Here is a 72,089-nt window from a genome sequence, read left to right as displayed (position 1 = left end):
GGACGAGACGATTCTGTAAAACGACAATTCTCATAAAGGATTGTTCTTCGGTTAAGTTACCTAGAGCGGAGGCAGTCTCATCTACTACTGCTTCAAGGGTTCTTGTTAACCTACGGATTAGCTTACTGTTTACAACTGTGCCTAAATAAGGGAAAACACCTTTATCTATATCAATGAATTGCTCTGCGGCGGTTTCAGTATAATCGACAATCGGGAGATTTCTCTTGTGTCTAGTGTGTACTAAGAAAGAATTCCTATGATAGTCAGGTGGGGCTAGAAAAACAGGTGGCAGTAGGAAAGCAATGTAACAGGTTCCCTCCCAATCGAGGGGCAGACGGACATATGCAGTTTGACCACAAATAAAATAAGAATGACGTGAAGCTTTGAAAATAGATTTCCCACTGTCACTATACTGGATAACAGTAGTACATTCACTATGACCTATATGTACAGAACCATAACTACGGACACATAATTCGCCTTTGACTGGTAGTACTGAAATAGCGGGTGAGTCTGGAGTAGTATCAGACTGAACATTCAGAACCATGAAATTCGACGAATAATTTCCTAAATTATATACTTCATTTTCTAAATCTAAACCTGTTCTGTGGGGGAAACCTTGCTTGTCTGGGAAACATGTACTGTTAAGAAAAAACATATCTGTTGAGGATGACGTTAACGTGGACCATGCTCCACACGAACCATTGTGTGAGAATGGATAAGGAAAGAGTGGCAGAACTCCCTTCGGTGTCTGGAAAGGGGGGAGTCGACCACACACCCAACAATTTGTGGCATTGCTGGTCTGGTGTGAATAATGTAGCATACGGATAAATGTGTTATTACGCATGGCGAGGCGGTATGAATATTCGTGAGGAGGCAGATCACTAAACGTGTGCTCTACTGTAGCATGAGCAGACATATTTACATGAGGAACTGAAAAACACAGATAGAAAGCATAGCTGGTGCAGGAAGCCATTAGGCTGATGAATAATACGAAACTCAGAAAAACGATACATTGAAGTGAACTTCGACTGACTCTCTCACTATGGGGGTCTATTTTATACATGTCAGAAACAGTCTAACCGTTTCACCTAGGGGAGGACTTATACAATCAAACTGGCTGACTTATTAGACCTGAGCTTTAACTTATACTCCTGTTGCGGAGTTTTCTCTAACAAGGGAGGGGTTGTAATAATGTCTTGTGCGGGACAGTCCTTTAAAACAATGTTCTGGCAATCCTTCGATTCCTGGGAAATGTTCTTGGAAATGTTTTTGAAGACCGGTTTCGATCCTTTGAAAAGTTTTACATGAGAAAGGTGGACCCACCCCTTCCTGCCTTCCAACTTGACGGCAGTCCGGGTGGTCAAGAGGACCTGACGTGGCTCCTTCCAACGTGGTTCCAGCGGACTTGATCTGTCGAAATTTCTGATCATCACAAGGGAGCCTGGAACGATCTCGTGCGGTGCCACCTCGGTATTGTCTGGAAATGCGGCGGCAACCTGTGAACGACATGAGTTGAGGGCAGACATCAAGGAAGCTAGGTAATCTGTCAGCATATTACATGAAACATCGGTAATACTTCGGGGTCTAGGAGTACCCCACATGTTAGGGGGGCGGCCGAAAACGACCTCATACGGGGACAGACCTGATCTGGAATGTGCGACCATACGCATGTAAAACAGAGCGATTGGCAAAGCTACTAACCAATCCACACCCTTGTCTTTACAGACTTTTGCTATACGGATTTTCAGAGTCTGATTATGTCTTTCGACTAGTCCAGCTGCTTCTGGATGGCGTACACAATGGAACTTCCACTGGTACCCTAACAAAAGGGAAACATGTTTCATGAGTTCGGATGAGAATGGCTGGCCGTTATCAGAATATACGACTCTAGGGAGTCCATATCTAGGGAAGAATTCACGAACCAACTGCTTGGCAGTGGTCGCGGCTGTATAATCTGGGACTGGATATGCTTCTGTCCATCTGGACAAGGCGCATACTACTACAAGGACATACTTGAAACCTCGACATCGCTCCATTTGAATATAATCCATCTGGAGGACCTCAAAAGGGTGGTCAGGGGGCTGGAAACCACCTTGTTCCACCGGGACACTTTTACCTGGATTAAACTGACAACATATCATACAGGTACGGACTTTCTGCTTGGCTGCAGCTCGTAAATGCTTGTTGAACCAAATGTTCTGGATACTGTCTAACATAGCTTTTTCTCCTAAATGTGCTGGACTATGTGCGGTATTGATAATGACTTGAACCATAGAATCGGGGAGAAACCATGTGGCTCTACCCTTCGTTAACCATCCTTGATCTGTCTGGACCCCTCCTTGTACAGACCATTTCTTGATTTCATCGGGAGTGGCATGTGACTGGATATCTATGACATCTTGAGTAGGGTCCTTAACTGTCATGCATGTAGTCAGATCTGGAATATGTGTCTGATTAACTGGAATGTCTGGAGTCTGTGCTGTAAGCTTGGCTGTGCGGTCTGCTAAATCATTACCTTGGGAAATAATGTCAGTAACTTTCGTATGTGCTTTGCACTTCATGATAGCAATAGATGTCGGTAAATGTATGGCATCTAACAGGGCTTGAATAAGGAGACCATGCTGAATCTTGGTTCCATGAGAAGTCATAAAACCTCTCTCCTGCCAGAGCACTCCGAAGTCGTGTACAACTCCGAATGCGTAACGTGAATCTGTGTAAACATTAACCTTCAGGTTTTTGGCATGTATACAGGCTTGTGTCAGAGCGACTAGCTCTGCTGCTTGAGCGGACAGAGTATCAATACGGTGTGTTTCAATAACTTCAGTGTCAGTAGTCACTGCATACGCGGCGACTAGTTCTCCTGTACTAGTTCTCATACATGAACCATCCACATAAAGTGTCAGGTCGGGATCTGGTAACGGAATGTCTGTCAGGTCTTGTCTTGGCTTTGTCGTAATGTTAACTACTTCCACACAGTCATGTGGGTCTGGATTTGAACTAACTGATGGTAACAGTGTAGCAGGATTCAGAACGTTGCAGCGTCTAATTTCTATGTGTGGCTGGAACAGTGTCAATTCATAACCTGTTAAACGTGCAATTGTCAAGTGCTGAGTTTGTGTTCGGTTTAAAAGAACTTCTACTGAATGTGGGACTTGTACTGTCAGGGAATGTCCTAAAACTATAGAATCACTTTGTCTGATAGCTAGTGCTGTGGCTGCAACTGACTTGAGGCACGCAGGCAACGCCTGGGCGACTGGATCTAATGTGCTCGAAAAATAAGCACAGGGCTTGTATTGACCTGCTTGATCTTGTGTGAGAACAGATAATGCTGTACCTTCGCGTTCTGTAACGAAAAGTGTAAAAGGCTTACTGTAGTCCGGTGTAGCTAGAACTGGAGCTTGACATAGGGCTTTCTTTAACTCGTTGAAACTAAGTGTATGGTCAGATGTCCAAGGGAGGACAGTCGATACGGCTGCCTCCTGTGTCGTTAACTGTATCAGTGGCTTGGCTAGAAATGCATACTGGGGAATCCATTGTCTACAATAAGAAGTAAGGCCGATAAAAGCACGTACCTCCTTCTGGGTTCTGGGCTGGGGAAGACTCGCTATTAACTGGATACGGTCTGGTGTCAACTGCCTACCCCTCTTGGACAGCAAGTGTCCTAAGTATACCACTTGCTGGACACAGAATTGAAGCTTCGAAGGTGACACCTTGTGCCCCATCTCGGCTAGAAAATACAGAACTGTAAGTGATGCTCGCTCGCAGTCACGTTCAGAACGGGCCGTGATCAGTAGATCATCGACATACTGGAGCAGGGCAGTGTCAGTTGGCATGTGAATGTTGTCTAGTTGTCTCTTGAGTGCTTGACTGTAAATGCTAGGGCTCTCTGTGAAACCTTGAGGAGCGCGTGTAAACATATAGCTCCTTCCATGTAAACAAAATCCGAAAAGAAACTGGCTGTCTGGATGAATTGGAACACTAAAAAATGCATTCTTGAGGTCAATAACAGTGAAAAACATGGCTTCGGAATCAATGGCTGTTAACAGGGAAGAAATGTCTGGGACAACTGGGTACTGAGGAATAATACATTTATTAAGCTCTCGTAAATCAATCACTAATCGATATACTGGCGGTGCATTTGGATCAGTACGTTTCATGACTGGAATGATCGGAGAATTACATACATTGGAGTCAGTTTCTACAACTACTCCTTGAGCCATGAGCTCGTCAATAATTTTGGATAAGGCTGCTACAGCCTCAGGTGGCAATCTGTACTGCCTGATTCGTGGTAACACTACACCTGGTTTGAGAGTCACACGATAGGGTGTGATTTGCATGTAACCTACATCAGTTGGACCTTGCGCCCATAAATGCTGCGGAACATTAGACAATCTTGAATCAAAATCTCGTAATACATAGTGACCCTTAAAGTCACGTAGGAACAGACGTATTCCCTCTGGGGAACAGCAAATAACTGCACCTAATTCTTTCAATGTCTTAATGCCTAATAGATTTTCTGGACATGACTTAGTAAGTAACAGATCAGTAGTACGGGACAATGGACCTACTTCTAGAGTAACTGGCTTTGATATCTCATTAACTATGGGTTTTCCTGAAAATCCAAGGGAAACATTTCTTGAGCCTGAGAGCGGAGCCCCTGGAACTTCGGCGTGACTAATTGTGGTCCTACTTGCCCCTGTATCGATCAAAAACTTTCTGTCTTTCCCTAATACTTGACTATGAACATAGGGACCTTCTTGGTCTACAGGTATCTCGATGAGAGGCAAGCCTACCTCCCTCTCTAGGCTGTTTCATGAATATGACTGGTACTCTGGATACTCGGACTGTGCATACTGGTACATCTGCGATGTAACGTGCTGTGTTGCAGCAATAGGCTGCGGTACTGTAACTGTCTGTGGTGCATTCTGTGACTGAGGAGTCTGTGAAACTTGTTCTTGTCTCGGCGGACGTGGTCTTTCTTTAGTCTTACCAGTAGCTATGTTGTGCTTCAGAACTGCACACTCGTTTATAAAATGACCTGGCTGTTTACAATAGTTGCAGTTCCCTTTAACGGGAGCCGCAGGGTGACTGGCTTGATTCGGACCCCTCTTCTGACTGTCTTGAGGAATAGATTGTGCAACTAGCACTTTCATTTTCGTGTCTTTCATACGTTTTCTTTCGTGTTCTTGCTCTTCTCTAATTCTGTTCTGGTGGTACTGGAGCATCTGGAGCATCTGGGACGGAGTATTTGCTTGCCAGGTGCTTTCGACTTTCAAAACTCGGTTTTTAATCTGTGGACTTGAATTCTCGACTAATTTGGTAACGAAAAGATGAGGGTATGACTCACTACTTGTCTTGAGACCACTGTTAATACTAAAACATTTTTCGAATCTAGAATAAAAATCACTAATATCCTCATCTTGTTTCTGTTTACAGGCTGAGATTGCATCCCAGTCTTCTTTCCTTGTTGTCAATAATCTGGGTAAAACTTGAATCAATAATTCTGGTAATTCTTTACATTTATCTCCAAGACCGGTACCTGGTACTCGTGCCTTGTCTTCAGCTTCTAGAGCTGTCCAATCGATCTTTTTCTCTCCCACCTCCCATTCTTTTTCCTTTAACTTTTCATACACCCCTGCGGGTAGCAGGACCTTTAACATTTTAATGATATCTGGGTAAGTGTATTCTCCCATACGGAGCATGTCTTTTAATTCTCGATGGAACCCTGCTGGATCTTTGTCATGACAGGGGATTAATTTCTTCATCTCAAGAAGTTCCATCTTCGAAATCGGAGTGTATACAAACACTCGTTGCATTACGCCACCCGCCCCTTGGACTGGGTGGACTTCTCGTAGCGGATTCTGTCTGTCTATGTAGAATGGTTTACTTTCCGGGGGTGAGACATGAACAAAATGCGGGTTCAGGAACGTTCTATACTTGTGGCGCTGTTCTAGAATGACACTAATTAAATCGGTACCTAGACCTCTCCATCTGTACTGGAGTAACTCGTTCAGGATATCATGTAACGGGCCTGGATCAGAATGTTGACCCTCATACAGGGTAATGAGGTGCTGGATCATATACATACCCACCAGTCGTTGCTCGGCTGGGGGCAATTTCAGAAACATTTGTGCCACTATTTCGTCTGGAAAAGTGGTAGAATCAGTAATCCATCGGACTGCTGATCGGGCTAGTTCTTGTTCGTGCATGGTACTTAATTCGCTATAACCGACTCGTGATTTCAGAATGTGATCGGTAGCTTGAAATACTTGTTCTAGAGAGCCTCGTTCTGGTGCTGGATGATGAAACATAGACTTAGGTTCTGGACGTAAATGGCGATCTGGAAATCTGGATTTTCCTACATACGCTATTCTGGCGGGATTCTCGTCTTCCTCTTCAGGATCAGAGACACTTTCTTTCTCGCTTACTTGTGCTGCTTTACGCTGTTCGTGTAACCTTATTACTTCTTTACGAATTTTCTTGTACATACTTTCCATGGCACTAATGGTCTTGTGCTTACCCTCGGCTATATTATCACTCCACCTTGTCAGGATTCTCATTTCGGCGGGATCTTTAGACGGGTAATCTTGTTCTCTTATTAGACAATTGATCAGGAACTTTAATATCATGAGCTGAATCTCGGCTTTCCTTTGAGACATAATCTCGCCAATACTTTCTGGATCATCCCCTGTACGGATGAAACGATATATTCTGTCTAGATCTTCTTTCATATTTGGTAAGGTGACTAGATACTCGGTCACCCTTCTTACGCGTACGGAATATAAAACCATATTATACTCGCCTGGGACTGTGTCATAGACGCATTCGGCAAGGGCTTGTCTGATTTCTGTAACTGACTTATTACTTTTAGGAGTACGCTGTGATGCTTGAGCATGTAATTCGAGTGCTGACAAACGCTTGTGAGGCGGCGGGGTTTGAGGAGGACCTCCTCCTGCGGCCCCTAGACTAGAATCGTCGACTGACATTCTTCGTGCTTGCAGGGTCGGTAATTGTAACGTGGGCTGAACTTGTATGGCAGGCTGACCCGGGGGTACCGTAACAGGTACTCCGGTGTCTGGAGGAACGGGAAGTGCCTGATTTATAGGGACAGGTGGAGCGCGAACTGGATTTGCATATTCTGGAACTGTGTCATCCAAATAGGACGAAATAAAAATATCAGCTGCGGTCGGTTTGTGACGTAGCTTGGTCGGTACTAATGGTGGCGGGAAATTACTGGATGCCTCTGGGGTCGCTTTTGGCACTCCTTCGGCAAGAAGAGGATACATACCCTTAATAAGGGCATGCCTCTGTCTGTCTGACTGTTCGGCTTTAACTTGTTCACCTATCTCGATTAATTCTCTTTCTTGGGCTCGTTCTTGGGATTCTCTACTTAACTCTGACTTTCTGACTTCCTTTTCCGTTCTTCTATGCGCTTCCTTACGCCATAACTCGATGGCATCTTTCTGTGACTGTCTGGCTTTCTTTTTCCATAATGCTTCTTCTACTCGCATGATACATTCGGCATCCCATGTACCCGATACGGGCCATCTATACTTTTCTTCTAACTGTTTGGTATACTCTACCCATAAATCTAGATACAATATGGCGCTTATGCCATGTTTCTGATACATAAAGTGACCTGGACTGTCCCTAGGCGGAACAGGAACTGCTGCTTCCAGCAGACCCTTTCTAGTTTTTAACTGACGTAACTTGGAAAAGAGCGGCATTCTAAACTTGAATCGGAACACAATACAATACACGAAAAACAGTAACAATTGGGAAAACAATTCAGGCATACCACGACATTGGAAATACATTAAACAACATTATAAATAACAGTTCGAACAGAATACTACCTGAAAATACTGAAAACAGAAACAGAACAGAATTCTCGAGAACGGAACAGACTAGAGTTACTGGATGCACTGCTATAACAGTACGGAACATACCGGTCCCATAAAGGAACGCATCAAGACCCGTATCCACCTAGGTGAACACTTCGTTTGTGGGCTTGGGTACCACCAACCCACGGACCAGGAGTCAATTTAGACTGACCCTGTCTAGACACTACCCCAGCAATGGTACTCACCGGGCAGCACAGAACGGAAGGCCTCGGACTGGACTGGACGACGACGACGAACTTCGGACTTCGGACTTAAGTTACGGGTGGGCCTCCGGATACCTCGGACCTTGGACTCTCGGCTTGGGCTCTGGTCGGGACTCGCCGCGTTCCTCCACCGTCTCGTTCGGATGCTGGACCGCCTCCTCCGTCTCCTCCGTGGGCCTGAGGGATACTTGAAGCAGAAATATCTGCACTTGGCCAGTATGGTTCCGTCACGACTGCAGAGGGTCAGGGGGTCGGCGTGGCTTCACCGACGCGTGGGGAAAGGGCAAGTCCCTGTTCGGGCGCCATTATGTGGTAAATAAATAAATAATACCCTATTTTTGACTAGACTTATAGCATAACAGATAGCTCAATAAATAAGAGTCAAGATTCGAGGTAGTAGGAGTTTCTGCAGGTTTATTACAGCATAAGGACAGGATCAGGACAACCTGCATAGGGTGACCCAGCAGAACAAAAGGATCCCAGCAGCTGCTGGGGCTGGGTCTGGGATGAGCGCGCTAACATTTAATAACAAGACATTGACTTATATACATAGCGCAAACACATAGCATTACATTGCAATAGGCGTAACAGTGGGTGGAGTAGAAGGCGTGACGCGTAGCAGTCGCGAGAGATAACAGTAATAAGAGGTGTAACTGGGAGTTTACTTAGACATGTGATGCAAAACGTAACAGAATATGTCATGAATGGGCGGAAACATTGGAGGGGGCTACCTAAGGAGCCGGGACCTCTAACCTAATGGTGCGCGAAAACTAGCAATGACGTGTTACTAGGAGAAGCTGGGGGCTACGAACTCTGTGCTAGGAGCAGAGACTAAAGTCTGGAGGGTCGGAGCGACATGTACCTAAACCCTATCTGGTATCTAATGTTTAGGGAACATGTTGATATAAACTAGAAGTCATGAGGGGAAAAGCTAACTTGATTCTAAGACTGGACCATGCATTATTCTACATGTAGTGCGTGAAGAATATTAAATGACCATTAAATACAGTATTTCTCTAACGTGGAGACGAGAAGGCTAGACAATGACGGAAACTATTGATGCAGTTCAGTAGCTTAGGAATGCAGAGGAGGAGGACTGAACTGATAGCAGGAACTATAACATACTTTTGGCAGACTCAGAGGCAGAGCCGGGGTGCACCGGGCACTGCAAGGCAGGAAGTAAGTGAAGGGTCGAGGATACAGGTGGGGGCTGTATCGCTCCTCAGCGAGGCTTTCAGGAGACAGGAGCTGAATCTGTGGTCCGGGCCCTTTTGAGGCCTGGAAACGGAGACTTTATAATTGAATAACGTGCACACTGAGAAACGTGGCAACATTACTTACATAGGCCTGATATTCGTAGTATTCACGAGGACTGGAAACTAACATATTAGAGGTGGACACAACTGTAATTGCGTCTTTAATCAGAAATGGGGAATAACATATGCATATTGGTCATGCACACATAACATATGATGGATGAGGCGTAGGGACACAGAACATGGCAAAATTTACTTTTCCACAGTTTGTCAAAAAATTTGTCAGCAACTTACTTCCTGAGATCTCTGCCAGGCTTAAGAAAGTTGAAAGTACTTGGTCTGCCCAAACTATGACCGGTATCTTGGTTATGATTCAGAAAAGGGGGTGGTGATGAACAGAGTGCCTGAATTAAGCAGACCACTCTTACCCAGTCCAAAGATCAGGGCTTGATCCATCACCGTTTTTTAGCTCACTGCACCATCCCAGCTCAGAACTCGGCTATATGCAAATTAGTCTGTTCCTGGCCCAGTGCATCATGGGAACAGGGCAAACCAAACTACCAAGCCAATTCTTGTACTGGGAAGGAAACAAGCTTCCGGGGACCGGTTTCTGCAATTTCAGGCGTCGTCGGCCCGGCTTGCTTGAATCCTGATGGTGCAATGAGCAAGGGACTCACATCTGAGTATACCCTTCCACGCTTATGGTGGACAAAATGATTCAGAAAAGGGGGTGGTGATGAACAGAGTGCCTGAATTAAGCAGACCACTCTTACCCAGTCCAAAGATCAGGGCTTGATCCATCACCGTTTTTTAGCTCACTGCACCATCCCAGCTCAGAACTCGGCTATATGCAAATTAGTCTGTTCCTGTCCCAGTGCATGATGGGAACAGGGCAAACCAAACTACCAAGCCAATTCTTGTACTGGGAAGGAAACAAGCTTCCGGGGACCGGTTTCTGCCATTTCAGGCGTCGTCGGCCCGGCTTGCTTGAATCCTGATGGTGCAATGAGCAAGGGACTCACATCTGAGTATACCCTTCCACGCTTATGGTGGACAAAATGATTCAGAAAAGGGGGTGGTGATGAACAGAGTGCCTGAATTAAGCAGACCACTCTTACCCAGTCCAAAGATCAGGGCTTGATCCATCACCGTTTTTTAGCTCACTGCACCATCCCAGCTCAGAACTCGGCTATATGCAAATTAGTCTGTTCCTGGCCCAGTGCATCATGGGAACAGGGCAAACCAAACTACCAAGCCAATTCTTGTACTGGGAAGGAAAAAAGCTTCCGGGGACCGGTTTCTGCCATTTCAGGCGTCGTCGGCCCGGCTTGCTTGAATCCTGATGGTGCAATGAGCAAGGGACTCACATCTGAGTATACCCTTCCACGCTTATGGTGGACAAAATGATTCAGCTTGTCTCCTTTCTGGTGAAGAATTGGCTTGGTAGTTTGGTCTGCCCTGTTCCCATGATGCACTGGGCCAGGGACAGACTAATTTGCATATAGCCAGGTTCTGAGCTGGGATGGGGCAGTGAGCTAAATAACGGTGATGGATCAAGCCCTGATCTTTGGACTGGGTAAGAGTGGTCTGCTTAATTCAGACACTCTGTTCATCACCACCCCCTTTTCTGAATCGTTTTTGGCCACTATAGGTGTGGCAGGGTATACTCAGACATGAGTCCCTTGCTCACTGCTCCATCAGGATTCAAGCAAGCCGGGCCGACGAGGCTGAAATGCCAGAAACCGGTCCCCGGTAGCTTGTCTCCTTTCTGGTGAAGAATTGGCTTGGTAGTTTGGTCTGCCCTGTTCCCATGATGCACTGGGCCAGGGACAGACTAATTTGCATATAGCCAGGTTCTGAGCTGGGATGGGGCAGTGAGCTAAATAACGGTGATGGATCAAGCCCTGATCTTTGGACTGGGTAAGAGTGGTCTGCTTAATTCAGACACTCTGTTCATCACCACCCCCTTTTCTGAATGTTTTTTGGCCACTATAGGTGTGGCAGGGTATACTCAGACATGAGTCCCTTGCTCACTGCTCCATCAGGATTCAAGCAAGCCGGGCCGACGAGGCTGAAATGCCAGAAACCGGTCCCCGGTAGCTTGTCTCCTTTCTGGTGAAGAATTGGCTTGGTAGTTTGGTCTGCCCTGTTCCCATGATGCACTGGGCCAGGGACAGACTAATTTGCATATAGCCAAGTTCTGAGCTGGGATGGGGCAGTGAGCTAAATAACGGTGATGGATCAAGCCCTGATCTTTGGACTGGGTAAGAGTGGTCTGCTTAATTCAGACACTCTGTTCATCACCACCCCCTTTTCTGAATCGTTTTTGGCCACTATAGGTGTGGCAGGGTATACTCAGACATGAGTCCCTTGCTCACTGCTCCATCAGGATTCAAGCAAGCCGGGCCGACGAGGCTGAAATGCCAGAAACCGGTCCCCGGTAGCTTGTCTCCTTTCTGGTGAAGAATTGGCTTGGTAGTTTGGTCTGCCCTGTTCCCATGATGCACTGGGCCGGGGACAGACTAATTTGCATATAGCCAGGTTCTGAGCTGGGATGGGGCAGTGAGCTAAATAACGGTGATGGATCAAGCCCTGATCTTTGGACTGGGTAAGAGTGGTCTGCTTAATTCAGACACTCTGTTCATCACCACCCCCTTTTCTGAATCGTTTTTGGCCACTATAGGTGTGGCAGGGTATACTCAGACATGAGTCCCTTGCTCACTGCTCCATCAGGATTCAAGCAAGCCGGGCCGACGAGGCTGAAATGCCAGAAACCGGTCCCCGGTAGCTTGTCTCCTTTCTGGTGAAGAATTGGCTTGGTAGTTTGGTCTGCCCTGTTCCCATGATGCACTGGGCCAGGGACAGACTAATTTGCATATAGCCAGGTTCTGAGCTGGGATGGGGCAGTGAGCTAAATAACGGTGATGGATCAAGCCCTGATCTTTGGACTGGGTAAGAGTGGTCTGCTTAATTCAGACACTCTGTTCATCACCACCCCCTTTTCTGAATCGTTTTTGGCCACTATAGGTGTGGCAGGGTATACTCAGACATGAGTCCCTTGCTCACTGCTCCATCAGGATTCAAGCAAGCCGGGCCGACGAGGCTGAAATGCCAGAAACCGGTCCCCGGTAGCTTGTCTCCTTTCTGGTGAAGAATTGGCTTGGTAGTTTGGTCTGCCCTGTTCCCATGATTCACTGGGCCAGGGACAGACTAATTTGCATATAGCCAGGTTCTGAGCTGGGATGGGGCAGTGAGCTAAATAACGGTGATGGATCAAGCCCTGATCTTTGGACTGGGTAAGAGTGGTCTGCTTAATTCAGACACTTTGTTCATCACCACCCCCTTTTCTGAATCGTTTTTGGCCACTATAGATGTGGCAGGGTATACTCAGACATGAGTCCCTTGCTCACTGCTCCATCAGGATTCAAGCAAGCCGGGCCGACGAGGCTGAAATGCCAGAAACCGGTCCCCGGTAGCTTGTCTCCTTTCTGGTGAAGAATTGGCTTGGTAGTTTGGTCTGCCCTGTTCCCATGATGCACTGGGCCAGGGACAGACTAATTTGCATATAGCCAGGTTCTGAGCTGGGATGGGGCAGTGAGCTAAATAACGGTGATGGATCAAGCCCTGATCTTTGGGCTGGGTAAGAGTGGTCTGCTTAATTCAGACACTCTGTTCATCACCACCCCCTTTTCTGAATCGTTTTTGGCCACTATAGGTTTGGCAGGGAATACTCAGACATGAGTCCCTTGCTCACTGCTCCATCAGGATTCAAGCAAGCCGGGCCGACGAGGCTGAAATGCCAGAAACCGGTCCCCGGTAGCTTGTCTCCTTTCTGGTGAAGAATTGGCTTGGTAGTTTGGTCTGCCCTGTTCCCATGATGCACTGGGCCAGGGACAGACCAATTTGCATATAGCCAGGTTCTGAGCTGGGATGGGGCAGTGAGCTAAATAACGGTGATGGATCAAGCCCTGATCTTTGGACTGGGTAAGAGTGGTCTGCTTAATTCAGACACTCTGTTCATCACCACCCCCTTTTCTGAATCGTTTTTGGCCACTATAGGTGTGGCAGGGTATACTCAGACATGAGTCCCTTGCTCACTGCTCCATCAGGATTCAAGCAAGCCGGGCCGACGAGGCTGAAATGCCAGAAACCGGTCCCCGGTAGCTTGTCTACTTTCTGGTGAAGAATTGGCTTGGTAGTTTGGTCTGCCCTGTTCCCATGATGCACTGGGCCAGGGACAGACTAATTTGCATATAGCCAGGTTCTGAGCTGGGATGGGGCAGTGAGCTAAATAACGGTGATGGATCAAGCCCTGATCTTTGGACTGGGTAAGAGTGGTCTGCTTAATTCAGACACTCTGTTCATCACCACCCCCTTTTCTGAATCGTTTTTGGCTACTATAGGTGTGGCAGGGTATATTCAGACATGAGTCCCTTGCTCACTGCTCCATCAGGATTCAAGCAAGCCGGGCCGACGAGGCTGAAATGCCAGAAACCGGTCCCCGGTAGCTTGTCTCCTTTCTGGTGAAGAATTGGCTTGATAGTTTGGTCTGCCCTGTTCCCATGATGCACTGGGCCAGGGACAGACTAATTTGCATATAGCCAGGTTCTGAGCTGGGATGGGGCAGTGAGCTAAATAACGGTGATGGATCAAGCCCTGATCTTTGGACTGGGTAAGAGTGGTCTGCTTAATTCAGACACTCTGTTCATCACCACCCCCTTTTCTGAATCGTTTTTGGCCACTATAGGTGTGGCAGGGTATACTCAGACATGAGTCCCTTGCTCACTGCTCCATCAGGATTCAAGCAACCCGGGCCGACGAGGCTGAAATGCCAGAAACCGGTCCCCGGTAGCTTGTCTCCTTTCTGGTGAAGAATTGGCTTGGTAGTTTGGTCTGCCCTGTTCCCATGATGCACTGGGCCAGGGACAGACTAATTTGCATATAGCCAGGTTCTGAGCTGGGATGGGGCAGTGAGCGAAATAATGGTGATGGATCAAGCCCTGATCTTTGGACTGGGTAAGAGTGGTCTGCTTAATTCAGACACTCTGTTCATCACCACCCCCTTTTCTGAATCGTTTTTGGCCACTATAGGTGTGGCAGGGTATACTCAGACATGAGTCCCTTGCTCACTGCTCCATCAGGATTCAAGCAAGCCGGGCCGACGAGGCTGAAATGCCAGAAACCGGTCCCCAGTAGCTTGTCTCCTTTCTGGTGAAGAATTGGCTTGGTAGTTTGGTCTGCCCTGTTCCCATGATGCACTGGGCCAGGGACAGACTAATTTGCATATAGCCAGGTTCTGAGCTGGGATGGGGCAGTGAGCTAAATAACGGTGATGGATCAAGCCCTGATCTTTGGACTGGGTAAGAGTGGTCTGCTTAATTCAGATACTCTGTTCATCACCACCCCCTTTTCTGAATCGTTTTTGGCCACTATAGGTGTGGCAGGGTATACTCAGACATGAGTCCCTTGCTCACTGCTCCATCAGGATTCAAGCAAGCCGGGCCGACGAGGCTGAAATGCCAGAAACCGGTCCCCGGTAGCTTGTCTCCTTTCTGGTGAAGAATTGGCTTGGTAGTTTGGTCTGCCCTGTTCCCATGATGCACTGGGCCAGGGACAGACTAATTTGCATATAGCCAGGTTCTGAGCTGGGATGGGGCAGTGAGCTAAATAACGGTGATGGATCAAGCCCTGATCTTTGGACTGGGTAAGAGTGGTCTGCTTAATTCAGACACTCTGTTCATCACCACCCCCTTTTCTGAATCGTTTTTGGCCACTATAGGTGTGGCAGGGTATACTCAGACATGAGTCCCTTGCTCACTGCTCCATCAGGATTCAAGCAAGCCGGGCCGACGAGGCTGAAATGCCAGAAACCGGTCCCCGGTAGCTTGACTCCTTTCTGGTGAAGAATTGGCTTGGTAGTTTGGTCTGCCCTGTTCCCATGATGCACTGGGCCAGGGACAGACTAATTTGCATATAGCCAGGTTCTGAGCTGGGATGGGGCAGTGAGCTAAATAACGGTGATGGATCAAGCCCTGATCTTTGGACTGGGTAAGAGTGGTCTGCTTAATTAAGACACTCTGTTCATCACCACCCCCTTTTCTGAATCGTTTTTGGCCACTATAGGTGTGGCAGGGTATACTCAGACATGAGTCCCTTGCTCACTGCTCCATCAGGATTCAAGCAACCCGGGCCGACGAGGCTGAAATGCCAGAAACCGGTCCCCGGTAGCTTGTCTCCTTTCTGGTGAAGAATTGGCTTGGTAGTTTGGTCTGCCCTGTTCCCATGATGCACTGGGCCAGGGACAGACTAATTTGCATATAGCCAGATTCTGAGCTGGGATGGGGCAGTGAGCTAAATAATGGTGATGGATCAAGCCCTGATCTTTGGACTGGGTAAGAGTGGTCTGCTTAATTCAGACACTCTGTTCATCACCACCCCCTTTTCTGAATCGTTTTTGGCCACTATAGGTGTGGCAGGGTATACTCAGACATGAGTCCCTTGCTCACTGCTCCATCAGGATTCAAGCAAGCCGGGCCGACGAGGCTGAAATGCCAGAAACCGGTCCCCAGTAGCTTGTCTCCTTTCTGGTGAAGAATTGGCTTGGTAGTTTGGTCTGCCCTGTTCCCATGATGCACTGGGCCAGGGACAGACTAATTTGCATATAGCCAGGTTCTGAGCTGGGATGGGGCAGTGAGCTAAATAACGGTGATGGATCAAGCCCTGATCTTTGGACTGGGTAAGAGTGGTCTGCTTAATTCAGACACTCTGTTCATCACCACCCCCTTTTCTGAATCGTTTTTGGCCACTATAGGTGTGGCAGGGTATACTCAGACATGAGTCCCTTGCTCACTGCTCCATCAGGATTCAAGCAAGCCGGGCCGACGAGGCTGAAATGCCAGAAACCGGTCCCCTGTAGCTTGTCTCCTTTCTGGTAAAGAATTGGCTTGGTAGTTTGGTCTGCCCTGTTCCCATGATGCACTGGGCCAGGGACAGACTAATTTGCATATAGCCAGGTTCTGAGCTGGGATGGGGCAGTGAGCTAAATAACGGTGATGGATCAAGCCCTGATCTTTGGACTGGGTAAGAGTGGTCTGCTTAATTCAGACACTCTGTTCATCACCACCCCCTTTTCTGAATCGTTTTTGGCCACTATAGGTGTGGCAGGGTATACTCAGACATGAGTCCCTTGCTCACTGCTCCATCAGGATTCAAGCAAGCCGGGCCGACGAGGCTGAAATGCCAGAAACCGGTCCCCGGTAGCTTGACTCCTTTCTGGTGAAGAATTGGCTTGGTAGTTTGGTCTGCCCTGTTCCCATGATGCACTGGGCCAGGGACAGACTAATTTGCATATAGCCAGGTTCTGAGCTGGGATGGGGCAGTGAGCTAAATAACGGTGATGGATCAAGCCCTGATCTTTGGACTGGGTAAGAGTGGTCTGCTTAATTCAGACACTCTGTTCATCACCACCCCCTTTTCTGAATCGTTTTTGGCCACTATAGGTGTGGCAGGGTATACTCAGACATGAGTCCCTTGCTCACTGCTCCATCAGGATTCAAGCAAGCCGGGCCGACGAGGCTGAAATGCCAGAAACCGGTCCCCGGTAGCTTGTCTCCTTTCTGGTGAAGAATTGGCTTGGTAGTTTGGTCTGCCCTGTTCCCATGATGCACTGGGCCAGGGACAGACTAATTTGCATATAGCCAGGTTCTGAGCTGGGATGGGGCAGTGAGCTAAATAACGGTGATGGATCAAGCCCTGATCTTTGGACTGGGTAAGAGTGGTCTGCTTAATTCAGACACTCTGTTCATCACCACCCCCTTTTCTGAATGTTTTTTGGCCACTATAGGTGTGGCAGGGTATACTCAGACATGAGTCCCTTGCTCACTGCTCCATCAGGATTCAAGCAAGCCGGGCCGACGAGGCTGAAATGCCAGAAACCGGTCCCCGGTAGCTTGTCTCCTTTCTGGTGAAGAATTGGCTTGGTAGTTTGGTCTGCCCTGTTCCCATGATGCACTGGGCCAGGGACAGACTAATTTGCATATAGCCAGGTTCTGAGCTGGGATGGGGCAGTGAGCTAAATAACGGTGATGGATCAAGCCCTGATCTTTGGACTGGGTAAGAGTGGTCTGCTTAATTCAGACACTCTGTTCATCACCACCCCCTTTTCTGAATCGTTTTTGGCCACTATAGGTGTGGCAGGGTATACTCAGACATGAGTCCCTTGCTCACTGCTCCATCAGGATTCAAGCAAGCCGGGCCGACGAGGCTGAAATGCCAGAAACCGGTCCCCGGTAGCTTGACTCCTTTCTGGTGAAGAATTGGCTTGGTAGTTTGGTCTGCCCTGTTCCCATGATGCACTGGGCCAGGGACAGACTAATTTGCATATAGCCAGGTTCTGAGCTGGGATGGGGCAGTGAGCTAAATAACGGTGATGGATCAAGCCCTGATCTTTGGACTGGGTAAGAGTGGTCTGCTTAATTAAGACACTCTGTTCATCACCACCCCCTTTTCTGAATCGTTTTTGGCCACTATAGGTGTGGCAGGGTATACTCAGACATGAGTCCCTTGCTCACTGCTCCATCAGGATTCAAGCAACCCGGGCCGACGAGGCTGAAATGCCAGAAACCGGTCCCCGGTAGCTTGTCTCCTTTCTGGTGAAGAATTGGCTTGGTAGTTTGGTCTGCCCTGTTCCCATGATGCACTGGGCCAGGGACAGACTAATTTGCATATAGCCAGATTCTGAGCTGGGATGGGGCAGTGAGCTAAATAATGGTGATGGATCAAGCCCTGATCTTTGGACTGGGTAAGAGTGGTCTGCTTAATTCAGACACTCTGTTCATCACCACCCCCTTTTCTGAATCGTTTTTGGCCACTATAGGTGTGGCAGGGTATACTCAGACATGAGTCCCTTGCTCACTGCTCCATCAGGATTCAAGCAAGCCGGGCCGACGAGGCTGAAATGCCAGAAACCGGTCCCCAGTAGCTTGTCTCCTTTCTGGTGAAGAATTGGCTTGGTAGTTTGGTCTGCCCTGTTCCCATGATGCACTGGGCCAGGGACAGACTAATTTGCATATAGCCAGGTTCTGAGCTGGGATGGGGCAGTGAGCTAAATAACGGTGATGGATCAAGCCCTGATCTTTGGACTGGGTAAGAGTGGTCTGCTTAATTCAGACACTCTGTTCATCACCACCCCCTTTTCTGAATCGTTTTTGGCCACTATAGGTGTGGCAGGGTATACTCAGACATGAGTCCCTTGCTCACTGCTCCATCAGGATTCAAGCAAGCCGGGCCGACGAGGCTGAAATGCCAGAAACCGGTCCCCTGTAGCTTGTCTCCTTTCTGGTAAAGAATTGGCTTGGTAGTTTGGTCTGCCCTGTTCCCATGATGCACTGGGCCAGGGACAGACTAATTTGCATATAGCCAGGTTCTGAGCTGGGATGGGGCAGTGAGCTAAATAACGGTGATGGATCAAGCCCTGATCTTTGGACTGGGTAAGAGTGGTCTGCTTAATTCAGACACTCTGTTCATCACCACCCCCTTTTCTGAATCGTTTTTGGCCACTATAGGTGTGGCAGGGTATACTCAGACATGAGTCCCTTGCTCACTGCTCCATCAGGATTCAAGCAAGCCGGGCCGACGAGGCTGAAATGCCAGAAACCGGTCCCCGGTAGCTTGACTCCTTTCTGGTGAAGAATTGGCTTGGTAGTTTGGTCTGCCCTGTTCCCATGATGCACTGGGCCAGGGACAGACTAATTTGCATATAGCCAGGTTCTGAGCTGGGATGGGGCAGTGAGCTAAATAACGGTGATGGATCAAGCCCTGATCTTTGGACTGGGTAAGAGTGGTCTGCTTAATTCAGACACTCTGTTCATCACCACCCCCTTTTCTGAATCGTTTTTGGCCACTATAGGTGTGGCAGGGTATACTCAGACATGAGTCCCTTGCTCACTGCTCCATCAGGATTCAAGCAAGCCGGGCCGACGAGGCTGAAATGCCAGAAACCGGTCCCCGGTAGCTTGTCTCCTTTCTGGTGAAGAATTGGCTTGGTAGTTTGGTCTGCCCTGTTCCCATGATGCACTGGGCCAGGGACAGACTAATTTGCATATAGCCAGGTTCTGAGCTGGGATGGGGCAGTGAGCTAAATAACGGTGATGGATCAAGCCCTGATCTTTGGACTGGGTAAGAGTGGTCTGCTTAATTCAGACACTCTGTTCATCACCACCCCCTTTTCTGAATGTTTTTTGGCCACTATAGGTGTGGCAGGGTATACTCAGACATGAGTCCCTTGCTCACTGCTCCATCAGGATTCAAGCAAGCCGGGCCGACGAGGCTGAAATGCCAGAAACCGGTCCCCGGTAGCTTGTCTCCTTTCTGGTGAAGAATTGGCTTGGTAGTTTGGTCTGCCCTGTTCCCATGATGCACTGGGCCAGGGACAGACTAATTTGCATATAGCCAAGTTCTGAGCTGGGATGGGGCAGTGAGCTAAATAACGGTGATGGATCAAGCCCTGATCTTTGGACTGGGTAAGAGTGGTCTGCTTAATTCAGACACTCTGTTCATCACCACCCCCTTTTCTGAATCGTTTTTGGCCACTATAGGTGTGGCAGGGTATACTCAGACATGAGTCCCTTGCTCACTGCTCCATCAGGATTCAAGCAAGCCGGGCCGACGAGGCTGAAATGCCAGAAACCGGTCCCCGGTAGCTTGTCTCCTTTCTGGTGAAGAATTGGCTTGGTAGTTTGGTCTGCCCTGTTCCCATGATGCACTGGGCCGGGGACAGACTAATTTGCATATAGCCAGGTTCTGAGCTGGGATGGGGCAGTGAGCTAAATAACGGTGATGGATCAAGCCCTGATCTTTGGACTGGGTAAGAGTGGTCTGCTTAATTCAGACACTCTGTTCATCACCACCCCCTTTTCTGAATCGTTTTTGGCCACTATAGGTGTGGCAGGGTATACTCAGACATGAGTCCCTTGCTCACTGCTCCATCAGGATTCAAGCAAGCCGGGCCGACGAGGCTGAAATGCCAGAAACCGGTCCCCGGTAGCTTGTCTCCTTTCTGGTGAAGAATTGGCTTGGTAGTTTGGTCTGCCCTGTTCCCATGATGCACTGGGCCAGGGACAGACTAATTTGCATATAGCCAGGTTCTGAGCTGGGATGGGGCAGTGAGCTAAATAACGGTGATGGATCAAGCCCTGATCTTTGGACTGGGTAAGAGTGGTCTGCTTAATTCAGACACTCTGTTCATCACCACCCCCTTTTCTGAATCGTTTTTGGCCACTATAGGTGTGGCAGGGTATACTCAGACATGAGTCCCTTGCTCACTGCTCCATCAGGATTCAAGCAAGCCGGGCCGACGAGGCTGAAATGCCAGAAACCGGTCCCCGGTAGCTTGTCTCCTTTCTGGTGAAGAATTGGCTTGGTAGTTTGGTCTGCCCTGTTCCCATGATTCACTGGGCCAGGGACAGACTAATTTGCATATAGCCAGGTTCTGAGCTGGGATGGGGCAGTGAGCTAAATAACGGTGATGGATCAAGCCCTGATCTTTGGACTGGGTAAGAGTGGTCTGCTTAATTCAGACACTTTGTTCATCACCACCCCCTTTTCTGAATCGTTTTTGGCCACTATAGATGTGGCAGGGTATACTCAGACATGAGTCCCTTGCTCACTGCTCCATCAGGATTCAAGCAAGCCGGGCCGACGAGGCTGAAATGCCAGAAACCGGTCCCCGGTAGCTTGTCTCCTTTCTGGTGAAGAATTGGCTTGGTAGTTTGGTCTGCCCTGTTCCCATGATGCACTGGGCCAGGGACAGACTAATTTGCATATAGCCAGGTTCTGAGCTGGGATGGGGCAGTGAGCTAAATAACGGTGATGGATCAAGCCCTGATCTTTGGGCTGGGTAAGAGTGGTCTGCTTAATTCAGACACTCTGTTCATCACCACCCCCTTTTCTGAATCGTTTTTGGCCACTATAGGTTTGGCAGGGAATACTCAGACATGAGTCCCTTGCTCACTGCTCCATCAGGATTCAAGCAAGCCGGGCCGACGAGGCTGAAATGCCAGAAACCGGTCCCCGGTAGCTTGTCTCCTTTCTGGTGAAGAATTGGCTTGGTAGTTTGGTCTGCCCTGTTCCCATGATGCACTGGGCCAGGGACAGACCAATTTGCATATAGCCAGGTTCTGAGCTGGGATGGGGCAGTGAGCTAAATAACGGTGATGGATCAAGCCCTGATCTTTGGACTGGGTAAGAGTGGTCTGCTTAATTCAGACACTCTGTTCATCACCACCCCCTTTTCTGAATCGTTTTTGGCCACTATAGGTGTGGCAGGGTATACTCAGACATGAGTCCCTTGCTCACTGCTCCATCAGGATTCAAGCAAGCCGGGCCGACGAGGCTGAAATGCCAGAAACCGGTCCCCGGTAGCTTGTCTACTTTCTGGTGAAGAATTGGCTTGGTAGTTTGGTCTGCCCTGTTCCCATGATGCACTGGGCCAGGGACAGACTAATTTGCATATAGCCAGGTTCTGAGCTGGGATGGGGCAGTGAGCTAAATAACGGTGATGGATCAAGCCCTGATCTTTGGACTGGGTAAGAGTGGTCTGCTTAATTCAGACACTCTGTTCATCACCACCCCCTTTTCTGAATCGTTTTTGGCTACTATAGGTGTGGCAGGGTATATTCAGACATGAGTCCCTTGCTCACTGCTCCATCAGGATTCAAGCAAGCCGGGCCGACGAGGCTGAAATGCCAGAAACCGGTCCCCGGTAGCTTGTCTCCTTTCTGGTGAAGAATTGGCTTGATAGTTTGGTCTGCCCTGTTCCCATGATGCACTGGGCCAGGGACAGACTAATTTGCATATAGCCAGGTTCTGAGCTGGGATGGGGCAGTGAGCTAAATAACGGTGATGGATCAAGCCCTGATCTTTGGACTGGGTAAGAGTGGTCTGCTTAATTCAGACACTCTGTTCATCACCACCCCCTTTTCTGAATCGTTTTTGGCCACTATAGGTGTGGCAGGGTATACTCAGACATGAGTCCCTTGCTCACTGCTCCATCAGGATTCAAGCAACCCGGGCCGACGAGGCTGAAATGCCAGAAACCGGTCCCCGGTAGCTTGTCTCCTTTCTGGTGAAGAATTGGCTTGGTAGTTTGGTCTGCCCTGTTCCCATGATGCACTGGGCCAGGGACAGACTAATTTGCATATAGCCAGGTTCTGAGCTGGGATGGGGCAGTGAGCGAAATAATGGTGATGGATCAAGCCCTGATCTTTGGACTGGGTAAGAGTGGTCTGCTTAATTCAGACACTCTGTTCATCACCACCCCCTTTTCTGAATCGTTTTTGGCCACTATAGGTGTGGCAGGGTATACTCAGACATGAGTCCCTTGCTCACTGCTCCATCAGGATTCAAGCAAGCCGGGCCGACGAGGCTGAAATGCCAGAAACCGGTCCCCAGTAGCTTGTCTCCTTTCTGGTGAAGAATTGGCTTGGTAGTTTGGTCTGCCCTGTTCCCATGATGCACTGGGCCAGGGACAGACTAATTTGCATATAGCCAGGTTCTGAGCTGGGATGGGGCAGTGAGCTAAATAACGGTGATGGATCAAGCCCTGATCTTTGGACTGGGTAAGAGTGGTCTGCTTAATTCAGATACTCTGTTCATCACCACCCCCTTTTCTGAATCGTTTTTGGCCACTATAGGTGTGGCAGGGTATACTCAGACATGAGTCCCTTGCTCACTGCTCCATCAGGATTCAAGCAAGCCGGGCCGACGAGGCTGAAATGCCAGAAACCGGTCCCCGGTAGCTTGTCTCCTTTCTGGTGAAGAATTGGCTTGGTAGTTTGGTCTGCCCTGTTCCCATGATGCACTGGGCCAGGGACAGACTAATTTGCATATAGCCAGGTTCTGAGCTGGGATGGGGCAGTGAGCTAAATAACGGTGATGGATCAAGCCCTGATCTTTGGACTGGGTAAGAGTGGTCTGCTTAATTCAGACACTCTGTTCATCACCACCCCCTTTTCTGAATCGTTTTTGGCCACTATAGGTGTGGCAGGGTATACTCAGACATGAGTCCCTTGCTCACTGCTCCATCAGGATTCAAGCAAGCCGGGCCGACGAGGCTGAAATGCCAGAAACCGGTCCCCGGTAGCTTGACTCCTTTCTGGTGAAGAATTGGCTTGGTAGTTTGGTCTGCCCTGTTCCCATGATGCACTGGGCCAGGGACAGACTAATTTGCATATAGCCAGGTTCTGAGCTGGGATGGGGCAGTGAGCTAAATAACGGTGATGGATCAAGCCCTGATCTTTGGACTGGGTAAGAGTGGTCTGCTTAATTAAGACACTCTGTTCATCACCACCCCCTTTTCTGAATCGTTTTTGGCCACTATAGGTGTGGCAGGGTATACTCAGACATGAGTCCCTTGCTCACTGCTCCATCAGGATTCAAGCAACCCGGGCCGACGAGGCTGAAATGCCAGAAACCGGTCCCCGGTAGCTTGTCTCCTTTCTGGTGAAGAATTGGCTTGGTAGTTTGGTCTGCCCTGTTCCCATGATGCACTGGGCCAGGGACAGACTAATTTGCATATAGCCAGATTCTGAGCTGGGATGGGGCAGTGAGCTAAATAATGGTGATGGATCAAGCCCTGATCTTTGGACTGGGTAAGAGTGGTCTGCTTAATTCAGACACTCTGTTCATCACCACCCCCTTTTCTGAATCGTTTTTGGCCACTATAGGTGTGGCAGGGTATACTCAGACATGAGTCCCTTGCTCACTGCTCCATCAGGATTCAAGCAAGCCGGGCCGACGAGGCTGAAATGCCAGAAACCGGTCCCCAGTAGCTTGTCTCCTTTCTGGTGAAGAATTGGCTTGGTAGTTTGGTCTGCCCTGTTCCCATGATGCACTGGGCCAGGGACAGACTAATTTGCATATAGCCAGGTTCTGAGCTGGGATGGGGCAGTGAGCTAAATAACGGTGATGGATCAAGCCCTGATCTTTGGACTGGGTAAGAGTGGTCTGCTTAATTCAGACACTCTGTTCATCACCACCCCCTTTTCTGAATCGTTTTTGGCCACTATAGGTGTGGCAGGGTATACTCAGACATGAGTCCCTTGCTCACTGCTCCATCAGGATTCAAGCAAGCCGGGCCGACGAGGCTGAAATGCCAGAAACCGGTCCCCTGTAGCTTGTCTCCTTTCTGGTAAAGAATTGGCTTGGTAGTTTGGTCTGCCCTGTTCCCATGATGCACTGGGCCAGGGACAGACTAATTTGCATATAGCCAGGTTCTGAGCTGGGATGGGGCAGTGAGCTAAATAACGGTGATGGATCAAGCCCTGATCTTTGGACTGGGTAAGAGTGGTCTGCTTAATTCAGACACTCTGTTCATCACCACCCCCTTTTCTGAATCGTTTTTGGCCACTATAGGTGTGGCAGGGTATACTCAGACATGAGTCCCTTGCTCACTGCTCCATCAGGATTCAAGCAAGCCGGGCCGACGAGGCTGAAATGCCAGAAACCGGTCCCCGGTAGCTTGACTCCTTTCTGGTGAAGAATTGGCTTGGTAGTTTGGTCTGCCCTGTTCCCATGATGCACTGGGCCAGGGACAGACTAATTTGCATATAGCCAGGTTCTGAGCTGGGATGGGGCAGTGAGCTAAATAACGGTGATGGATCAAGCCCTGATCTTTGGACTGGGTAAGAGTGGTCTGCTTAATTCAGACACTCTGTTCATCACCACCCCCTTTTCTGAATCGTTTTTGGCCACTATAGGTGTGGCAGGGTATACTCAGACATGAGTCCCTTGCTCACTGCTCCATCAGGATTCAAGCAAGCCGGGCCGACGAGGCTGAAATGCCAGAAACCGGTCCCCGGTAGCTTGTCTCCTTTCTGGTGAAGAATTGGCTTGGTAGTTTGGTCTGCCCTGTTCCCATGATGCACTGGGCCAGGGACAGACTAATTTGCATATAGCCAGGTTCTGAGCTGGGATGGGGCAGTGAGCTAAATAACGGTGATGGATCAAGCCCTGATCTTTGGACTGGGTAAGAGTGGTCTGCTTAATTCAGACACTCTGTTCATCACCACCCCCTTTTCTGAATCGTTTTTGGCCACTATAGGTGTGGCAGGGTATACTCAGACATGAGTCCCTTGCTCACTGCTCCATCAGGATTCAAGCAAGCCGGGCCGACGAGGCTGAAATGCCAGAAACCGGTCCCCGGTAGCTTGACTCCTTTCTGGTGAAGAATTGGCTTGGTAGTTTGGTCTGCCCTGTTCCCATGATGCACTGGGCCAGGGACAGACTAATTTGCATATAGCCAGGTTCTGAGCTGGGATGGGGCAGTGAGCTAAATAACGGTGATGGATCAAGCCCTGATCTTTGGACTGGGTAAGAGTGGTCTGCTTAATTAAGACACTCTGTTCATCACCACCCCCTTTTCTGAATCGTTTTTGGCCACTATAGGTGTGGCAGGGTATACTCAGACATGAGTCCCTTGCTCACTGCTCCATCAGGATTCAAGCAACCCGGGCCGACGAGGCTGAAATGCCAGAAACCGGTCCCCGGTAGCTTGTCTCCTTTCTGGTGAAGAATTGGCTTGGTAGTTTGGTCTGCCCTGTTCCCATGATGCACTGGGCCAGGGACAGACTAATTTGCATATAGCCAGATTCTGAGCTGGGATGGGGCAGTGAGCTAAATAATGGTGATGGATCAAGCCCTGATCTTTGGACTGGGTAAGAGTGGTCTGCTTAATTCAGACACTCTGTTCATCACCACCCCCTTTTCTGAATCGTTTTTGGCCACTATAGGTGTGGCAGGGTATACTCAGACATGAGTCCCTTGCTCACTGCTCCATCAGGATTCAAGCAAGCCGGGCCGACGAGGCTGAAATGCCAGAAACCGGTCCCCAGTAGCTTGTCTCCTTTCTGGTGAAGAATTGGCTTGGTAGTTTGGTCTGCCCTGTTCCCATGATGCACTGGGCCAGGGACAGACTAATTTGCATATAGCCAGGTTCTGAGCTGGGATGGGGCAGTGAGCTAAATAACGGTGATGGATCAAGCCCTGATCTTTGGACTGGGTAAGAGTGGTCTGCTTAATTCAGACACTCTGTTCATCACCACCCCCTTTTCTGAATCGTTTTTGGCCACTATAGGTGTGGCAGGGTATACTCAGACATGAGTCCCTTGCTCACTGCTCCATCAGGATTCAAGCAAGCCGGGCCGACGAGGCTGAAATGCCAGAAACCGGTCCCCTGTAGCTTGTCTCCTTTCTGGTAAAGAATTGGCTTGGTAGTTTGGTCTGCCCTGTTCCCATGATGCACTGGGCCAGGGACAGACTAATTTGCATATAGCCAGGTTCTGAGCTGGGATGGGGCAGTGAGCTAAATAACGGTGATGGATCAAGCCCTGATCTTTGGACTGGGTAAGAGTGGTCTGCTTAATTCAGACACTCTGTTCATCACCACCCCCTTTTCTGAATCGTTTTTGGCCACTATAGGTGTGGCAGGGTATACTCAGACATGAGTCCCTTGCTCACTGCTCCATCAGGATTCAAGCAAGCCGGGCCGACGAGGCTGAAATGCCAGAAACCGGTCCCCGGTAGCTTGACTCCTTTCTGGTGAAGAATTGGCTTGGTAGTTTGGTCTGCCCTGTTCCCATGATGCACTGGGCCAGGGACAGACTAATTTGCATATAGCCAGGTTCTGAGCTGGGATGGGGCAGTGAGCTAAATAACGGTGATGGATCAAGCCCTGATCTTTGGACTGGGTAAGAGTGGTCTGCTTAATTCAGACACTCTGTTCATCACCACCCCCTTTTCTGAATCGTTTTTGGCCACTATAGGTGTGGCAGGGTATACTCAGACATGAGTCCCTTGCTCACTGCTCCATCAGGATTCAAGCAAGCCGGGCCGACGAGGCTGAAATGCCAGAAACCGGTCCCCGGTAGCTTGACTCCTTTCTGGTGAAGAATTGGCTTGGTAGTTTGGTCTGCCCTGTTCCCATGATGCACTGGGCCATGGACAGGCTAATTTGCATATAGCCAGGTTCTGAGCTGGGATGGGGCAGTGAGCTAAATAACGGTGATGGATCAAGCCCTGATCTTTGGACTGGGTAAGAGTGGTCTGCTTAATTAAGACACTCTGTTCATCACCACCCCCTTTTCTGAATCGGTATCTTGGTTATGGCACAATATCACGAGAATAGGGAGAACGAAGATAAAGATAAGGAAAGTAAGAAGGTTAGGGATCTTAAAACTAAGGCACTTTTGCAACAAGCTTATCCTCCCGAGGTCCTGATGCCCGCGGGAATTTTAAACCGCAACCCCAACCCCCTCCAAGGGCTCGCCAGTCCACCCCCTCCAGCCCTCAAGGTACAGGAGCCGTCCAAACAGATCAGTGTGCTTATTGTAAAGAGTACGGCCATTGGATAGATGAGTGTCCCGTATTAGCTGAAAACATAAGAACAGGGAAGACTCGACCTTGCGCTCCCAGGGAAGCGAGGCCGAATCGGGATCATGGCCCGCCCCACCCACAGGATAAAGAACGTAGGCCCAGGGATGATGCCCCCATCCGGCAGCGCCCGACCAACAGGTTTGATGGGTACGAAGCAACACGCACTTATTATAATGATGATTATGACGAAATTGACGAGACCGGATCCTACCAAGCATAGGACAGCCAGGAAAGGGGTATTACCAGAGTGCAAATTCCAGTGGATCAAAAGGGCCCGTATGTTAAAATGTCAGTTGTGGGGAATGATAAGAATTTTCTTTTGGATACTGGGACCACCAGGTCTTCTATTGCACGTCTGTCAGTCCCGGAGGCACCCCTTTCTGGCAATATGAATGTCTCTGTGGGTTTTGCAGGGACGCCCCTGACCAGTCCTGTCTCTGAACCCCTCCCTCTCGATATTGGCCCTGCACATGTTGACGCTCCCTTGGTCCTTACTACAGGTTGCAGTGAGAACTTGCTAGGTTTGGATTTACTAAATGCCCTGTATGCGACCATATCATGTAGTCCCCAAGGTGTATCCCTAACAATCTCTCTGACTGCAGCTTCCTACATGTATCTGTCCGGTCCTCTCCCACCAGAGTTGCAGTCTTTACCTTCCTCCCTCTGGGCATCATCAGACACTGATATAGGGTGTCTCAAGATACCCCCTCATGTGGTACGCATCCAGCCAGGTGCACTTCTCCCACGCCTTCGACAGTATCGACTGTCCGCGGAAGGAGAAATGGCCCTGTTGACAATAATATCCTAATTGATGGACAAGGGCGTAGTAGAGGAGACATGTAGCAATATCTGTAACAGTCCCATTATTCCTGTTCTTAAAAAGACTAATGAGATCCTCTATCTCCTAAAATATACAGATTTGTGATTGACCTGAGAGCCCTTAACAAAATAACAATATCCCAATATCCTGTTGTCCCCGACAACCCTGCCCTCTTGACGATGGTTCCCTCTGACGCCACACACTTCTCTGTCATTGACCTAAAGAACGCCTTTTTCAGCAGCAGCAGACAATTTTCTGGTTTCTCCCTGGGTGGGCGGACTTTTAGACTCTGCCGCGCCCCTCAAGGATTTACCGAGAGCCCCAGTATCTACAGCCAAGCCCTAAAAGGCCAACTAGATTCCTTGGAACTTCCTGAAAATTCCACACTATTACAAAATGTAGACGACCTCCTCATTGCTGCAAATTCTGCCCCAAATGTAAAGAAGCTACTCTCTGTTTGTTACGCCACCTTGCCCTCCACAACCACAAAGTCTCTTTGAAAAAGCTTTAGTTTTGTCAAGAGAAGGTGACCTATTTAGGTCATCTCCTCTCGAAGGAGGGAAGGCAACTCACCGCTGATCATGTAGCCATTATCAATACAATGATGGCCCCACGAACACAGAAGCAGGTGCGAGCCTTCATAGGCCTAACCTCATACTGTAGACAGTGGATTTCCAATTTTTCGGCCATGGTCAAACCCCTTCTGGCCCTCACCACCAAGGATGTATCAGACAGTTCCTTTCCATGGACTACAGAGCATGCGCAGGCCTTCAAAGAGTTGAAGAGGGCCCTGTGCACTGCTCCAGTCCTCGGTACTCCTGACTATAGCAAACAATTTTTTCTTTTTGTACATGAGACAGATGGCTGCGCATGCGCAGTCCTGACCCAGATGTTTGGAGGTCACCAACAGCCATGTGCCTATTTTTCAGCCACCTTAGATACTGTTGGGAGGGCTCTCCCAGGATGCCTACGGGCGACAGCTGCGGCCGCGATCATGGTTCGTCAGAGTGCGGAATTCGTCATGAACTCCCCTCTGACTCTGATGGTCCCCCATTCTGTAGATACCCTCCTTAACAACACCAAGACACAGTACCTCACTAGCGCACGACTTACAGAGTATGAACTGACACTCTTTGCCAGTCATATTAACATCAAAAGATGCACTGCACTAAAGCCTGCCAAACTACTTCCACTGGACAATCAAGATGCCCGCTTAGACCCACATGATTGCATATTAAGGACAGAGGACGAGACAAAGGGACGGGTTGATTTACAGAATACCCCGATAGAAGACCCAGAAGGTACATGCATGTGGACGGATCATGTCTCAGAAGGCCAGATGGTAATACCTCAGCTGCCTAAGCACTCACAACATTAGAAAAGGTAGTCGAAACAGCTCAGATTCCGCAGTGCTCTGCTCAGGCAGCAGAACTAGTGGCCCTCACTAGAGCCTGTGAGTTAAGCAAGGGTATAACGGTAAATATCTACACCGACAGTCAGTATGCCTTCGGGGTGGCCCACAAGTTTGGGAGGTTATGGAAAGAAAGGAATTTCCTTACTTCCCATGGGACCAAGATCCAACATGACCCCCTAAAACACCGACTGTTAGACTCTCTGACACTCCCCAGAAAGGTGGCCATTATGAAATGTCAAGCCCATAAGAAGGTGACAGACAATGTCGGGAAAGGCAATGCTCTGGCTGATCAGACGGCCAGTCAAACAGCGCTGAGGAAGAGGGAAGGAATGTATGTAGGAGGTCCCGCTAGGTGGGTGACAGAAGGGGGCATGGTTGAAAATACAGTACAGAGTGTGCTTGACATTCAGTCCCATACTACTCCTGAAGAACTAAGAGTGTGGGAAGATCACTTAGCAAAGGAGGGAAGTGATGGTTGCTGGGTCCGTACGACTATGGAGAGACAATGGATGTTGCCTGACAGTCACGTGCTGACAGTAGTTACATTGGCCCATTGTCCTGCCCACATTAGCGAAAAAGGAATTTGCAAACTGTTGGAACCTACATGGTACAACTCCAAAATACCAGCATATGCTGAAAAGCTGGTTAAAACATATATGGTTTGCCTAATGTACAACCCCGGAAAAGGCACCGTTACTCCTAAGGGAGGATTCTCTCCTCCTACCTTCCCATTTGAAGTCCTCCAAATGGACTACATCCAGATGGACAGGTGCGTTAACTTAAAATATGGCCTGGTAGTGGTCTGTGCATTCAGTCGATGGGTGGAAGCCTACCCCGTCAAAGACTGCACTGCTCTCACTACCACCAAAGTGCTACTCAAGGAGTACTTCCCACGCTTTGGTTTGCCCTGCTTGGTCTGGAGCGACAATGGGACACACTTTACAGCTCAAATCATGGATCATGTCTGTACTGCATTAGGCATAAAACAAAAAATTCACGCCGCTAACCACCCCCAGTCAGCAGGTCTAGTGGAGGTATACAATGGCATCCTAAAAACTAAAATGGCTAAAATAGTAGCTGATACAGGTGTCACTTGGGTTGATGGCCTGCCCTTGGCCCTACTGTCCACTAGAACAACAGCCCACCCCAGGATAGGATTATCCCCCCACAAAATTGTATTTGGGAGGCCTGCCAATGTCTGGGGTGTCCCTCGACCTAAGAAAGTGCCTGATGTCGAATACCCTGTATTGACTGATTACCTGTACACTCTAACCAACACCTTTCGTACTCTTTATCACCAGGTGCACAAAGCCATACCGGACAAAAGCGAGGGCCCAGGACACGTCATCCAACCTGGCGACTGGGTCCTGGTGAGGAACTTCCAGTGGACCAAGAGCCTCGAGCCCCGCTGGACACAACCACGCCAAGTGCTGTTGGCCACCCGCACCGCTATGAAAGTGGATGGTCGAAAGAACTGGGTACACTCTACCCACTGCCGGCGTGTCCCTCTGTCTCTCCCCTACGATCAGTGGGTGAGGGAAGGACTGGGAGACACAGAGACAGAGACAGTTCCAACCTTTGTCCCATTCAGCGACGCCAGGCTGCATTCCACATCCACTGAAGCGGAGAGTGACAACATTCTAAGAGGAAGGGTGGAACCCTCCCTTAACACTTCTCAGCATCAAGAACAACTATTTCCTGATCATACTGTCCCTGCTTCCGACAGATATAGTTTACTTTCTAGAGGGAAGGCTTGCCCTTGACTTCACCAGGTGCCAAAGGCTGTAGGGCTGTGATCCTTCCAGGCTGAGAGTAGTGCCGTTTGTAAGACTGAGGTAAACCATAAGGGCCCTCGGCCACTGCATCCAGTGAAACAACCACCAATCACAGACAGCCACTAGGGGTCCCTGACTAAGTACAATGGCCGCCTTCCAAAACACCCGTATCCAGAAACGAGATGCCAGTCTCCGACATAGCAGATACTTCCTGGTCACCGTGGTGACGCTGTTTGTCTCGCTCCTCCTATCTATCCTTGGTTGGCTCTTACTGATCTTCCATCCAGCTACATCACTGACTCCTATCCCGACTCCTGCGGAACATCAGTACTATTCCTTACCAGCCCACAAATTACCCCGCCGTGCAGAATTTTTCAATAACACCTTCATCCAAATGTTGCATCATCACCAACTGATCATGAACACTTTCAACTGCTGGGTATGCGGACTGATGCCACATTCCATGCTACATCCTGTCCCATTCTTTCCTTATCCATTTTCCATCTCTGGGTCCTGTCTTGCATGGTGGATGTTAATGCAGGAGGCCAACACTGTCAATGGCACTGCCCATCCTGTCCTTGGAACATTCCGTGATGACTTCTGGCGGAACAGATCTGGCAATACCAGTGCTCCTTTTTGCCCGACTAGCTCTTCCACATTGCTACTACCACCAGATGAACTCGGTGAGATGGTAGTATTCAACTCAACTACTCGTCAAACATTTTCCAGGTTCCGCACCAGAAAGATACTGCCTAAAGAAACGTCATAAATGTACAAGGCCGTGTCTGCATCCATGGCCTAGGGACTAAGAAAGTTGTCACCAGTATATGTGACATCACTAAAACACTAAACTCCACATCTCCTCCGAAGCTGGTGGCATCCCCCAACACCTATTTTATCTGTGGAACTGCCGCCTACACTTGGCTCCCTCGTAACTGGTCCGGTACCTGCTATCTGGCCTTCCTCCTCCCACCAACATGTTCCACCCATGGAGGTTACATCTGACAATGAAGGGCGCCCTGCGCCGCACACGCAGGGGTGTCATATCAGCAGAAGATACAGCGGGCCAGGAAGCTGGGGACTTCTTTAAAGGTATGCTTCCATTCTGGGGCCCCATTGCAAACAGTCGAGCTATACGAGGACTGACTAGAGTCCTTGAGGCCACCATCACCGTAACAGCTGGTGCCCTCTCCAACATCACTGCAGAGCTGCAGGCGGACCGCCTCATAACGCTCCAAAATTGCATGGTCCTGGACGTCATCCTGGCTGATCGTGGTGGCTTATGTAAATTGATCGTCTCCAGCTGCTATGTGTATATCCCGTACAACGCGCCTACAGTGTACAATGCCATCCAACGTCTGCATCGTCTCTCTTCTGAAGTGCATCTGGATGAAGGCAACTGGTCCCTCACCGGCTGGATCTGGGGCCTTCTTTCCCAGTGGGGTTGGAGGGTCCTCATCTTCCTTGCCTTAGGAGTAGCTGTCCTGGTCTCCTGCTGTTTGTGTTTTCAGTGCCTGCCAGTTCTCTGTACCATGTGTGTCCAGACCATCAAGCCTCCGCCATCAAGCATTCACAACACTAATATGATGGTAATGATCCAGCAAGAAACAGACGGGCTTATGAACATTGACATTTCATGAAGTATTTGCCACTCTATGGCAAAAGGAAGGTCTGAGGAAATGTATTTTTTGATCGACAATCTTTTTACAGGACTCCATTGATTTTTGCATTGCCATCTTGAGGTACTGGGTTTTTAAGAACCGGCACAGAACCGGTAACCCAGCGGTGTCAGGGTACACCCAGAGACCTCGGGTTCTTCCTGATCCAGACCACAGAAACTCAGAGTCTTCTAGGTGAAGTCAAGGATCGATTTTATTGGCTGCAACCAAGGTAACAAGTGCCCTAGAAGTACAACACACGGGGAAGTATATTCTCAGGTGACTGCTCGAATTTACAAAGTCAGGCTTCTCTCTTTATACAGAATATTCAGCTTCAGGCAAACATTCTTCGAATTTGTAGTATGTCATTTACAGTTATTGGTTACAAAGAAAAAGCAGAGTCATGATGACATGTACATATTTCACGTCGTGCTGCCCATAACAAATCACCCGGCAAGGCCCAACATTTCATCAGATATCGGTGGACCCCCAATAAAACAGGCACCTCCCCACCATAAAGTAAGCGAAGCAAAAAGAGTAGAGACAGATGTGAGCAAGATACGGCAGGTGTGCACGCTGAAATGGTTTTATGGCTTGTTGAGCCTTGATGCTATCTTGTTCGGCCACTGGGAGGGGAACTGACCTAACGAGTTCGGCCTGGGGCAATGGTTCCAACTTGCACAGGTCATAGGAAAGTCGATTAAGGAGTATGTGTCCTTGTGGAATTGAATTCAGCTGGATTAAGGCCTATGTAAAGGGCAACACATAAATGGAAGCCAAGGGTTCAGAACGAAAATGACGATTTTGAGGCGAAATCGTCACTCGAATATGCTGAAAATATATGTACATGGTGTGCTCGTCATTCTCGGTCTTTTGATACCAAATTCGTCATGTTTCGACGAAGTTTTAATTCTCGAGTCCAGAACGATTACATGAATCCAGAATTTTCAGAACCACAAACCCTCCTTTTGCCCTTACATAGGCAATTAATCTATCCTCATGTTAATCTGAGTCCAGATCTATATTCGTAAAGTCATTGAGATGTTGCTGTAACATCATTCTAGTACTTAGTTCATCTCTTGACACAGGCTAACTTACACATGATGTAACACAGAGGCCACATATTGCAGGAGCACACTGTATGCATAGACAGAACAGGAAAAGAATGGCTAAGACCATCCCAATGACCATCAGAATTTTCCATCCCCAGGCAGATATCAGTTCCCAGAACCATCCCATTAACGACCAATCTCCTTTATCCACATGAATAGATTCGGAAATCTTATGTAGTTTGGAGATGGCCTGGTACACTGTTGGAGCATTATCAGGGATGAAGATACAGCAACTAGATTGGATCAGTCTGCATACCCCACCTCGGTCTGCAAGTATGACATCTAACGCGACCCTGTTCTGAAGGGTCATAAGTCGATCCGACTGGAGCTCAGCAGTCAAGTTACTAAGGGCACCAGCAGTTTCAATCAAGGTAGACTCAACTACCCTTGTCAATTGCCTAATGTTCCTGCTGTTAGCCATGGATCCCCAGAACGGCAGAGTCCCCAAATTCTTGACCTGCAGTGTCTTCTTCACTCAAAACACCTCTAACTATCCTTGTCCTGTGGTAGTCTGCCGCTGCTGTGTAGGTGGGAGGCAACAGGAAGGAAACAAAACATGAGCCCGAAAAGTCAGGGGGCAACCATGTATAGGCTCTATCGTGGCAGATGAAATAGGTACCCTTAGCTGCTAAGAACGCAGGGGAAGTCTGAGATCCAAAAACATACGTTTCAGTACAGACACTCTTCCCTAACTGAGCCCTGGGATTCGTGCCATTACCTTGCAGACGCAGATGACCCTGATGGGGTACAATCCAAATCGGGGACGATCTCTTAGCTTGCTGTTTCTCACTCAGAGTAGCTCCATATCCAGTCATGTTCCATCCTATGTATACCAGTGTCTCATCTCTCGGGATAGTCTCATAAGAAATACCTTCCTTAATCATGTCTACTATACCCTTGACTAGAGCACTTTTTCTAGGATTGTCTGTTACAGAACGCAGGGGGTAGATTTCGTGTGCATATATGAACATTGTCCTATATGCCCATACAGAACCATTGTGACTGAATGGCAGGACCAGATAAGGGATACCTTTATCCGTTGTGTGAGGCATAAGACCGCACACCCAACAGTTAGTTGTGTTCATTACGAGTTGGTGTTGATGCAAGAGCTGATCAAAGGAGTTATTAATGAACTCCAATCTCCTATTTGATTCGTGGTCAGGCAGAGGGTGGAAAGAATGGGAGGAAACAGTAGGAGGAGGTATGGGTGATGCAGTGGGTGCAAATGTTACACGAAAAGAGAATAAAACATAACTTATTAGAAATATCATTATACCGAATAGCATAAAAATACACAATATTATAAAACTTTTCTCTGTCATCAAGTTACACAATCTGCACTTTAAGTTCGTTCGTTTGGCAGGTCTCTCCGCATCGGGAAACTCCATCCTCTCTAAAGTGCTGCCCGCGGTGGTAGGTTGCCTCTGCTAAGGGATGCTTCTGTCAGTCTAGGGCAACTCCCTTGGACCAACCAGAACTACCGACCTAACGTCGTCAGCTGCACCCCAAAGACTTTAATCAACCGCGGCCCTAGCAGTGGAACCCGGATGGTGGTTCGAAAAACAAAAAAAAGCAAGTTTCTTAGATGGGAGAGCTGCACTTTCAAAAATAGTACTTGGGAGGAAAAAGAAATATCTGTTTATTAGTCCATGGATTTTGGTCTCAAATTGCAAAAGAAATTGTTTTATTAGTTCGTTTTCCTCGGTCTCAAATTATATCGTTGTTTTCCAGGTATTGTCTGATCCTGGAACAAGAGGTCAGGCTCTGTAGTGTTCAACCGATTGGATGGCGGCACAGCCTTGTGCAAAATGTTTTCATTTTCTCGTTCAGAGTCAGTTCCTTTTACATGCGAATCATTAAAAGGGACGGCATGTGGCACGGTATCAGGTTCTGGGTCAGCGACACCCTTCTGGACCCACTGGTCATAAGGGAAAAGGGATTTTCTTACAATGGATCCCGTGGACCCAGTTGGCCTTCCCCTCCACCCGAACGGCTGATCTTGTAGAAAGAAGGACGAGATGAGGCCCGGTCCACCTGGGCTGGTCGTTCTTCGTTCTTTGGAAGTTTCTGACAAGAATCCGGGAACCAGGGTCAATGGCGTGACCCGGAGTCTCAGAGACCGGAGGCAGGGTGTTGTGGACCTGTTGATGCAAAACACGCAATTTAGCCGTCAATTCATACAGATAATTAAGCAAAATAGGGTGTTCAAGCTCGCTGAACTTAGTGGGTCTAGGCACTCCCCATATGTTGGCTGGCCGGCCAAAAACGATCTCATATGGACTAAGTTTCACTCGTGAATGCACAGTCATTCTAGTGGACAGGAGTGCTAAGGGTAGAGCGTCAGGCCATTTAAGACCTTTGCTCGCTTGGATTTTGGCCAGTTTAAGTTTTAAAGTGCCATTGTAACATTCTACTAATCCAGCTGATTGGGGGTGATTTGCAGCGTGGAACTTCTGCCGAATACCTAGCCCTTCACACACTCTCTTCATCACACGACCCACAAATTCACTTCCATTATCAGACCAGACCATTCTAGGCCTTCCAAACCTGGGGAAGTACTCTTTCACAAGGGCTTTTGCTGTGGACAAGGCAGTATTATCTTTTAGGGGATAGGCTTCCACCCATCGTGAGAAGGCACAAACAACAACGAGTACGTATTTTAAATTGTTGCACCTCTCCATGTGAATGAAGTCTAGCTGCAAAACCTCAAATGGGTACGTAGGAGGCGCAACATGACCAGCTGGAGTTGGGGTTCCCCTACCAGGATTGTGTTTCAAACATACCATGCAATTCTTGACAACATTCTCTGCACATTTGGGAATCCCTGAATTCTTCCATACTGGGGCCAACAACTCACAAATCCCTTTCACGCTGATATGAGCCATTCCATGAGCCATTGTAACCACTGCAAGCACATATGCATCGGGTAACAACCATCTCTGATGCTCTGATAATTCAATCCAGCAACCATTTGCATCCATTCTACCCGTACTTTCTCTCCACGTGCTCAACTCTTTCTCTGTGGCCTCCGCTTGGATGGACTTCACACTCTCTATTGTGTCTTCACACATTCCAACATCACCAGTCCATCTTGCAGGGCCTGCAACATACATTCGGCTCATTACATTCTTTGCCGTTTCTTTCGCGATCTCATCAGCAAATGCATTTCCACGACCAACATCATCAGTCACCTTCTTGTGAGCACTACAATTCACAATCGCCATTTGCAGAGGCAAGGTCAGTGATTCAAGAAGCTCATTCACCAACTGACCAAGCTGAATCTTAGCTCCATGCGAAGTCAGGAACCCACGTTCTCTCCACAATCGTCCAAAACTGTGGGCCACTCCAAATGCACACTGACTATCAGTGTAGATAGTCACTTTCATCCCTTTAGACAACACACATGCTCTCGTGAGTGCAATCAATTCTGCCGCTTGAGCTGAATTATGTGGCACACGTGCAGCTTCAACAATTGTATGCAAAGTTGTAACGGCATATGCTGCAGTCGTATCACCACTCGGGAGCATGAATCATCCACCCATAATGTACAATCACACTCAGCAAGAGGAGTATCGGATAGATCTACTCTCCCTTTCGTCTCTTCCTCTGTTCTGAGAAAACAATTGTGCTGTTCTGAAGCATCTGATTCCTCTGCAATTGGCAACAACGTAGCTAGGTTTAAGGTACTGCACCTTTTTATGTGCACATGACTCGCTAATAGTGTCAATTCGTAACTGGACAATCGAGCACTAGTTAAGTGCTGTGTCTTGGTTCTATTCAACAATGTGTCTACTGCATGTGGGACCATCACGACTAGTGTATTATTCATTACTAGACCAGCAGACTGCCGAATAGAGACAGCTGCTGCTGCTGTGGCTCTTAAACAACTCGGCAATGCTTTTGCTACCGGATCCAAGGTCGACGAAAAATAGGCACATGGACGCTGCCTACCTCCAAACAACTGAGTCAATACTGACAATGCACAGCCCTCTTTCTCGTGGACATACAATGTGAAAGGCTTACTGTAGTCGGGGGTACCTAACACAGGAGCCGAACATAATGCTGTGCGCAATTCAAGAAAACTTTTCTGACACTCTTCAGACCAAGGAATGGGATTGGGTGTATTTTTACACGTTAATGCCACCAAGGGTTTGGCTAATAACGAGAAATTTGGAATCCACTGTCTACAGTACGATGTAATGCCCAAGAAAGCACGCACTTCTCTCTGTGTTCCTGGCACATTCAATTTCGCTATTGCCTGAATTCTTTCTGGGGTCAGTTTCCTTCCCTCCTTCGATAAGAGGTGACCTAAGTAGGTCACTTCTTGTCGGCAATATTGCAGTTTGGAAAGTGACACCTTGTGATGAAGATCACACAGATGACGCAACAATGACAGCGTGGCCTTTTTACAAATTCCCTCAGTGTCTGCAGCAATGAGCAAATCATCCATGTACTGTACAAGAGTAGCACCTTTAGGTAAAACAATCGTATCAAGCTGTGTTTTTAGAGCTTGACTGTATATTGATGGACTTTCACAGTAGCCCTGAGGCGCGCGCTTAAAGCGGAAGCTGCGACCTCCTAAACTGAAGGAAAAAATATCCCTGCTTTCCTCAGCAATCGGGATGCTGAAGAAAGCATTCTTCAGGTCAATCACCGAAAACCAAGATGCAGAAGCTGGAATCATAGTCAATAATGTGGTAATGTCGGGTACAACTGGGAATTGTGGCACAACTATTTTATTCACTTCTCTAAGATCAATCACGAATCTGTACACAGGCGGCTGAGAAGGGTCAGTTCATTTTAAAACAGGCAGAACAGGACTATTGCAAACGTTGCCTCGTGTTTCTTCAATCGCATCCTTTTCAATCAATTCGTAAACGATTGCTAGCAAAGCTTTTTCACCCTCACTAGATATCCTATATTGTGGAATTTGTGGCATTTGAACATTGGCTTTCAATGTTACAACATATGGTGGAATTTCTAAAAGACCCACATCATTAGGACCAGTGGCCCAAAGAATGTCTGGAAGAAACGACAATTCTGCTGGAAGTTTGTCCCTCGACAAATACATGGGAGAAACCACTTTCTTACCTAAAGTAAGTTGTACTCCTGAAGGAGAACAGTACAAAGTCGCATACAATCTTTTTAACAAATCCAATCCTAGCAAGTTTTCACCACAACCTGTTGTCAGAATGAGGGGTGCTTCGAATTCGCAAGGACCAACTGAAAGAGACAAAGGGTCAGAAATCGGATTTCTAACTGGGGCGCCAGAAAAACCTACAGAAACGTTAATTTCGCCAGACAAAGGTGCGCCAGGGAATTTGGAGTGCATAATAGAACTCTTTGTAGCACCAGTATCCAACAGAAAAGGCTCTGACACACCTGATGTAATCACCTCAACGTAAGGTCCACTCTGATCTACTGGAACTGAAACAACCCCCTCTCTTTGTCTATGGCTGTCCTAGCAATCATTACCCTCCAAATACTCATTTTCTGTATAGTAATCATCAACATAGTATTGAGCTGTCCTGTCAGAAGCGTTGTTCTGCTGATCGAACCTATTCATAGAATTTTGTGGTGGAAGGGGACGTGCGTTCTGGGGGACGTTTCCACGTCCTCTACCTCTAGGCGCTTGCTGAACACCACGACCTCTTACACCAGAAACAGCATTTGCACGTTGTAAAAAAATAGGACAACAATACTTGAAATGACCTTCTTCCTTGCAATACGAACACTGGTTGGGGCCTACAGGGACACGTGGCTGAGTGTACTCGGCTCTTTGCGAGTTCCTCTGATACTGTTGAGGCTGCTGAAAATTATTCTGGTAGTGATTCTGGCCATTATTATTTTGATTACCACCACCACGTGGCGGATAGGCTTGCTGTAGCAAAACCTTCGTTTTAAGCTCTTTAGTTTTCTTTTCTACTCTATCTTTCTCGTCCTTGTCTCTATTTTCGTAATATTGTGCGGTAGCTAATATCTGCGCTGAAGATGAGACTGCCCAAGAACTTTCTGAATCCTTTAACTTTTTACACAATTCTGGAAGCAGATTGTGCATGCATTTATCGACGAACAATCTCCGACCACCTTCTGTGGTCATATCTTGACCGCTGTGGTCGACAAATGTTTCTTCAAACCTGGTGAAGAAATCTGAGACAGTTTCTTCTTTCTTCTGCTTGCATGCAGACAACTTATCCCAATTCACGCGTATTGCAGGCATTATCGTTTTCATGTAATCAACTATTGTACCAGGGAGTTCTGCTATCAAAGGCTCAGGCTTAGCACCACCAACTTGTCGGGCATCTGCAGCGGCAATATTAGCCCATGAGTCACCTAACTCCTGATCATGATCTGTATGACGAATTTTACCCCACAAAGGCTGTGGAACAACATTCCCAAATAGCATATCGATATCGGCTAAATTCATTATACATGACCCAGCAGTTTGTGACAACTCTTTGTAATACCCTGCAGGATTTTTACGCGGATCAGGTAATGTCTGTTTGAGCGCTAAAACTTCAGCTCGCTTCCATGGGACATGGACCCATACACGCTGAAAGTGTGGCAAAATAGGTGGGTTAGCAGTTGTGTCACCCTCTCTCCATTGTGGGGGAACTTCTCTCATTGTCGCACCTTTTTCCTACTAGATGCACTTGGCTCAGATTGTGACCCAGAACTGCTCCCCTTACGCCGATATGATAACAATATTTCAACCGCTTTCTCTACATCGGGACCTACAATCATGCCCTCTCCAAACTTAAACCGTACACGACACAACTCTTGCGGGTTGCATTCCAGATCATTGTCTTCCAAATCCTCACAAAGGAAAACACACATCTGTTCAAAAACATATCTCTGCGTCGGTGCTTCCCATTGATGGAAGACTTCCATGACAGACTCTACATCATACTTTACAGTGTCCATAACCCATTTCGTGCTAAACAATTCAATGAGTCTCTCTCTTGATAGTCAGGCAGTCGACTTCGCAACTGTCTTCGTCCCATGTTAGGGGTCGTAGTAGGCGACCCAAAAAGAGGTGAGAAAAGGTTAGTGACAGTGCTGGCCATTTTCTGCCGAATGGAAGGTGAAACGGAAGGAAGAACGGGTGGAAAAACGGGGTGAGATAAGGCAGGGGCAGAGACAACAACAGAGGAGGTATCAGGAGAAGTAGAAAGTACAGTAGGCAAAATCGTAGAAAGCACAGGTGGAACAGATGTGGTCGGTGGGCCTGGAGGAGGCCAGGAGTCAGCTGAAGAACAGCTGGTGGGTGCTGCGGAGGAACAGGAGGCGTAGGTTGCACAACTAAAGGTTGCGGGGGTGCTGTGGCATTTTGCGCATGGGGGTGGCGAACTTAATAAATGCGACATTAATGGATCTTTTTCACGCTCTATTGCTGCCTCTTGCTGAAGAGACGGCAAAACTGGATAGCATTTATCTATTGCCATTTTACGTTGCCTGTGCAACTGCTCACTCATCTGCTCTTCTTCATTGTCTTTAAACTGCATAGCAGCTTGCATTACTGAAATTCCTCCTTCTCTCTTATTTTACTTAGCTAATTTGATTTCCTTTTGTTTGGCCTCCTTACGCCATAGGCGGAAAGAGTCAAACATCGCCGTCCGGGCTTTCTTTTTGAACAGTTTAACTTCAAGGTTATCTAAGATTTCGGTATCAAAGCTACCATATTGGGGCCATTTTAAAACACCATCTTTCCTGGTGTATTTGATCCATACTTCGTTGTATGTGATGGGGCCTACCCCATGTTTCACATATAACTCGTAAGTTGGAGTTCCAACCGGAGGAACCGGACATGAGTCCTCCAATCAGGAGTCCATATTATTACAACCAAGACAAAACAAATTTCCAAGTCTAAGACTAGGCATCTTCGCTCTCTAGTCTAGTTCCAAACGTCAAAGGATTATCGATTACGATTTTTCTCGTGAAAACACGAGTTCTTCGGTTTTGGTGCTTGCAAGTACCAACAATTATCCCAAAGGATACCCAAGATTAAGACCAACTAAGGACTGGGAGACGCTCCACTTATACTTAACTGAGATATCGATGAAGTCACCAGAAGACTCGTCTTAGTGTTTCGCTCTACCAAACTTCAAGGGTCCAAATCAGGGCGATAGCCAGGGCAGCAGTCCTTGTAGCCGTCGGGAAGCGGGGAACCTCGCAGCAAAGACCTTCGGACCACGTCGACATGCAGGGGTCGATGAGGTGGTTGGCCGTCCTCCGGAATTTTCACACGAAGCTCCTCACGAACCTCTGGCTGACTGGTACCACTGGAATCGCCCCAAACGTTGGGCGCCAGCTGAGGTACTGGGTTTTTAAGAACCGGCACAGAACCGGTAACCCAGCGGTGTCAGGGTACACCCAGAGACCTCGGGTTCTTCCTGATCCAGACCACAGAAACTCAGAGTCTTCTAGGTGAAGTCAAGGATCGATTTTATTGGCTGCAACCAAGGTAACAAGTGTCCTAGAAGTACAACACACGGGGAAGTATATTCTCAGGAGACTGCTCGAATTTACAAAGTCAGGCTTCTCTCTTTATACAGAATATTCAGCTTCAGGCAAACATTCTTCGAATTTGTAGTATGTCATTTACAGTTATTGGTTACAAAGAAAAAGCAGAGTCATGATGACATGTACATATTTCACGTTGTGCTGCCCATAACAAATCACCCGGCAAGGCCCAACATTTCATCAGATATCGGTGGACCCCCAATAAAACAGGCACCTCCCCACCATAAAGTAAGCGAAGCAAAAAGAGTAGAGACAGATGTGAGCAAGATACGGCAGGTGTGCGCGCTGAAATGGTTTTATGGCTTGTTGAGCCTTGATGCTATCTTGTTCGGCCACTGGGAGGGGAACTGACCTAACGAGTTCGGCCTGGGGCAATGGTTCCAACTTGCACAGGTCATAGGAAAGTCGATTAAGGAGTATGTGTCCTTGTGGAATTGAAGCGATACAAAAGGGGATGATGGACGGAGCGCTTGAACAAATCAAACACTCACCCCCAGTCAACTGCTCTGGGTTTAATCCATCACCATTCTTTAGTTCACTCAGCCAGCCCAGTTCAGACATGGCTATATGCAAATCAATCTGACCCTGTGCCTTATGGGAACAGTCCAGCCCGAAATGCAAAGCCATGTCTTCCCTGGACCGGAAACAAGCATCCTGGGACCGGTTTCGGATTCATAATCCTCATCAGCCAGGCTATCTTGAATCCAGTGGCCAAGTGAACAAGGGACTCACGTCTGAGTATACCCTGCCACACTTAGGGCGAACAAAGCGATACAAAAGGGTATGATGGACGGAGCGCTTGAACAAATCAAACACTCACCCCCAGTCAACTGATCTGGGTTTAATCCATCACCATTCTTTAGTTCACTCAGCCACCCCAGTTCAGACATGGCTATATGCAAATCAGTCTGACCCTGTGCCTTATGGGAACAGTCCAGCCCGACATGCAAAGCCATGTCTTCCCTGGACGGAAACAAGCATCCTGGGACCGGCTGGACTGTTCCCATGAGGCACAGGGTCAGACTGATTTGCATATAGCCATGTCTGAACTGGGGTGGCCGAGTGAGCTAAAGAATGGTGATGGATTAAACCCAGATCAGTTGACTGAGGGTGAGTGTTTGATTTGCTCAAACGCTCCGTCCATCATCCCCTTTTGTATCACTTTGTTCGCCCTAAGTGTGGCAGGGTATGCTCAGACGTGAGTCCCTTGCTCACTTGGCCACTGGATTCAAGATAGCCTGGCTGATGAGGATTATAAATCCGAAACCGGTCCCAGGATGCTTGTTTCCGGTCCAGGGAAGACATGGCTTGGCAGTTCGGGCTGGACTGTTCCCATGACGCACAGGGTCAGACTGATTTGCACATAGCCATGTCTGAACTGGGGTGGCTGAGTGAGCTAAAGAATGGTGATGGATTAAACCCAGATCAGTTGACTTGGGGTGAGTGTTTGATTTGCTCAAACGCTCCGTCCATCATCCCCTTTTGTATCACTTTGTTCGCCCTAAGTGTGGCAGGGTATGCTCAGATGTGAGTCCCTTGCTCACTTGGCCACTGGATTCAAGATAGCCTGGCTGATGAGGATTATGAATCCGAAACCTGTCCCAGGATGCTTGTTTCCGGTCCAGGGAAGACATGGCTTGGCAGTTCGGGCTGGACTGTTCCCATGAGGCACAGGGTCAGACTGATTTGCATATAGCCATGTCTGAACTGGGGTGGCCGAGTGAGCTAAAGAATGGTGATGGATTAAACCCAGATCAGTTGACTGGGGGTGAGTGTTTGATTTGCTCAAACGCTCCGTCCATCATCCCCTTTTGTATCACTTTGTTCGCCCTAAGTGTGGCAGGGTATGCTCAGACGTGAGTCCCTTGCTCACTTGGCCACTGGATTCAAGATAGCCTGGCTGATGAGGATTATGAATCCGAAACCGGTCCCAGGATGCTTGTTCCCGGTCCAGGGAAGACATGGCTTGGCAGTTTGGGCTGGACTGTTCCCATGAGGCACAGGGTCAGACTGATTTGCATATAGCCATGTCTGAACTGGGGTGGCCGAGTGAGCTAAAGAATGGTGATGGATTAAACCCAGATCAATTGACTGGGGGTGAGTGTTTGATTTGCTCAAACGCTCCGTCCATCATCCCCTTTTGTATCACTTTGTTCGCCCTTAGTGTGGCAGGGTATGCTCAGACGTGAGTCCCTTGCTCACTTGGCCACTGGATTCAAGATAGCCTGGCTGATGAGGATTATGAATCCGAAACCGGTCCCAGGATGCTTGTTTCCGGTCCAGGGAAGACATGGCTTGGCAGTTCGGGCTGGACTGTTCCCATGAGGCACAGGGTCAGACTGATTTGCATATAGCCATGCCTGAACTGGGGTGGCCGAGTGAGCTAAAGAATGGTGATGGATTAAACCCAGATCAGTTGACTGGGGGTGAGTGTTTGATTTGCTCAAACGCTCCGTCCATCATCCCCTTTTGTATCACTTTGTTCGCCCTAAGTGTGGCAGGGTATGCTCAGACGTGAGTCCCTTGCTCATTTGGCCTCTGGATTCAAGATAGCCTGGCTGATGAGGATTATGAATCCGAAACCGGTCCCAGGATGCTTGTTTCCGGTCCAGGGAAGACATGGCTTGGCAGTTCGGGCTGGACTGTTCCCATGAGGCACAGGGTCAGACTGATTTGCATATAGCCATGCCTGAACTGGGGTGGCCGAGTGAGCTAAAGAATGGTGATGGATTAAACCCAGATCAGTTGACTGGGGGTGAGTGTTTGATTTGCTCAAACGCTCCGTCCATCATCCCCTTTTGTATCACTTTGTTCGCCCTAAGTGTGGCAGGGTATGCTCAGACGTGAGTCCCTTGCTCACTTGGCCACTGGATTCAAGATAGCCTGGCTGATGAGGATTATGAATCCGAAACCGGTCCCAGGATGCTTGTTTCCGGTCCAGGGAACACATGGCTTGGCAGTTCGGGCTGGACTGTTCCCATGAGGCACAGGGTCAGACTGATTTGCATATAGCCATGTCTGAACTGGGGTGGCCGAGTGAGCTAAAGAATGGTGATGGATTAAACCCAGATCAGTTGACTGGGGGTGAGTGTTTGATTTGCTCAAAGGCTCCGTCCATCATCCCCTTTTGTATCACTTTGTTCGCCCTAAGTGTGGCAAGGTATGCTCAGACGTGAGTCCCTTGCTCACTTGGCCACTGGATTCAAGATAGCCTGGCTGATGAGTATTATGAATCCGAAACCGGTCCCAGGATGCTTGTTTCCGGTCCAGGGAAGACATGGCTTGTCAGTTCGGGCTGGACTGTTCCCATGAGGCACAGGGTCACACTGATTTGCATATAGCCATGTCTGAACTGGGGTGGCCGAGTGAGCTAAAGAATGGTGATGGATTAAACCCAGATCAGTTGACTGGGGGTGAGTGTTTGATTTGCTCAAACGCTCCGTCCATTATCCCCTTTTGTATCACTTTGTTCGCCCTAAGTGTGGCAGGGTATGCTCAGACGTGAGTCCCTTGCTCACTTGGCCACTGGATTCAAGATAGCCTGGCTGATGAGGATTATGAATCCGAAACCGGTCCCAGGATGCTTGTTCCCGGTCCAGGGAAGACATGGCTTGGCAGTTTGGGCTGGACTGTTCCCATGAGGCACAGGGTCAGACTGATTTGCATATAGCCATGTCTGAACTGGGGTGGCCGAGTGAGCTAAAGAATGGTGATGGATTAAACCCAGATCAATTGACTGGGGGTGAGTGTTTGATTTGCTCAAACGCTCCGTCCATCATCCCCTTTTGTATCACTTTGTTCGCCCTTAGTGTGGCAGGGTATGCTCAGACGTGAGTCCCTTGCTCACTTGGCCACTGGATTCAAGATAGCCTGGCTGATGAGGATTATGAATCCGAAACCGGTCCCAGGATGCTTGTTTCCGGTCCAGGGAAGACATGGCTTGGCAGTTCGGGCTGGACTGTTCCCATGAGGCACAGGGTCAGACTGATTTGCATATAGCCATGCCTGAACTGGGGTGGCCGAGTGAGCTAAAGAATGGTGATGGATTAAACCCAGATCAGTTGACTGGGGGTGAGTGTTTGATTTGCTCAAACGCTCCGTCCATCATCCCCTTTTGTATCACTTTGTTCGCCCTAAGTGTGGCAGGGTATGCTCAGACGTGAGTCCCTTGCTCATTTGGCCTCTGGATTCAAGATAGCCTGGCTGATGAGGATTATGAATCCGAAACCGGTCCCAGGATGCTTGTTTCCGGTCCAGGGAAGACATGGCTTGGCAGTTCGGGCTGGACTGTTCCCATGAGGCACAGGGTCAGACTGATTTGCATATAGCCATGCCTGAACTGGGGTGGCCGAGTGAGCTAAAGAATGGTGATGGATTAAACCCAGATCAGTTGACTGGGGGTGAGTGTTTGATTTGCTCAAACGCTCCGTCCATCATCCCCTTTTGTATCACTTTGTTCGCCCTAAGTGTGGCAGGGTATGCTCAGACGTGAGTCCCTTGCTCACTTGGCCACTGGATTCAAGATAGCCTGGCTGATGAGGATTATGAATCCGAAACCGGTCCCAGGATGCTTGTTTCCGGTCCAGGGAACACATGGCTTGGCAGTTCGGGCTGGACTGTTCCCATGAGGCACAGGGTCAGACTGATTTGCATATAGCCATGTCTGAACTGGGGTGGCCGAGTGAGCTAAAGAATGGTGATGGATTAAACCCAGATCAGTTGACTGGGGGTGAGTGTTTGATTTGCTCAAAGGCTCCGTCCATCATCCCCTTTTGTATCACTTTGTTCGCCCTAAGTGTGGCAAGGTATGCTCAGACGTGAGTCCCTTGCTCACTTGGCCACTGGATTCAAGATAGCCTGGCTGATGAGTATTATGAATCCGAAACCGGTCCCAGGATGCTTGTTTCCGGTCCAGGGAAGACATGGCTTGGCAGTTCGGGCTGGACTGTTCCCATGAGGCACAGGGTCACACTGATTTGCATATAGCCATGTCTGAACTGGGGTGGCCGAGTGAGCTAAAGAATGGTGATGGATTAAACCCAGATCAGCTGACTGGGGGTGAGTGTTTGATTTGCTCAAACGCTCCGTCCATCATCCCCTTTTGTATCGCTTTGTTCGCCCTAAGTGTGGCAGGGTATGCTCAGACGTGAGTCCCTTGCTCACTTGGCCACTGGATTAAAGATAGCCTGGCTGATGAGGATTATGAATCCGAAACCGGTCCCAGGATGCTTGTTTCCGGTCCAGGGAAGACATGGCTTGGCAGTTCGGGCTGTACTGTTCCCATGAGGCACAGGGTCAGACTGATTTGCATATAGCCATGTCTGAACTGGGGTGGCCGAGTGAGCTAAAGAATGGTGATGGATTAAACCCAGATCAGTTGACTGGGGGTGAGTGTTTGATTTGCTCCAAACGCTCCGTCCATCATCCCCTTTTGTATCACTTTGTTCGCCCTAAGTGTGGCAGGGTATGCTCAGAAGTGAGTCCCTTGCTCACTTGGCCACTGGATTCAAGATAGCCTAGCTGATGAGGATTATGAATCCGAAACCGGTCCCAGGATGCTTGTTTCCGGTCCAGGGAAGACATGGCTTGGCAGTTGGGGCTGGACTGTTCCCATGAGGCACAGGGTCAGACTGATTTGCATATAGCCATGTCTGAACTGGGGTGGCTGAGTGAGCTAAAGAATAGTGATGGATTAAACCCAGATCAGTTGACTGGGGGTGAGTGTGTGATTTGCTCAAACGCTCCGTCCATCATCCCCTTTTGTATCACTTTGTTCGCCCTAAGTGTGGCAGGGTATGCTCAGACGTGAGTCCCTTGCTCACTTGGCCACTGGATTCAAGATAGCCTGGCTGATGAGGATTATGATTCCGAAACCGGTCCCAGGATGCTTGTTTCCGGTCCAGGGAAGACATGGCTTGGCAGTTCGGGCTGGACTGTTCCCATGAGGCACAGGGTCAGACTGATTTGCATATAGCCATGTCTGAACTGGGGTGGCCGAGTGAGCTAAAGAATGGTGATGGATTAAACCCAGATCAGTTGACTGGGGGTGAGTGTTTGATTTGCTCAAACGCTCCGTCCATCATCCCCTTTTGTATCACTTTGTTCGCCCTAAGTGTGGCAGGGTATGCTCAGACGTGAGTCCCTTGCTCACTTGGCCACTGGATTCAAGATAGCCTGGCTGATGAGGATTATGAATCCGAAACCGGTCCCAGGATGCTTGTTTCCGGTCCAGGGAAGACATGGCTTGGCAGTTCGGGCTGGACTGTTCCCATGAGGCACAGGGTCAGACTGATTTGCATATAGCCATGTCTGAACTGGGGTGGCCGAGTGAGCTAAAGAATGGTGATGGATTAAACCCAGATCAGTTGAGTGGGGGTGAGTGTTTGATTTGCTCAAACGCTCCGTCCATCATCCCCTTTTGTATCACTTTGTTCGCCCTAAGTGTGGCAGGGTATGCGCAGACGTGAGTCCCTTGCTCACTTGGCCACTGGATTCAAGATAGCCTGGCTGATGAGGATTATGAATCCGAAACCGGTCCCAGGATGCTTGTTCCCGGTCCAGGGAAGACATGGCTTGGCAGTTCGGGCTGGACTGTTCCCATGAGGCACAGGGTCAGACTGATTTGCATATAGCCATGTCTGAACTGGGATGGCCGAGTGAGCTAAAGAATGGTGATGGATTAAACCCAGATCAATTGACTGGGGGTGAGTGTTTGATTTGCTCAAACGCTCCGTCCATCATCCCCTTTTGTATCACTTTGTTCGCCATTAGTGTGGCAGGGTATGCTCAGACGTGAGTCCCTTGCTCACTTGGCCACTGCATTCAAGATAGCCTGGCTGATGAGGATTATGAATCCGAAACCGGTTCCAGGATGCTTGTTTCCGGTCCAGGGAAGACATGGCTTGGCAGTTCGGGCAGGACTGTTCCCATGAGGCACAGGGTCAGACTGATTTGCATATAGCCATGTCTGAACTGGGGTGGCCGAGTGAACTAAAGAATGGTGATGGATTAAACCCAGATCAGTTGACTGGGGGTGAGTGTTTGATTTGCTCAAACGCTCCGTCCATCATCCCCTTTTGTATCACTTTGTTCGCCCTAAGTGTGGCAGGGTATGCTCAGACGTGAGTCCCTTGCTCACTTGGCCACTGGATTCAAGATAGCCTGGCTGATGAGGATTATGAATCCGAAACCGGTCCCAGGATGCTTGTTTCCGGTCCAGGGAAGACATGGCTTGGCAGTTCAGGCTGGACTGTTCCCATGAGGCACAGGGTCAGACTGATTTGCATATAGCCATGTCTGAACTGGGGTGGCCGAGTGAGCTAAAGAATGGTGATGGATTAAACCCAGATCAGTTGACTGGGGGTGAGTGTTTGATTTGCTCAAACGCTCCGTCCATCATCCCCTTTTGTATCACTTTGTTCGCCCTAAGTGTGGCAAGGTATGCTCAGACGTGAGTCCCTTGCTCACTTGGCCACTGGATTCAAGATAGCCTGGCTGATGAGTATTATGAATCCGAAACCGGTCCCAGGATGCTTGTTTCCGGTCCAGGGAAGACATGGCTTGGCAGTTCGGGCTGGACTGTTCCCATGAGGCACAGGGTCAGACTGATTTGCATATAGCCATGTCTGAACTGGGGTGGCCGAGTGAGCTAAAGAATGGTGATGGATTAAACCCAGATCAGTTGACTGGGGGTGAGTGTTTGATTTGCTCAAACGCTCCGTCCATTATCCCCTTTTGTATCACTTTGTTCGCCCTAAGTGTGGCAGGGTATGCTCAGACGTGAGTCCCTTGCTCACTTGGCCACTGGATTCAAGATAGCCTGGCGGATGAGGATTATGAATCCGAAACCGGTCCCAGGATGCTTGTTTCCGGTCCAGGGAAGACATGGCTTGGCAGTTCGGGCTGGACTGTTCCCATGAGGCACAGGGTCAGACTGATTTGCATATAGCCATGTCTGAACTGGGGTGGCCGAGTGAGCTAAAGAATGGTGATGGATTAAACCCAGATCAGTTGACTGGGGGTGAGTGTTTGATTTGGTCAAACGCTCCGTCCATCATCCCCTTTTGTATCACTTTGTTCACCCTAAGTGTGGCAGGGAATGCTCAGACGTGAGTCCCTTGCTCACTTGGCCACTGGATTCAAGATAGCCTGGCTGATGAAGATTATGAATCCGAAACCGGTCCCAGGATGCTTGTTTCCGGTCCAGGGAAGACATGGCTTGGCAGTTCGGGCTGGACTGTTCCCATGAGGCACAGGGTCAGACTGATTTGCATATAGCCATGTCTGAACTGGGGTGGCCGAGTGAGCTAAAGAATGGTGATGGATTAAACCCAGATCAGCTGACTGGGGGTGAGTGTTTGATTTGCTCAAACGCTCCGTCCATCATCCCCTTTTGTATCGCTTTGTTCGCCCTAAGTGTGGCAGGGTATGCTCAGACGTGAGTCCCTTGCTCACTTGGCCACTGGATAAAAGATAGCCTGGCTGATGAGGATTATGAATCTGAAACCGGTCCCAGGATGCTTGTTTCCGGTCCAGGGAAGACATGGCTTGGCAGTTCGGGCTGTACTGTTCCCATGAGGCACAGGGTCAGACTGATTTGCATATAGCCATGTCTGAACTGGGGTGGCCGAGTGAGCTAAAGAATGGTGATGGATTAAACCCAGATCAGTTGACTGGGGGTGAGTGTTTGATTTGCTCCAAACGCTCCGTCCATCATCCCCTTTTGTATCACTTTGTTCACCCTAAGTGTGGCAGGGTATGCTTAGAAGTGAGTCCCTTGCTCACTTGGCCACTGGATTCAAGATAGCCTAGCTGATGAGGATTATGAATCCGAAACCGGTCCCAGGATGCTTGTTTCCGGTCCAGGGAAGACATGGCTTGGCAGTTCGGGCTGGACTGTTCCCATGAGGCACAGGGTCAGACTGATTTGCATATAGCCATGTCTGAACTGGGGTGGCTGAGTGAGCTAAAGAATAGTGATGGATTAAACCCAGATCAGTTGACTGGGGGTGAGTGTGTGATTTGCTCAAACGCTCCGTCCATCATCCCCTTTTGTATCACTTTGTTCGCCCTAAGTGTGGCAGGGTATGCTCAGACGTGAGTCCCTTGCTCACTTGGCCACTGGATTCAAGATAGCCTGGCTGATGAGGATTATGAATCCGAAACCGGTCCCAGGATGCTTGTTTCCGGTCCAGGGAAGACATGGCTTGGCAGTTCGGGCTGGACTGTTACCATGAGGCACAGGGTCAGACTGATTTGCATATAGCCATGTCTGAACTGGGGTGGCCGAGTGAGCTAAAGAATGGTGATGGATTAAACCCAGATCAGTTGACTGGGGGTGAGTGTTTGATTTGCTCAAACGCTCCGTCCATCATCCCCTTTTGTATCACTTTGTTCGCCCTAAGTGTGGCAGGGTATGCGCAGACGTGAGTCCCTTGCTCACTTGGCCACTGGATTCAAGATAGCCTGGCTGATGAGGATTATGAATCCGAAACCGGTCCCAGGATGCTTGTTCCCGGTCCAGGGAAGACATGGCTTGGCAGTTCGGGCTGGACTGTTCCCATGAGGCACAGGGTCAGACTGATTTGCATATAGCCATGTCTGAACTGGGGTGGCCGAGTGAGCTAAAGAATGGTGATGGATTAAACCCAGATCAATTGACTGGGGGTGAGTGTTTGATTTGCTCAAACGCTCCGTCCATCATCCCCTTTTGTATCACTTTGTTCGCCATTAGTGTGGCAGGGTATGCTCAGACGTGAGTCCCTTGCTCACTTGGCCACTGGATTCAAGATAGCCTGGCTGATGAGGATTATGAATCCGAAACCGGTCCCAGGATGCTTGTTTCCGGTCCAGGGAAGACATGGCTTGGCAGTTCGGGCTGGACTGTTACCATGAGGCACAGGGTCAGACTGATTTGCATATAGCCATGTCTGAACTGGCGTGGCCGAGTGAGCTAAAGAATGGTGATGGATTAAACCCAGATCAGTTGACTGGGGGTGAGTGTTTGATTTGCTCAAACGCTCCGTCCATCATCCCCTTTTGTATCACTTTGTTCGCCCTAAGTGTGGCAGGGTATGCTCAGACGTGAGTCCCTTGCTCACTTGGCCACTGGATTCAAGATAGCCTGGCTGATGAGGATTATGAATCCGAAACCGGTCCCAGGATGCTTGTTTCCGGTCCAGGGAAGACATGGCTTGGCAGTTCGGGCTGGACTGTTCCCATGAGGCACAGTGTCAGACTGATTTGCATATAGCCATGTCTGAACTGGGGTGGCCGAGTGAGCTAAAGAATGGTGATGGATTAAACCCAGATCAGTTGAGTGGGGGTGAGTGTTTGATTTGCTCAAACGCTCCGTCCATCATCCCCTTTTGTATCACTTTGTTCGCCCTAAGTGTGGCAGGGTATGCGCAGACGTGAGTCCCTTGCTCACTTGGCCACTGGATTCAAGATAGCCTGGCTGATGAGGATTATGAATCCGAAACCGGTCCCAGGATGCTTGTTTCTGGTCCAGGGAAGACATGGCTTGGCAGTTCGGGCTGGACTGTTCTCATGAGGCACAGGGTCAGACTGATTTGCATATAGCCATGTCTGAACTGGGGTGGCCGAGTGAGCTAAAGAATGGTGATGGATTAAACCCAGATCAGTTGACTGGGGGTGAGTGTTTGATTTGCTCAAACGCTCCGTCCATCATCCCCTTTTGTATCACTTTGTTCGCCCTAAGTGTGGCAGGGTATGCTCAGACGTGAGTCCCTTGCTCACTTGGCCACTGGATTCAAGATAGCCTGGCTGATGAGGATTATGAATCCGAAACCGGTCCCAGGATGCTTGTTTCCGGTCCAGGGAAGACATGGCTTGGCAGTTCGGGCTGGACTGTTCCCATGACGCACAGGGTCAGACTGATTTGCATATAGCCATGTCTGAACTGGGGTGGCCGAGTGAGCTAAAGAATGGTGATGGATTAAACCCAGATCAGTTGACTGGGGGTGAGTGTTTGATTTGCTCAAACGCTCCGTCCATCATCCCCTTTTGTATCACTTTGTTCGCCCTAAGTGTGGCAGGGTATGCTCAGACGTGAGTCCCTTGCTCACTTGGCCACTGGATTCAAGATAGCCTGGCTGATGAGGATTATGAATCCGAAACCGGTCCCAGGATGCTTGTTTCCGGTCCAGGGAAGACATGGCTCGGCAGTTCGGGCTGGACTGTTCCCATAAGGCACAGGGTCAGACTGATTTGCATATAGCCATGTCTGAACTGGGGTGGCCGAGTGAGCTAAAGAATGGTGATGGATTAAACCCAGATCAGTTGACTGGGGGTGAGTGTTTGATTTGCTCAAACGCTCCGTCCATCATCCCCTTTTGTATCACTTTGTTCGCCCTAAGTGTGGCAGGGTATGCTCAGACGTGAGTCCCTTGCTCACTTGGCCACTGGATTCAAGATAGCCTGGCTGATGAGGATTATGAATCCGAAACCGGTCCCAGGATGCTTGTTTCCGGTCCATGGAAGACATGGCTTGGCAGTTCGGGCTGGACTGTTCCCATGAGGCACAGGGTCAGGCTGATTTGCATATAGCCATGTCTGAACTGGGGTGGCCGAGTGAGCTAAAGAATGGTGATGGATTAAACCCAGATCAGTTGACTGGGGGTGAGTGTTTGATTTGCTCAAACGCTCCGTCCATCATCCCCTTTTGTATCACCTTGTGGAATTGAATTCAGCTGGATTAAGGCCTATGTAAAGGGCAACACATAAATGGAAGCCAAGGGTTCAGAACGAAAATGACGATTTCGAGGCGAAATCGTTACTCGAATATGCTGAAAATATATGTACATGGTGTGCTCATCATTCTCGGTCTTTTGATACCAAATTCGTCATGTTTCGACGAAGTTTTAATTCTCGAGTCCAGAACGATTACATGAATCCAGAATTTTCAGAACCACAATCTTGTGTCAAACACTTTTCACACGACCCACCTGGTCGTTTTTCATAAAGTACGAGTAAAATCTATTGGCACGACAAAAATCCATTTTTCAGGCCTGCATTTCTGATCAGGAACCGTCACCCACCCAAACCCCTGTTCTCTGCAGATTCATCAGAAAGCCACATGACCCTCACCCCGAGTAAATGAATCATTCTTCCTCTCCTGCTCCCAGTCTGATAACACATCCTTGACATCTTGATCAGGTTATCTGGACAATGGTCTGACTGCTGAACTTTCGTCCAAACAGTTGGAGAATGGCTCGTAAAGCCGGGGCTTTTGATCAAGGCAACTGGGCAAGGAAACCTGATGAAACCAAGTCCCAATCAAAGCAGAAATAACATTTGACTGTGTACCTTGCCTTGACCAGGTCACCAACTGCAAACACCACCTGGATCCGGCTAATCTACAACAAAGACTACAATGGTCTTGCAGCCAAAAGGCTGGAATATGAAACGTATAAAAAGGCTTGTTAGCTACGGATTTAAGTAGCAGCCTCCTCTGTCTTATCTTTGACTGGCTTTGGACTCTGTTCCATAGCCCGGGCTATTGTAATAAATCTGGGTTCCTGCTGCAGACGACGGCTCCTGTGTCTCCTTTTACTACGTATGAAGGGTATGGAAGATTTGAGCGGTTCCTCCGCTGCTGAGGTTCTGTAAGTGGGTTATTCCGGTTCTTCAGGTCCTACTCACCAAGGGAACAGGACACAAAATTGGCACTGAGTCACAAACAGTTTTCCTTTGGGATTCCTCTAAAGCATACCACAATATTTACAAACATCATTCCAACAGTCAATCAATCACCATAAAGTATAGCAGTAGACCAAAAAAATATACAAATGTTTATTTAATAGATCTATACGAAAAAGTTAAAAAGATTAAAATCTGCAAAATACACAATACAGTAAATGCTAACAGCACATATTAGCAAGAATTCATTATACCATATAGAATATACAAAATCACAACAAATATAAAAAGTGCATGTAAATATACACAAACACCAAACCAATGATCATAACAGGTTCAGCAAATGGTAATAATCTTCTATTTTTCATCCATAGGAACCCCTGTGTTTTGGTAGTTCTAAAAGATCAAGAAGCGACGCATTTCGGTGGTATAAGTATGTCCAACCACCTTCTTCAGGCTTAATTATGATTGTCTCCCAGCAATGTTATCTATCTAAAAAGATATTACAATAAAAACATAATTTCAGATTTGTAAAAAACAGCATATCATCTTCAAAATCACAATCATGTATTATGCATCTTATTATTTTGCAGTGCATTACATTATATCATACATATATTTTAAAACACATATATTAGACTTTTGGCTCTGACCAGGTGATTATGTACAATCACACTAACTGATTCATAACACCAACTCACAATACGAGCATATCTCATGTTTCTACACCAGGCTATACAAATACCTCTAGAATAGGTGATTGTGTGCATTACACACTGTTTCACACACCAACTCACATAAGAGCAAATTTTACTTTCACACACCAGAATATAAAAATAGCTCTGGAAAGATACCCACCAAGAACTGGTAGTGTTGGTTGTCTAACCAGGGACCTATTTCCTCCAGTGCACCCAATCTTTTGCTTGTTTCTCCACAATATATAGAGGATGAGAAAATAGTGAATATAAAACATCACCACTGCTCTAAAATCAACAAGAACAAGGCAGTTATAGAGCAGTTTATGCAAATTTATTAGACTTTTTCTATGCTCTAAATATTTGCTATAAATATAGCTAAAGAGGAGCTACACACCTCAATTCGTTTCAGTAAAATTTGTGTCACAGAGGTAATTAATCTCCCCTCCAGATTCCAAATGCATATGGTCCACAATGTTAGAAAATTGATGGCAAGAACCACCATTCACTTATGCCCTAGAATAAATAATAGAGAAAATATCTATCAAAGAATAATATTGCTGCCTTATTGTATTACACCCCGGCTATTAGTGTATTAGGCTCAGAGGTACTCGTTAGACAAGTATCCACTTGTGAACGATTAGCTCCAAAAATAGTTTCCTCCAATTTTTGGGAATTAACCCTGTCCCACTTTAACCTAAGACCATATGTTATGGCTATATTTCATCGGTTGTTCAGAGGACCGCTTCCTGTCAACAACAGAACTCAACATTAAAACAAGAGGGTTGTGATCGCTAGCAGGATTTATTTCTATTCTAAAGTCATCAATAAGATGAACATACCTACTAGAAATTAGTACAAAATCAATTACACTCATTGACCCCCAGTCCCTTGGAAAGTTGGTATCGGCACCAGTGGGGTACTAATCGACATGTCTAACATGCAGAGATCGTTTACCACAATAATGTTATTCAATGCATCTCCCTGTGTGGTGTGCTTAAAATGTGCAAGTGGTTGTTCATTTATATCAAGTAAACCACAAGCATTGGTCCCACTTTGATGGCATGTAGTGCAATTAAAGTCCCCTAGCCACATAATACACAGGGATTAAAAGCTTCCGGTCACTTTGGCTATTTTAACCTGTAAACCGTCAATAACAGATGTAGTATGAGTGTAAAAAATGTTGTAATACCAGTTCATTAAAAGCAGAGGGACAGGAAGCAAATTTGTAATCAGAATCAATTGGTACCATGGGGAGGCCACCATTTTATGTGTTTTCAATAAATTATGTTTTAGCGAAATAGACGACATTAGCCCACCTTTTGCCCTCCCTGCCAATAAAGGTTCAGTGTGAACAGCAAATGAACAGTATCCATCCAAATTTTGGTCAGTTCTGCTCCAAGTTTCTTGTAGGCAGATGATGTCAAAAGTTTTATTATATTTCATCCATACCTCATCCCGCAATCTTCGTGAGATGCCTGCCACATTCGACGAGATTAAGCGGAAAGTACATCTATCGGGTTGATTACTTATTATGTCTGGATGTTTACTTATGCTAAACCCTTCCCCCATTTGGTCAACATCTATCATGTCCTGATTATCCTCACGATCTACATTCAATACCCGCATGTTGTCTTTATTGTGGGACAACTGTGGAACTCCATCTTCCCCCAGAGGGTCAGTAAATAGTGTGCGCTCATTAATGTCCTCATGATGTAATAAGGGTACAGTCATATCTTTAGCATTATTTCTCGTTGTGGGCCCCATTTGTAGTCAATCAACCTCGGCTAATGTATTTTAAAAAATTTTTAAGTCAGAAACACTTTATTCGATTGTTTTAAAATCATAAAAAGATGCTACAGAACCATTTTCAATCATACAGGCACGATTTTAAAACAAGTTAAAAAGTTAAGAATTGCTATGCACATAGAAAATTCATTAAAAAATCATCTTTACAAACATATTTACAGTAATCACAATCTTGCAGTCCATTTACAGTATTCAAAATATAAATATAGTCCAATCTAGAATGTCTATTACAGAGATGCTAGCCGCCTGGGGGTAAAGTGCAAAACATGCAGTTCATGAGTTCATATTTGACACATTTCATGGTTACATAAAACAATGGTAAGTTATTCTACACAAGCAGTTAAATTACATTGATTATCCGACTTTAATCTTGCTTGCTTTGACCGGATTGACATAGTCAGAAAATTGGCTACCCCATACATTACTACTGAAGTTTCCATGAGTTGTAGGTACAATAAAGCTGGTTTAACCTGCACAAAGCCTCTCAGAATTGGTTTAATATATCTTTCCCTTCCATTCTTATAAAAGGGACAGAAAAACAAAAAATGTAGTATATCCTGATCTGAGAAGTAGTCACATTTGCAGGGAGCATTTTCGTGAGGCGTACACCATTTTTCATATTCACCTAGCAAAAGATGTGCTTGATTAAAACGAAATTTAGTGAGGACCCACCTATGAAAAGGTTTATTTACTATCGTTAAGTAGGATTGAATAGATAACGAAGCAATCAACATATAGTGGGCCCTAACAGTTGGTTTTAAAATTTCGCTAGCCTCTCTCTCTAAAACCTTTTTCTCTTTAAAGTTTTTCTTTACCCAGTCAATGTCCTCTCTCATAATGCTCTCGGGGTTTGTATACAACTCAGGTCGACCTAAATATTCTACTGTACTTTTAATGTATTTTAGCCACCCGATCTTAGCCACGTTTTCCCTCCCCATACAATCCCTAATAATCACGTGGTTTAAAATTAAAGCTGGATTAAGCCATATCCTAATCCATGACAGTAATGGGACCAGAGTCAAAGAGTCTTCAATGTACCCTATTCCCAGTTCCATATGTACAGGAAAAGCTGGGGTGGATTTTGGAAGACCCAGTAGGGATCGGAGAAATACATTTTCCTCTCTTTGTATATGGCCCAGATTTTTATAACCCCATATCATGGCCCCATACCTCGCAATGGACAGTGTTTTAGCTTTATAAATTGATAAAATAGCCTCAGGTGGTTTACCACCCAACCTTTTAGCAAAACCTAGGATGGCGGCAGCCGATCTTTTTACTGCCGCAGCTTTACTTTTAATTTGTGGAGCCCATGTCCCATTCCCATCGAACACCACACCTAGGTAGGTAAAAACTTTTACTTTAGATAACACTGAACCATTACAGGTGAGGGTTTTCATACCATTTTTGCGACTGCCTACTGCCATAACGTGGGATTTCTCAATATTAACTGCTAGATCCAAGCTTTGCATAAAAGCCCCAAAAGAATTTAAAAGGCGTTGTAAACCATTTGGGGTTCTTGCCAGCAATACCGTATCATCGGCATATAATAAAACCGGCATTAAGGAGTCACCCATATGTGGTACATCAATAGAAGCCGTTTCCAGGGTCTTTCCCAGTGAATTAATATAAAGTGAGAAGAGCATTGGTGCCAGGATGCACCCTTGGCGCACCCCCCTTCCTGATTTAAAAAAGGCAGTGCAATTTCCCTCTTGTGACATGCGTATCGTTGCCCTTAAATCACTATGAAGTCGTGCCAGGAAACTCACCAGTGCTTGGTCTAACCCCAGTTCCAAGAGTATTGTCCACAGCTTTGACCTATTTACCAGGTCAAAGGCTGTGGACAAATCCATAAAAGCCAAATACATCATACCCTTTGACGCTACAGTGTATTTACCCAGGGTGAGGAGTAAATTTAGGCACTGATCCTCAGTGCCTCTCCCGGCTCGAAAGCCATACTGGGCTTCACACAAGATGTTATTATTTGTCGCCCAGGTTGAGATTCTTTCCAAAATAACCTTACCCAAAATTTTAAAAGAAGAATCTAACAAAGAAATGGGCCTATAGCATCTAGGGTCTCCCCTTTGGCCCTTCTTGAAAATGGGAATTATAACAGACTGTGACCATGTAGTTGGTGCTTTTTTCCTTTCCAAACTAATCACATTGAAGACATTAGTGAGAACCACTGCCCACATGCCCGAATTTGATTTAAACATATCGGCTGGTACGCCGTCTGGGCCAGGGGCCTTCTTTCCTGCCGTGTCCTCAATTGCCTTCTGCACCTCTTTAATGGAAAAACTGGCCAAAACCTCTTCAATTTGGAGCAATTTTTGATCTTGGGGGTCTACAGCAATATTACTACCATAGATATTTTGGAAATGCTCCAACCAATCTCGTTCCGCAATATTCACTTCTAACGGTGCATTTTCAATCCCGTTAAATAGGGGAGTATTAACGATTTTCCAAAATTTGGCACTGTTCTTCAGGGTGGCTTTTTCATATAGATCTTCCCATGCCCTTCTTTTAATTTCGTTTTTCCTTCTTAAGATATTTGCCTTATAGTTTTGCCTTTTGCTGGCCACTTCCTGTTTATCACGTGGTATCTTATTTAGAGCTTTATATAATTCTCTATGGGATTTGGAGCATTCTTTGTCAAACCATCCCTTAACCCTTTTCTCTATCTTTTTCATGTTACTTTTTAGGTCGTTCGATACTTGGCAACAGATTGTTTCAAAGGACTGGACTATATTCCCTTCAAATCTAGTAGGGTCCATACAGATGTTAATTTCTTTACCCATCTTTAGATTAAGAGAGTAGAGAAAGTCCTCAGGGATGATCTTGCTCCATTTGACCCGTCTCCCCTGGTCCTTAGCAATCAATTCTGTAGATCCCACTATATTCAATTCAATGTTGTCTCCTTTTGTAAATAAAAACAAATTATTATTATCTACTTCTAGAACTACCGGATTATGATCACTGAAAATCGTCTGTACAGCGTTGTAAAACAATACATTTTGTAATATGCCCGGTGAAATGAAGATATAATCAATTATTGTATTACTGTCCCTAGCACTATAGGTAGGCACCCGTTCCTTTCTGTCACTGAACTCTGGTTCATGTAAATCATTTTCTAAAAGAAGTTCTTCTAAGGCAAACCCCTTTTCTGAGTGCTCAAAATGTGGTAGTTGTGGCATGTCAGTATTGATTGTATCTATAACATGACAGTTCTGTTGACATAGATGAGTATTAAAATCTCCCATCAGGAAAAAATAAACAAAAGTGGTCTGACTCTCCCTATATCTTTTTAAAAACTCCATCAAGGAGTTGATATTGGCATTTAATGCTATATTTTGTATACTATTATAAAAAATTATGTAAACACATTTATATCTATTAGGCATTGTAACCTCAAGAGCCAAATAGTTTTGGGATGGTGTATCAAGTACCTTCACAGTGCCTTTTACTTTGACGGATATCAAGAACAGCAGGCCCCCTTTATTTCGGCCTGAACTTGATGTCTGGGCAGCTAGAAAATAAGAGGTGTATCCGTCTAACCAAAAGTCACAGTCCCATACCCCTAATGTACTCAAAGGGCCAAAATGATTTACGTGGTACCATGGTGGACACTGTGGTTGCTGATTTACTTTATTTTGGCACTCTATTCTTGTTGGATTTAGTTGCCATGTGGGAGGGCGATAAAAGAATCCCAATGGTAGGACTGTGACTTTTGATTTCTCCATGATTTGGTTGAACATCCTATCAGTTATGGCTCTCACTAGCCCTGGGGTCCTAAAGGTTAGAACTATGAAGTCCCCCTCCAGTGATTTCTTACTTGGTCCCACCCATCTGACCCTTCGAGCCATCATGAGTTCAGAGAACAAGACATTACAATGTATTCCTGTCTTGGCATTTATGAGATGCAATGATTTATTTCTCAAGGACGGCCAGTCTCCCCCTTCCCCTGATGTTAATAGGCATATGTTTGCTAGGACAACAATACAAGGTGTAGTTTGGGGTGGCAAATTTAGTATTGAGTCTGGACTGTCTACATGCAAATGGTGTGGCAAACATTCCATGGCAGGGGTCTTTTCTGGTCTACCTTCATTTTGGGTATTTCCTGCTCCCGGTAGTTTGTTATTAATCATAGGGTTTGTACTTTTATGGCCCTTAGGCTTCCCAAGCTGTATCCTACTTTGTTTCAAGCGATCCGATGTGGCAATTTCCCCACTTCTATTTTTACCCATTTGCTTATTTAACCCAGGCCTCAGTTCAGCTTGTAGTGCACTAGTATTTAATTGTTGGCTCTCTATAAATGATAACCAGTTTTCAATATCAACTTATTTAGTTAAAATGGGTTCTAAATGGGCATTCATCAATACTCCCAACTTAGACCAAACGTTTTCCTCCATACTCTGATGTATAATAGGTGCAATCTGTGTAGGTGTTATATTTATCAATGGACAATCATGGTTCTCAGTAATTGAATCTGATGTTGACTCAATGGTCTCTTGCGTGCCCTTCTTTACTGGTGGTTTAGTTATGTGTGATTTACGCGGTTTCTTAGATATCTGGCCCTTTTGTTTTTACCCAGAACGGCAGGGCTACTTCCACTTATCTGTTTCGTTTTTTGTGCCCTTTTTGTAACAGTTGATTTATTTCTTATAATCGGGGAGTCCGAAATTACTTGAATACTAGGAGACTCTGGCAGCGGTAAGAGGCACTCATTAAATTCTGGGCCTCCTTCCACATGACCCTCCTCTGGGTTTGGGCTAGTGGTACTAGGGGTAACATGGCAACTCTGATGCAATTGCGAATCTAGTGACAACCTGCGTTCAGTTAACTTTTTTTTGTTTATAATTACAGATGTAGCTTTTACTAGGAAAGCATCCAGGGTACCTACTACCCCTTTCCCTTTGCCTTCCTTTGGCTTATTCATTTTCGCCTAAATTCGCGAAACACAAAGTACTGTCTAGATTAATCAACAGTAAGAAAACCCCTGCATATAAGGCAGCATACGTATAGGTCACTAAACATACAGTAGTCACCACCCAACACAATGTGGACAAATAATACATTTCAAACCACTACCCATAGTTGGTGCCAAAGTCTTACATCGTTTTGTCAGTCAAATGTTAATGCCGTGGCCCAGCCCGGCCTCTTCTAGCCCCTGACGGCCACAGACAGCCCGCCATTTACCTGAGCTTAGCCCGGCGCACGTCCGCGCGCGTCCCGCAGGACAGAAGTGACAATTTACTTTTACCACGCTGAGGGCGGAAAGGGAGGGCTGCGGTGGGCACATGTTGCCCCCAATGGCTCCTGGGGCTTGTAGGCAGACTTGTTGTTTGCCCCTGCACCCGGCACTGCGTCTCCCGTGGAGCAGGAGGCGCGAGGTCTCCTTGAGCCGTTTCGGGCGGAAAGGGAGGGCTCTGGCGGTCACACGTTGCCCCCCAATGGCTCCTGGGGCTTGTAGGTAGACTCGTTGCTTGCCCCTGCACCCGGCGCTGCGTATCCCGCGGAGCGGGAGGCGCGAGGTCTCCTTGAGCCGGTGCGGGCAGAAAGGGAGGGCTGCCGCGGTCACACGTTGCCCCCAATGGCTCCTGGGGCTTGTAGGCAGACTTGTTGCTCGCCCCTGCACCCGGTGCGGCTTCTCCTGCGGAGCGGGAGGCGCGAGGTCTCCTTGAGCCGGTGCGGGCGGAAAGGGAGGGCTGCGGCGGTCGCACGTTGCCCCCAATGGCTCCTGGGGCTTGTAGGCAGACTCATTGCTTGCCCCTGCACCCGGCGCTGGGTCTCCCGCAGAGCGGGAGGCACGAGGTCTCCTTGAGCCGGTGCGGGCAGAAAGGGAGGGCTGCGGTGGTCACACGTTGCCCCCAATGGCTCCTGGGGCTAGTAGGCAGACTCGTTGCTCGCCCTTGCACCCGGCGCTGCGTCTCCCACGGAGCGGGAGGCGCGAGGTCTCATTGAGCCGGTGCGGGCGGAAAGGGCGAGTCAATTTCTTTTTAAAATTTTTTTTTTTTATTGAGAATGTGGTACATACAAGGACAAAATTCATTCAATATTAGAGATATTAAAATACACGTCAAACAGTTCATATATTTACACACAATTTGCAATGAAGCCTAACGATAAAAAGGAAGAAGGACAAAAATATTTAGGGCATTAAAAGAGCAGGCCTGACAGTCTGTAAAACAGATAACTACATCAGAGACCCTCCTATTCTGGCTGCTCTCCAGTTTGTTACAGGAGCCCAAAGGCGTTCGCCCTTCTCACGCTTACTCCTACCTTTAAATTCATAAATTAGGAAAAACAGGAGGAAACCCATAAACCACGTTGGGATGGGTATATTATGTAAGCAAAAAACAATTCCCAACAGGTATTATTAAGAGACAGTTTCAATTGTGCATGCCTTTAGGCATTACTAAGAACAGAAACAAGGAGTCAAATTGGATTTTGAAGAGAGGTGGTATTATTCACCAAGGACAAGGGGTATTAGATGTACATTTACAGTTTGAGACAGCACTGTAAAGATTAGATCTTGTGACAACCCAGTGGCACTTGGTGCAAGGTGCTATATACAGTTAAAGTGAAGTGAAAGTGCAAGTGCTTTAAAAACAGCATTGGCGGCGCATAGAATATATTATATACATCAATTACAGCTTCAATTACAATACAAGTTACAGTCACTTGGAAAAGGGTTATTTTCTTGTAAGAGCTTAAAGTGTCATATGCGTCATTTAATTCAGGCTGTGTGGTCGACGGCGTTTCGATCCCCTTTGGTCGGGATCGTCATCAGGACGGGGTTGTCGATAAGTACAGTGAGGAAGCCAAGCAGGGATGCGTGGCTTGTGGCATTCGGGGGAACTGTGCGCCGGTTGCTGGTAGCGACTTGTCCTGGGACTGCTCACGTAGTTGGGCAGCGTCTGAAGAATTGAGGGGCGCAGAAGGCAGGAGCTCATCTGGCGTGGCTGATCAGCAATAAATGCAATAACAGTTATTGCATTTATTGCTGATCAGCCACGCCAGATGAGCTCCTGCCTTCTGCGCCCCTCAATTCTTCAGACGCTGCCCAACTACGTGAGCAGTCCCAGGACAAGTCGCTACCAGCAACCGGCGCACAGTTCCCCCGAATGCCACAAGCCACGCATCCCTGCTTGGCTTCCTCACTGTACTTATCGACAACCCCGTCCTGATGACGATCCCGACCAAAGGGGATCGAAACGCCGTCGACCACACAGCCTGAATTAAATGACGCATATGACACTTTAAGCTCTTACAAGAAAATAACCCTTTTCCAAGTGACTGTAACTTGTATTGTAATTGAAGCTGTAATTGATGTATATAATATATTCTATGCGCCGCCAATGCTGTTTTTAAAGCACTTGCACTTTCACTTCACTTTAACTGTATATAGCACCTTGCACCAAGTGCCACTGGGTTGTCACAAGATCTAATCTTTACAGTGCTGTCTCAAACTGTAAATGTACATCTAATACCCCTTGTCCTTGGTGAATAATACCACCTCTCTTCAAAATCCAATTTGACTCCTTGTTTCTGTTCTTAGTAATGCCTAAAGGCATGCACAATTGAAACTGTCTCTTAATAATACCTGTTGGGAATTGTTTTTTGCTTACATTTAAATTCATAAAGACATGATTCTATATTATGGATACCCAACAGTCTAGACATCCACATCTGAAAGGAAGGGGGGGGTCGCTTCCTTCCAAGCTGCAGCAATTAAAATTTGAAGTACTGCAACGGATAAAAACACTAAAGATCTTTCATCTTCCCCCAAACCCAATTTAGAGTCTATACCAAGCAACATTAGAGTAGGGGATAGGTCGATGGAATGACCTAGCAGCCCCTCCCAGAACTTCATTATCTCCTTTTTAACAGAGTCCAACCTGTTACAAGAAAAGAACATGTGTATAATATCGGCCTGACTTTCATTACATCTAGGACAACTATCATTTTCAGTTATACCCCAGGCATGTAATTTAGCGGGTGTATGATATAGATTGAAAATAGTCATGTAATGTTGCACGCGTAAATTAGATGCTCGGAAAACCTTTTTAATTAGTAACAGAGCAAGATCCACATCAACATCAGAGTCTCTCAATTTTAAGGCCCAGTTAGTCTCCACTTTCTCAATATCATCCTGGATTCGTTCTACCAAGCAATTATAGATAATCTTAATCTTTCTACATCCTTTATAAAGTATCTCCATCAAAGGGAAATCCACTGTCGATGAAATCCTTGGTCTAACAGATCTGATCATGCGAGTAACTTGGCCATATAGCAGCCAGTGATTATCTGGAATACCATATCTTCCCTTCAACGTCTTGAATCACAGGATTTCGTCCCCTTCAACTATATCTCCCAAAGATCTTATCCCCCTTCTCTTCCACATCTGCAGATTTCTATCAGTATTCAGATGGGGGAGAAGAGACGAGTTACACAGTTGTACATATGGATTTACTTTCGGAACATTAAACAATTTCATTATAGCTTTCCACACCTGCCATACCCCATACAGAGTCTTCAACCTCGTTTTTTTGTTAAAACACTGCTCCAACTCACACTGCAGCAAACCTGCAGCCTTGCTGCCCAATAACATCCTATAAATATGGGGGGGTGTTGACCATCTACAATCCCAAGTCCTGTAACAGTGACAGATTCATCCTGAAATAGGGTAGTCATTTGACCCAAGAGACAGGCCCAATGATATAGTCTCAAGTTCGGGAGAGCCATTCCCCCGCGTTCTGTGGGTAATGACATTAAGTTTGTAGAGCGCCTTACCCTTCCATATTTCCAGACTAACCTAATAAACACAGATTCAAGATGTTTCATGATCTTATCCTCTATTAATAGAGGAATAGCACGGAACAGGTATAGCACTCTAGGGAACATAGACAATATAACTGCATTCACCCTACCTACCAATGAGAGGTGTAGCACATCAATTCTTTTTAATTCCCTTTCCATATTCTTAATAAGCGGCAGGTAATTCTCAGTAACAATCTTCCCCACAGTGGCATTGATTCTAACCCCTAGGTATGTAGCAGATTCAACGAATCTGTAGTCAGTTCTAGTAATATTTTTGGAGCAAATGATCTGCGTTTTTGCTTTGTTTAATAAATACCCGGACTCAACACCAAACGTTTTCGCCATCTCCACCAAGATAGGAAGGGAAAGTTGTGGGTTAGTTGTTATAACGGCCAGATCATCAGCATACGCCGAGATCTTACTTGGGTGACCATTGCAAATCACTGGAGTTATACCAGGGCACGCCAAAATACCCTGAATAAGGGGATCAATATACAGGGCAAAAAGAATAGGGGAGCAGGGGCACCCCTGCCGGGTTCCCCTCTTGATGTTAATCACCCCTGATTTCTCGCCCATAGCCATCACCCTAGCAACTGGGTCTACATACATTGCCTTGAGGGCTCCTATAATATTAGAACCGAATCCCCTTGCCGCTAAAACACTCCAGAGAAAGCTCCAATCAACCCGATCGAAAGCCTTCTCTGCGTCGAGCAGGATCATGGCCATCTCCCCCCCCCCCCGCGGCAGCCTGGGCGTCAAATATTGATATTGCCCTACAAGTATGATCAGTTGTTCCATGACCAGGGACGAACCCATGCTGCCACGGGGATACAAGACTACCAATGACCCTGCCCAACCTCTTTGCCCATATTTTCGAATACAGTTTAGTGTCTGAATTAATCAGTGATATGGGGCGGTATGATCCTGCTTTTTCTACTGGTTTCCCCTTTTTCTGAAATATTGCAATATTTGTTTCTTTCCATGAGTTAGGTATCACACCTGAACACATAACCCCATTAAACAGATCTAATAAAAGTGGGGCAATTTCTGCTTCTATAACTTTATACACTTCAAGGGGAATCCCATCGGGACCTGAAGCCTTCCCGGAGGCTAGCTCATGTAATGCTGCCGTAACCTCTGATAACGTAATGTCCTCATCGAGTTCTTTTTTAGTTGAATCCTCTAATGACGGACCAGAGTCTCTGAGTCCCTCCCCAGGTTTTTTACTAGATCCTTCCTGGTCATATAACCGCTGATAAAAATTCTCAAACACCGTGAGGATATCCTTAACTTCCGTATAACCAACCCCATCCTCTTCTATACAGACAATGGAATTCCTGGCCTTTTCCTGCCTTAGCCGGAGAGTAGGCGCTCTCCCTGCTTGCTCCCCTGTCTCATACCTTTTTACCCTATTGGTTTGATACTCCCCTACAACCTTCTTAGCTACTTCTTTTTGAAGTGCTGCTTTAACTACTGAGAGGGTTTCCTGACTTTCAGTACTATTTACCCCGGTGGCTATATCGTTCATATGTTGTCGTTCTGCCTTCACTAATTCCGCCATTAAGGCCTCCACCTTACCCCTGTCTTCCCTACTCAACCTAACAGAGCAGCTAATGGTCTCGCCCCTTAGCGCCGCTTTAAAAGTTTCCCAAACCATATTCCTGGAGGTGCTATACCTGTTTGCCGCGAAGAACTGTGAAACCCATTTTTTCAGATGATCTGTAAACCTTATATCACTGAGTAGCTTCCTCTCAAATGACCAAGCATTTCTTCCCCTTTCCCTATAACCTAATTTATATGATAAAACTAAAGGGTTATGGTCAGAGACCACTCTGGGGAGTTTAATAATGTCAACTTTAGGTAGCTCAGATGAAGAGATGAGAAAATAGTCTAACTTTGTGTACCTTTGTGCTGGATTAGAAAAGTAAGTAAATCCATAATCCTGAGGAAATTTTGCCCCCCAGACATCCAGCAGCCCATGGGATTCCAAAAGGGATTGTACAGATTGGAAATCTTGGGCTTACGGCCCAAATATGGTGTGGAACCAGCCCAATCAGCCGATATATTAATATCCCCTGCGACTATCAGGGGGGTAGACCACCCCACCAATTCAGTCTCGAGAAAGTCAAACATCTCAGGCTCATCCTGGTTTTAGCCATACGTTACACATAACGTAAAGCCCAGGTCTAATTGAGCGACAACCCATCTACCATGACTATCAGCTTTCACTTTGTTTGCTTTACCTAAGGACCTCCGGATTAATATGGCAACTCCACGAATTGTAGACGTCTGCGTAGAACATACAACTAATTCAAAACCACTCAAACACAGTTGATTACGTTTGGCCCAGGGAAAATGGGTCTCCTGTATGCAGACAATGTCTATTTTTTCATGTTTAACCACATAAGCTAACCTCTGTCTCTTTTTCAAATCATTCAGGCCTACTGCATTTATTGTACAGATTCTAATATTAGCCATTGCATTGTGCTTTCACCTCACCAATCAGATCCTTTAACATGTTTTTATTCATCATCTCAGACCTTTGCCTTAGGCTGTACCACATCCCGTTTTTCCCCATTTTCCACCCACGCACCCCCCAGACCCCACCCTCTACCCTCCCCCTTCTGTCCCTTCCCACCACCTCCCCACCCCTCCACCCCCCCCTACTTTCCCTTTGTTGTGAGGCACACAGACCCAGTCTGTGCAGTGATGGAACGCAGTTTTGCAGTGAGGATAATGTGAACTAATACGTGAACAACTATTGTGGAGCCCAAAACCTAAATAAACTCAAAAAAGATTATCAAACTAACAATATATAAGCCGTGAATTAGAAAATCCTTAGGCCCACCGACCCGACGCCCTTCCATTCAAATCAGCTACGCCTGAAATATTAAAGAGTCCACATCAAGAGTCAAAGTGAATCCAGATACTCTTTCACCTTAATCTCTGAAGAGAAAAATAGAGCCTTGCCATTATTGATGACTTTTAACTGCGCGGAGTTTAGCAAAAAGGCCTGCAAATTCTTATCCTGGCACGGCTTGATCATTCCTCTCAGCCGCCACCGCCTCTCTACCGTGGTATGGCAGAAATCAGGCCTTACAAAAAAGGAAACCCCTTCTGCACTCCGTCTTGCATTTGGTCTTGCCAGATCAAATATAGCTTGTCGTAAAATGAAGTTTCCTATAAATATCAAAACTGCCCTTGGATACTCCCCCTCCTTAGTATTCTTTTTTACATTGAAAGGGGTACGGTGAACTCTTTGAATCTCGGTGGACCAGTTCCATCCATTGAGCTCGGGGAAGGCCTGACTAAAAAGTTTGATTGTGTATGCCCTAATATCAGACCCTTCAGCTCCCTCAGGAATTCCCAGGACCCGAAGGTTGTTCCTGCACAGCCTGTTTTCCATCTCCTCGAGCTTCCAATGAACGTCAATCATTTGCGCACCATAAGAGACAACTTTAGAGACTGCTTCGACGACTTCGGATTTTGTAGATACAATCCTATCTTCTAGGTTTGCCACTCTGTCTCCAGTGGTGGTGCAGACTTTTGACAATTTTCTAACCACCCCCTGCATCTTTTTCATGGCAGTATGGGCTTTCTGGTTATCCTTGCGAGTTTCCTCTCTATGCGCTAGGATCTCCTGATGTATTGTTTCTAGGAGTGACATCTGCGCAGACTCTAAACCAGGGCTATCCTGTACAGGATTATCCAGGGGATGATCCCAGTTTGACTCATTATGGACAGTAGATGTCGCCCCCTTAATTCGAGCGCCTGGAGCTTTAAATGCCGTCGCCGGTTGATCTAATTCAAGATCACTTTCAGAGTCTAAATCGGAAGAGCCGATTTCTTCATCATCAGTCCATTCTTGGCCATCCGAAGCAGAATAGAAGGCCTCACTTGGAGCACTCTCCTTACCCTCCCCGTTCTGGACACCATAAGTAAGCACATCTGTGCCCCGGTTCTCATCTGTGACAGAAGACGATTGAATTAATATTTCATCTGCCATATTTGCCCCATTTACAGCAGCCAAGCCTGTCACTGATACTGAGGGGGGTGAGCTTACAGTGTTATTCTGCAGTAGGTCAAATCCCACCTGTAGTGAATCCTTAACACTCTTGCCCGAGTTGTTAGCCGTATTATCGCTAGTGCCATCTATTGCTGTTTGTTTATCGCCCTCCTTCAGCTGATTTACCAGTTCTACCGGGGCATTGGAGGAGATATTATTCTTATTCAGATCTAGATGATCCAGGGGGTGCACTATCTCAGCCCCTTTAACATCGTTCAATTCAATTACTGTTACTCCTTCATCCTTTGTGTCACTCACACCCACTTCAGCCCTCTTCTCCTTACCAGCTTTAGCAAAGAGTTCAGCAATTGTGGCAGTCGCTAGCCGTGTCCGTGCTCCTGCTGGCTGCTGTATATGTGGCTGTTTATTTTTCCCAGACTCATCAGCAGGGGGTGTATGTGCCCCTCCGGATTCGGCCATTTCCTCCTCCTTTTGTACATGTTGTTTCTTTCTAGCACCCAGGTTTTTTGCGGTAGAATTCAGTTTGAGGGCCATATTTGCACAAGCCACAAACTGGTTGTCTCTTCCAGTCCACCTCTGCCTTGAATAATTTTCGGCGTCTGCCTCCGCGGCTACGGTGTTTCTCAGCTGAAACGTTTACAACACCCTCCCTTAGTCCGCCTCACAGCTGTGCTGAGCCGCTTCCACCTCGGCAATACCACAGCTAGAATACTCGAAAGATCCCAAAGAATCTGTCTCGCAGAGCCACGACACGCAAGCATAGATTGCATCCAGTTTCCCCAGATGAAAGCAACTTCCTTTACTTTGCGTTGAACCGCGGCCGCGGTTGTAAATCCCGAACCACTCGTCAAACGCAGCAGACGAGAGACAGGTAAGATTTATCCGTCCTAGTTCAGAGGCTCCACAGAGTTTTTTTCCTTTAGAGCTCGTTCTGTGGCAGGCAAACCCGAAGATTTTCAATCAGACGGCAGGAAGCACGGTGAG

This window comes from Lissotriton helveticus, chromosome 8 (genome assembly GCF_964261635.1).
Source record: "Lissotriton helveticus chromosome 8, aLisHel1.1, whole genome shotgun sequence".
Lineage (NCBI taxonomy): Eukaryota > Metazoa > Chordata > Amphibia > Caudata > Salamandridae > Lissotriton > Lissotriton helveticus.
Note: the sequence above shows the minus strand (reverse complement) of the source record.